Genomic DNA, 70,487 nt, shown 5'->3' with positions numbered 1-70,487 from the left:
TTGCGATCCTCTTTATCTTTTGCGAGAGGTTGCGGTCCCCTGGTAACTCATTTTGAGTTTATACCTCTTTATCGGAGTCATCCATGTCGTCTCGGCTTCCACGTCGCACACCATGCCGATGGTTTCGTCAATGCTTTTAGCGTTCCTGATGTCCACTAGCAGTTGGTGATATTCTTTATGGTTGAACGGCGACTTTGAGAGAGCGTCGGCCGGTTGTTCTCGGACACAGGGATGTGTCGCATTTTGAATGACTTCAATTTTGAGGTCTCGGCTTTTACCTTATCCAGGTATCTTACCATCCCATCGTCCCGAGCTTCGTACTCTCCTTCGTATTGGTTAGTCACCAGAGAAGTCTGTTTTCAAAATGATGTGTTACGCCGGCTCTCGGCTAACTCAACTCCGGTTATCACTTTGCCTCATATTCGGATTCGTTGTTTGAGGTCGAGAAGGTAAACTTCAAAGCGTACTCGAACTCGTCCCCGTTTGGGCTGATGATAAGGATGCTGGCTCCCGAGCCGTTCGTTGTGGAGGATCCATCGGTATATACCTCCCACATGCCGGGACACGATTCTTCGATCGTGCACTCGGCCAAGAAGTCTGCGGCGCTTTGCCCCTTTATCGAAGGCCTCGGTTTGTATTGAATGCGAAGCCGGATAGCTCACTGCCCATTTGATAAGTCTGACTGATTTGTTGAATTTTTCAATGCTTTTTCCAATTTGGTCGGTTAAGAAGATCGTCATGGGATGTGCGTCGAAGTAGGGTTTCAACTTCCTTGCGGCAACAACCACGGCAAAGGCCGCTTTTTCAATCAGCGGGTAGTTTCTCTCGGCAACGCTTGAGTGTATGGTGATAAAGTAGATTGAGTCTTCTTTGCTTGTTTTCTTCTCGACGATTACGACCGACCGTGGCCGAGGTTCTTGCTAGATATAGATATAGTGTTTCCCCAGCGTCGGTGCTGGACGGGGTCGGGAGAGTTTGCGGATGAGCTTTCGAGTTGTTTGAAGGTGTGCTCTGTTCCTCCCCAGCCAGAAGTCCTTATTCCCCTTTAGCACTTTGAAGAATGGGGTGCTCTTGTCGGCTGACCGAGAGATAAACGGCAAGGGCCGCCATCCTCCCGGTCGATATCATGACCTCTTTGCGATTCCTCGGCTCCGCAGGTCTAGAATTGCTCGCACTTTCTCTGGATTGGCATCAATTCCCCTGGCGCTAACAAGCACGCCGAGGAATTTGCCGGCCCGGACACCGAAGTTGCATTTTGTAGGGTTAAGCTTCATCTTGTACTTCCTTAGTGAACAAAATGTCTCGTGTAAATCGGCTAAGTGCTCGCCGTCAGACTTGCTTTTGACAATAGCATCGTCGACGTAGGCCTCAATGTTTCGCCCTTTTTGATTTTGGAATACTTTGTCCACCAGTCTTGTGTAAGTCGCGCCGGCATTTTTCAAACCAAATGGCATCATTTTGTACATGTAGGTGCCGTGTATGGTGATGAATGCGCATTTAGGCATGTCTTCCTCTGCCATGAATACCTGATGATATCCTGAAAAGGCGTCGAGCAGGCTCAGCATTGTGTAGCCTGCCGTTGCGTCTATTAAGCTATCTATCCGAGGCAAGGGGTAGCAATCTTTCGGGCATGCTTTATTAAGTTGCGTAAAGTCAACACACATCCTCCACCCCCCTGATGACTTTTTAACCATTACAACATTAGCTAGCCATTCAGGGTATGTACAAGGGATGATAAAGCCTGCATCTAACAACTTATCAACCTCGGCCTTGATGGCATCTTCCTTTTCGGCCGAGGAGTTTCTCACCCTCTGCTTCACAGGGCGGCGGCGGGGAGTACGTTCGGCTTGTGAACGATGACCTCCGACTTACACTGGCATCTCGGCGGCCGAGTATGCAAAGACATCTTTGTTCCTTCTCGGCAGTCTAGGAGATCGGCCCGAATTTTGGTTCCAGGCGACACCGAAGCGATCACGGTGCGTCTGGATCAATCTCTATCTGTTCGGTCTCGGCCCCTTCGACCATGGCGCGTGGTTGGTGCTCATCGGTTCGTCCTCCTGTCTTAAAGATGGGTTCTTCCCTTTTTCCTCTTTCTTTGCCACTTTGAAGGATTGCATGTTGCATCCTCTGGCCGATATTTGGACGTTGACCACCTCGTCTTTTTCGTTCTTTGAGACGAGTTTATGAACCTCCCCGCGGTCCGAGACATACATCAGTGTCGGGCCCGGATGGACATTACAAACATCGACCTCACTCGGGGTGACACGACCGATGAGAACGTTGTATGCGGATGAGCCGTCGATGACCACGAACTCGGACATCACATTCTTGGCGCGTCGGATGGCGAACATCACTGGTAACTTGATAGTCCCGGGGGACCAAGCTGCCGGGAGAAGTTGTAAAATGGGTTGGTACATGGGCTAAGGTCCGCATGATTTTCGTGCCGAGCCCCGAAAGCACTCCCCGAACATGATGTTCGTGTAAGCACCCGTGTCAATCGGGCATCTCATGACCAGGTGGTTAGCTATGTCTAAGTGGACTACGAGTGGGTCGCTATGTGGGGCGATGACTCCCTCGTAGTCCTTCTTCCCAATAGTTATGTTCGGGATGTTGGAAGCGCGGGCGCTGCGGTGGGCACGTAGTTGACGGCTTTGTCTGATTCGTTCAGTGCCGCTTGTGCCCGAGCGGATCCGCCGTTTCGTTTCCCGATGACAACATGAATTGTTCTATTCGTTGAAAGACGGATTTTTGTGCGAGCCACCGGTGTTAGTCTTTTGGCCTCGGCAATATACTTGCCGAGGCTCCCTTTTCGGATCGGCTCTTCAATGGCATTCTTCAAATGCCGGCGTGTCGTTGGTTAAGTGGCCCGGTGTGGCCGTGGTACTCTGATGCAGGCTCGTGTCACCGTCCCCCCTAGGTTTGGGGGCCTTTCCCACTTCTCGCCCCTCGTTTTGCTCGGGGAGAAGACCTCGGCGGCCGATACGACCGGGGGTGTGATCCTTGTACTTCTTATGGTAGTACGGACCTGAACTCCCGGCGTCCGCGGGTTCGCTTCCTGGCTGGCCTGTCGGTCCGCGACCTATTATTGTCACGGCGCACTTCATCCGGCTTGTCCTCCCGGTGGCTCTTTTTTTCGAGTGCCGGCCTCGCCGTGGCCTATCCATATTTTGTGATAGTCTTCGACCTTGATGGCACAGTCGGCCAATTTCTGGCGGACTCAAGGCTCAGGCCACCGCACTTGATGAGCTCGTTTTCAAGTCCCCTCCGGGAGGCCTTTCATCGGTGCGAAGGCCGCTAGTTCATTTGTTCGGCTCCTAATCGTTGAACCCGGCATCGAACCTCTTCACATAGCTTCGGAGTGACTCGCCTCCCCCTCTGCTGATGGTCGGGAGATCCGATGTCTCGACGGCTCTCCTTTATTGGTAGAATCTTGGGCCAAAAACGCGTCTCTTAGGTCGGAATAGGAGTATACCGACCCATCGGGTACCCCTTGTACCGACTTTGCGCCATTCCAACCAAGGTCGTTGGGAAAACTCGGCACGGACCTCGTCGGGTTGCTCCCACACCGACATGTGAGACTCGAAAGCCTCGGCATGATCGGTTGGGTCGCCCTCTCCTTTGTATGATATAGATGGTAGCTTTAGCTTTGGCGGCACTTGGGTCTCTAGGACGTAGGCACCGAGGGTTTGTCGACCACGTGTCTAATGACACGCGGCGATCGCTCCTCGCATCCCTAGTCCCGGCCCCTCTCCCCGTGGCGGGAAGGGCTTCTTCTCCGACTACGGTGAGTCGGACTCCTTCTTCGACTCGGTGAGTCGGACTCCTTCTCCGACTACGGTGAGTCGGACTCCTTTCGCTCGTCGTCGGGGCATGCCTCGTGGGCGTCGCGGCGACATCGTCCTTCCGCGAGTGCGGGAAGGGCTTAGTTCTACCACTGACACTCTGGGGCTCCCGGCGTCTTGGTAGGCTCGGCCTCTCTTAGTGCCTCGTTCGGGTTTCTCGGAGTCACCTTTTGGGCCCTAGCTTCTGGGACGGCTCCCGCCGCTCTTCTTGCGGTGTGACGGTGTGAGTGGCGCGGCGACGATCAGTCCGGAGCGCCCGGCTTTCTTTGCATCAACCACACGCCCCATGACGGTGACTGGTCGGCGGCGGCGGCGTATCGGCATTATTGGCATCCCGAACTCCGGTTGAATTATCCGGTGGTGGTGGGCCGCACAACTCCCGCAGTGTGGACGGTATCCTCCGGGTGGAGGGGCTCTTGATTCGAACACCTCTTGTTCTTTTGACATCTTCCTAGCTTTTTGGGTGGGTTTTTTTTTTTTTTTTTTTTTTTTTTGTTTGGGAATGACTAGCTTCTAGTATCCGTATCCCCTGAGACGGCGCCAATTGTTAGGGTATGAATTCGAAGTAGGTTTGTTTACCACGCTAGCTTTGTCGAATAATGCCTCTTCTAGCCTTGATTGCTCTCCTCGGCCTCTCCTGCAACGATGAGCAAGGCGAGGGCTTGGCTTTGTGCCAAGCGTACTCACTCCGACGCTCAAGTCGGTGAACTTAGTGTGATTAAGTAGTATGTAGCTTGATGACGTGTATTGTAGAGAGATGAGAGAGATAATACCGATTTAAGTGGTTCTTAGGTTAGATTCTCGGATCCCTTCCTCGGTGAGGATTGAGGAGTATTTATAGACTTTCACCTTTTGTCACGTAGTGGCCAAGTGGGCCAAGTGGCATAGCGGGTGGAAAGATCGATCTACCCTCGGCCGAGGGACCTATGGCGGTAGCGAGCCTGGTTGACTCCATGCCGAGGGTTCTTGGATATGAGTACGCGGGTATGTGCCCCGGCAGTAGGTTGCCATCGAGACCGTGGCGGTAGAAAAGGTCGCATCATTTGGGATGTCTAAGTCATTGGTTTGCTGTGGATATCTTTGACCTCGTTCAATATGTTGACTTGGTCAGCGGGCACAGAATATGCCCCATCACATTGGCATAAAAAACATCAAGAAATAATTAATAGATATGAGGAAGGTCAGGAGATCTTGAAAAATCTCATATATAGGTTTTGTTTCAAAGAAATGAGCTTTTCAGCAAAATTTCATTTATATTTTTTTTTTGTAAGTATTTGATAGATAAATTATTTACCAACATAAGAGTAGCATGTGAGAAAAACGTTAGCTATTTTTTTATTCATTCAATTTATATTATTAAATATAGAGAACTTATATGTCTTTTATATCATTTTACCAAAAAAACGGCTTCCTTTCGGTTAGTTTGCCAAACATTTTTTTTTACTTAATCGATTAAATTATCAGCTCTTAATTTTCAGTTACCTTTTAGCCACTTCTTTTTTAGGTTTCAGTTAACTTTTCAGTTAGTATGACTAATGAAATTTAAGATATAGTATATGAATAATGTTTATGTTTATGTTATTAATGAACCATATAATTAGTTACATTGTATATTTTGAGTATCACCTACTTAGATTAGAATAATCTTATTAAAATAAATTTAATCTACTTATATTAGGATAACTTTATTAAAATATTAAGAAATCTACTTTTATTAGGATAACTTTATTAAATTTGTTTCGAAATCTACTCTTGTTAGGAATTGTAAAAAAATTTACTCTTATTAGGAATTCTAAAAAAGTTGGACTCTCTAATATCGCTCGAAAAGTTTCTGCTTTATATATATGTATTGATTGTTTTAGACTACCTTTGTTTTCTCCTTTTTTGTTAAAAACTACCTATGCTGAAAATATGACGAAATTTGGTCGATTTAACGATATTAACCTATCTCACATTACTTTCTTAACAACAAACAACAATGATCAAGTGCGTTCAAATCCTAATTTACCTTCAAATAAGCATAATTTATGTTTTCACGTTCCAATAATAACTGCAAACATCTCTTAAAGTTAAGCGTAAATACATCATGACTTCCCAAATATAGAGTCTAATAAGCAATTTTGAAACTTAAAGGACTCATGCGAGATAGGTTAAAGTCATAAAACTGACCAATTTCGTCTAGACTCTGAGCATATGTAGGGAGTTATTGACCAAAAATAAAGAAACCAAAGGTAGTCGAAAACAAAAAAAATAATGTAAGATAATATTTTTTACAAATATTCCTAAATATAAGGTAGTTTATGACAAAAAACCCTGAAGAATTTGTGACCCGATTATGAGTGACACGAATACGAAACCGACCCAAGTCCATCAACAAAGAAAAAAAAGGGAGGGAAACAAAAAGAAATCCCAAATATGCTGACACGAATATTGTAAAACAGCATATTGACCCCAAATATGCTGTTTCAATATGCTTTTACCAAACACTAAAATTAGCATATTGATTGGTCAAATATATTAAAACCCTTGAATATGCTAAAAATTGGCCAATATGTCGTTTGCCAGCGCCATAAACTCAACTCAAATTAACGGATTTAGGTTGAAACTTAATGACATGATTATAAGCGACGTGAATACGAAACCGACCCGTGTCCATCAACAAAGAAAAAAAGGGAGGGAAACGAAAAGCAATCTCAACGACCAAACAGTTAAGATGTACGACGGTCCAATATACATCTAACATCACCCCTTACTACCGACACCTCATAATTCATTATTTTGACGGCGTTACCTTCCTCCCATGGCCGCCGTAGGCGTATCCTCATACCGCGATCGCACGGCGGAGTTCCGATCTCTCACCGAAACGCTATACAAGATTCAAGGCACCTCCGCCACCGCTTCCGCCTCTGCTTCCACCGCTAACGATCTTTCGCCGGATCAACCGCCGTCATCATCGTCATCCTCAACTAAATCGGAATTCAACAAGAAAGCTTCGCGTATCGGTTTAGGCATTCACGAAGCCACTCGCAAAATCTCCCGCCTTTCTCAATGTAATATTATTCTCTTCATCATCAATTTCCCCAATTCTATATCTAATCTTTCATTCTTTTTTTCTTTAATTATTTATTTATATTATTGATTAGGAATTAGGATGTAGGTTAAATGCTTGATTAGACGATTCTGATGTGGTAATTTTGCATTGTTTGGGTGAAATTGACCTAATTTTGGCGATGATGATGAAAACGTAGAATTGTGGAATTGATTTCACGATTGATTGTCATATTTACTAGCAGTGGACTGATTATTACGACTACGAATTTACGAGTTCAAATACTTCAAAACCGGTGTTTGGTTAGGGTAAAGCCTTTTGGAAGGTACTCGTCGTAATGTATATGTAGAGTAGAATTGTAGAAATGTACTCCGTAGATGTTAAATTCTTTAGCAACTGTAAATTTGCAATTAGCCGCCAATGCCTTGCATCTAGGAAATTTTTTAATAGATAATACAAGCGTTAAGGTAATTAAGGCTATGATGCTGTTGTTCAATAATAGAAGTATAGAACCGTAGTTTAATGAAATCTTTCACCCTCTCGATTCATTTATAGGCTTTCTGGCGATCTTGGGCTTAACAAAGAGATGTGCACTTTAGGATTTCAATGGGATTAATATGCATTTTGTGTCATAGGAATTAAACTTTTTGCTTTGTCGTGATGGTTTTTTAAATGTTGCAAGTCTGATTGATTTTCAAATCTTGGGGATTTGGTATAGACGTATAGTGGACCTGTGGTACATAAAGAATGTGTGGTGTGTTCTTACTTTTGGTAGAAACTCAGCTCATGGCTATTGTGCTTATAATCAGTCTAGTGGACGGAGTCATGCTTGAAAGAAAATAAGTGAATTTAAAGGTAAAATGATTTAGCTTCTGGTAATGACGAACAGAATGAATAGACTTGCATTTGGATGAAGTTGACTATTTCCCGTTCCTCTTAAAAAGTGACTGTATGTAGGCTAAGGGTCTTGCTGTTTGTTTTTGCTTTTGCTTTTTCTGTGTATTTCTCTTATGCTGTTTTTCTGGTTGTTAGGAGTTAGGTTTAGGGTTTCTTTAATTCTTTGGCCATGTTTTTTCTTTGATGAGTTTGATCCACCCCAAAACTTCAACTGTGAAACTTCTTGCGACATCTCGAATTGTTAAGTTCCTCGTAGTTGATCTGCGATCTGTTTTATCGTCTGATAATTGTAGTACACAGTTATTTAAAATATGTAGCTGGTAAGGTAATTGGGGATGGTACCTATTTCCAAGGGATACTGTAACTGCCTGAAAAAATGTATTACTCCGTGGTATAACATTAGAGCCAGAGATTACATTTCTAACCCTTGATCTTTCTGTTTTTATTACATTTTCAGTGGCGAAAAAGTCATCTCTGTTTGATGATCCTACAGCAGAAATACAACAGTTAACAGCCTTAATAAAAGACGATATTACAGCACTAAATGTGGCAGTTGCAGATCTACAATCTCTTCAAAACACTGAAATAGCTAACAATTATTCCGATGATACAACTATTCATGCAAATGCGATCTGTGATGATGTAAAGAACAGACTGATGGCAGCTACAAAGCAGTTCCAAGAAGTTTTGACTGCTAGGACACATGTAAGTCTGATGTCAAGTTTTGCGTTCCTCGTGTATACTTCATCTCTTGTTCCTATTTGGTGTCATGATATCTGCTTGTACTTTGGTTATGCAGAATATCAAAGCTCATGAAACCAGGAAAAAGATATTCTCTGCCAATGCTTCTAGAGACAACCCTTTTGAGCGACAAGCAAAGCCCATGACAGAGCCGCCTCCATGGTCTAATCCATCTAATGTGCCTGCTGCCCAGTGAGTCATTTTGTTTTCTGAACTCAACTGGATGACTTTTATGTAGCTCACTTTGCACATGTTGAAGCACTGCAACTTTTGTCAGTATGGATTCAGTAATAGACATCATACTCTAATCATCGTGTATTTTTTTTCCTCAACAGAACAACTTCAGGTGGAGTTCAGGCAGGAAGCCAACTTAGGTTTGCTCACTAACCAACTCAAGTGGCTTTATTTATTTAAGTTGGTGTCTTTAAGTTGCATGTCTAGTGTGGTTACCTGTTAATGTAACGCAATCACTAATTTAAGCATTTAGTGTGTTATTGGTATAAATTGATAGTGCATAGCTATAGCTAGTAAATCACTTAACCATGTAGTGCTTGAAGTGATATTCCGTCCACCCCCTTTATATTTTCCCCATTGGTCTTTTTAGTTAGCTTCGTCTGATATTTCTCAAAATATACGACAGTTATAATATTGTAATAAGGAAATTAAAAACAGCTATTTTGAGACAAGTCTGACACTGTACTTCTATTTGGACAATATAAATGGGAGTTAATATAAAATGAGATATATGAGAGAATTTGCATTGGAAGTTTCTTAACTTGAGGTGTTTCACGTGGAGGCGGGCGAAAAGCGACAATATACCATCCAATGGCGTGGAAATGCAAATCTTTGCGAGAGTTGCTCCTCAACAAGAGGAATACTCACATACTCGTGCTTCAGCTCTTGAATGTCGAATCTACAATCTCAGAACTTGGTGGAATATTTACACATCTGGCTACAATGGTAGCTCACCAGGGTGAACTGGCTATCAGGTTGTCATTGTTGTTTGTGTTTTTATGTTATTTCATACTCCCTCCGTCCCGGTCAATTGTTGTTCTTTGGTTTTGGCACAAAGACCAAGGAAGGAGGAGAGGACCAATAACTAAATGACAAGTGGAACAAATTGAATGAGAATGATCAAATTCATTCTTAAAATAGAAAGGACAACAAATGACTGAGACACCCAAAAATGGAAAAGGACAACAAATGACCGGGACAGAGGGAGTATATTTCTATGGGTCTGAAGCTGGGAATTAGAATTCAGAAATGCATGAGAGTTTCCACACTTAATCCGGTCTTTCAAAGTTGGGTGAGGCTCGAGTGCCAAACCATTACAGGTTCGGATGAATCGGATCATTTTAGAATTCAGATGCACTTCTACCACGTCATTTCTTGCACGGACGGGATAGAGTTTGAGTCGTTTTTATGTCAGTGGTTAATTAAGGGGCGGTTGGATTGCTATTCATTCGAATTTTGTTTGAAAATTAGTCATCTCGAGTCGAATCAATCCGGCCAGGCCCTCCCACTTTTGTGAACGAGTTTTGTAGTTTTGTCAGTCGCGTAGTCATTGGTAGAACAATTTTGCTCTATGGTTGAATTGAAACTGACAATTTTATGGACTTGATTTTACCACCAGGATTGATGATAACATGGAAGAAACGGTGGGCAATGTGGAAGGTGCTCACAGTGCTTTACTGAAGCATTTGACCCGTATATCTTCAAACAGATCGCTGCTTCTCAAACTTTTTGCCATCTTAATTTTCTTCCTGGTGATATTCATCTTCTTCATTGTTTAGAACTCTTCTCGCGATTCTTTTTATACTGGTTTTTTTTTGAAATATCATTCTTTAAGCACAAGTGTGTATAACAATTTCATTTACACAATAGATAATAGAATGTTTGTAGTTGAGCCAAACACAAAGTTTACTGTTGACCAATGTGAATGTTAAAAGCTTACATAATGAAATCTTTGTATTTAGCAAGCTTAAAGTCTTGCGGATGTGTTTATCTTCTCTATTTCGATCGAGTGACTAACTGGTTATTGCACAAAATCTCATTTGTGACGGCACGTATCCGTCACTTTGGAGTGACGGATACCATTTCCTCTCACAAATGACCCAAATAGAGGAGAGAGGGAAGCACATGGGGGCGCCCCCACCTTGTCCCCCCTATCCGTTTTGTGAGTGACATTACCCGTCACTTGCTCCGACCCGTCTTCAGCAAGACTAACTGGTTTGTTGTTGCTTTCGTATTTAGTGGATTGCTACTTTGCTACTTGATGTGCAGTGGATGAGCCGCTGAGCCAAAAATTCGATTACTTTCTTTCCTAACCCCTTATTCCTCCACTGCTGCCGCTTCATATATAAATGCACACTACAGTTTGTGTTTGATCTGAAACTACTGTGAAAGTGGTTGATATCCTTCCCTGAACACACTGTTAACCGAGGATAAATGGATCAATTGGTTGGTTTGAATTAGCATATTGCCTTTTTCAGCATGCTGTCTAATTAAAACAAAATGCATAATGCATCAGAATGAGCAAAATAAAACTGCCAATCATAAACGGTCGATTTGTTTGGACGCATATCTTATCTTAATAAAAACAAGAACATTTAAAGGATTTCTGTGCAGCCACATCATCATAGCAAGGTTTTTTTAATTTTTTTTTTTAAATTCCGGAAATATGGGTCCCACGGAGAAAACTACGGAAGTAATTACAAAATAACGTTTGTTCTGATGTTATTTGCGAAATTGTTCGGAACGTACTGATTTAATTATTCGAATACAACAACTAATGTAGTCTACCATGAAATTTTCCAACATTTGGAATGATATTAGACTACTTTCGTTAATTCTACAATTATGTTCTTCAATTTGATTGTAAACCCTTTTCAAATTTGATAACTATTTCCATTTTATAGCGATATTTATATTGTTTGCTTTTTATTATTTCCCATATATTGCATTTATTATATACTATATACTATATATTATATACTATATACTATGTTTCACGTTACAACACCGAATTTGTGGGGTTTATATCACATATTTACAACATGTGCAAGTTTCAATCCCTTGCAAATTTAGCACGCGTTTTATTCTGTTATCAATATATAAAAGAAATACAAAATAAAATATCCATGTATATTACTTAATTTTTAAATATTTACTTTCAGTGATTATAAGTTCATACCCGTGCAAATTGCACGGGTTGAAAACTAGTTAGTCTCTGCAAGATTATAACCCACCCACGTAATAGCGATGATATCAGACACTTCGAACGCGTATATGGTCTTTTGTAAAACAGCTTTACAATGAGATTTTGTAAAATTTCATTTTATTTACTATCTTGATAATTACACAGAAAAATATATCAAGCACCAGGGTAATCATATAAACCAATAGGTCGTTTTACATAATATTAATGTAAAACTGTCTTACATAAGGATCTGTATCGGTCAGACTGTCGGCTTTATACAAGAAATTGATCTAAATTATCCATCATTTAGCTGAAGTGTAGAAATAGAAATATCCGTTTTCTTAGAAACCACAGTCTCTCCCAACCTCAGACAGCAATACAAAGTAAATAAGTTAGACACACAGAATTCATAGAGATCCTAATTATTTGGTACTGTGTTCTTAAGATATCTACTACTTCCTAGCTTAACCATCAACTTAATTTAAAATTTATGTGATCCTCCCTCTTGATGTATAACGCGGAGCAGAAAATCCCGTGACAGATGCCTCGCAAGCCAGACTAGTGCCAATGCAATCACGCAGACACAAAGCGTAACTCCAAGAACGATTACACCAGTGCGAAAATCGCTACTGAAAAGCCGGGAATAGGCGTCCTGCTTATCAGTAGACATTTTTTTGGAGAAGTGAGATGTTTAAAATTTATGTGATTTTGGAGAGTGTTTCCCGCTTACAATGGAGAGTGTTTCCTGCTTACAACGGCTTACAAATTTATGTTTGGGGTAATATGATACTGCCCAACCAACTTCCACTCACAATTTTTTTTTTGGTAATATGAGTAATACTCCACACAGTCATAATTATTCTTCCATAATTAGTATAATGCTGAGTTGGATTGTTGTTTGAAAATTAGTCAATCAGGTTTGAGTCGAGTTAGCCGAGTCGAGTCAGGTCAATAAGTATCAGAGTTTTGTTGTTTTGTCAGTCGCGTAGTCGTTAGTACAATAATTTTGCTCTATGGTTGAATTGAAACTGACAATTTTATGGACTTGATTTTACCACTAGGATTGATGATAACATGGAAGAAACGGTAGGCAATGTGGAAGGTGCTCACAGTGCTTTACTGAAGCATTTGACCCGTATATCTTCAAACAGATCGCTGCTTCTCAAACTTTTTGCCATCTTAATTTTCTTCCTGGTGATATTCATCTTCTTCATTGTTTAGAACTCTTCTCGCGATTCTTCATTGTTTAGAACTATTTCCATTTTATAGCGATATTTATATTGTTTGCTTTTTATTATTTCCCATATATTGCATTTATTATATACAATATACTATATATTATATACTATATACTATGTTTCACGTTACAACACCGAATTTGTGGGGTTTATATCACATATTTACAACATGTGCAAGTTTCAATCCCTTGCAAATTTAGCACGCGTTTTATTCTGTTATCAATATATAAAAGAAATACAAAATAAAATATCCATGTATATTACTTAATTTTTAAATATTTACTTTCAGTGATTATAAGTTCATACCCGTGCAAATTGCACGGGTTGAAAACTAGTTAGTCTCTGCAAGATTATAACCCACCCACGTAATAGCGATGATATCCGACACTTCGAACGCGTATATGGTCTTTTGTAAAACTTGACTTTACAATGAGATTTTGTAAAATTTCATTTTATTTACTATCTTGATAATTACGAGAAAAATTTAACAAGCACCAGGGTAATGATATAAACCAATAGGTCGTTTTACATAATATTAATGTAAAACTGTCTTACATAAGGATCTCAGAGTATCGGTCGATCGGCTTTATACAAGAAATTGATCTAAATTACCCATCATTTAGCTGAAGTGTAGAAATAGAAGGTTAGACACACAGAATTCATAGAGATCCTAATTATTTGGCAGTGTGTTTTTTAAGATATCTACTACTTCCTAGCTTAACCATCAACTTAATTTAGACACAAATTCTGTTAGATTCAGTCTTCTAATATCAAACTCTTTTCCTCATTTCATTTTTTAATGTTTTCAATGTTTTTTCTTGTTTCTGATTATTAAAATCATATGTTTTTGTTGTTAAATTGTTGTTTGATGTGTTTGTGTCCTTTATCAGTTTCATTTCAAAGACAATTAATCGGCATTGAAATTAAATTACAAGGACATAAAAATTCTCCGTTTTCACCCGCTAAGTACACATCTTCCTTTTTGCGCCATCTCTGATAAAAGTTATCTGGTGAGAGTAGTAATTGTGAATGAGGTTTGAGACCAAAAAATTTTCTAATAAAAGTTTCCAACTTTCTTTGCGCGAAAAAGTTGAGTGGTGGGAGTGATAATCGTGTATAATGTTTGCGACAAAACATTTTTTGATCTAAATTTTCCAAGTTTATTCAATATAAAAGTGAACAGAAAATGAGCGAGGTTAATGCGGGAGAAGAAATATCGACTGTAGCGAACAATAATGATGATGATCCTGCAGTTGGTGTTACAGTTACTAATGAACAGACAGAAAATAGAGATAACGACGGTCACAAATTCAGTTTCAAAAACTTTCTATGGTATGGTGGTTCCGTCTATGATGCTTGGTTCAGTTGTGCCTCAAATCAGGTACTTTATCAAGTCCGTCTTACACAAGAAATTATTTCACGTCATATTATGTAGTCTGAATCTGATCTGATCCGAGTATTCGACCTACTGACATCCCTATGACGATATTTGGTACAATAATATTGCAGGTGGAGCAAGTTTTATTGACATTACCATACTCATTTTCACAAATGGGAATGATATCAGGAGTTATACTTCAACTGTTTTATGGATTGATGGGAAGTTGGACCGCGTATCTCATAAATATGCTCTATCTCGAGTATCGTACCAAAAAAGAGAGGGAAGGTGTTTCTTTCAATAACCATGTTATTCAGGTATAAATAAACAAGGGTCTTGAATCCGACAGTCGTATCCATACGATAAAGCAGAAGTTTTCGCGATGAATAAATGTAACTGAAGTCGGTTGTTGTTCTGTTGGATTTCAGTGGTATGAAGTGTTAGGTGGTCTACTAGGGCCGAAATGGAAATTATTAGGATTGGTTGTCAATTGCACGTTCTTGCTGTTTGGATCCGTTATACAACTTATAGGTTGTGCTAGGTTCGTTAATCTTTGCTGGACATAAATTTCTTTCATTGAACCATTCCGATTTATTTGCAGATTAATGACAGTGTTTATCTGGTTTGTTTGCAGCAATATATACTACGTAAACGATCATTTAGACAAGAGGACATGGACATACATTTTTGGGGCGTGTTGCGCTACCACTGTATTTATTCCGTCTTTCCACAACTACCGACTTTGGTCAGCCCTCGGCCTCGGAATGACCACTTACACTGCTTGGTACTTGACCATTGCTGCTCTTATTCATGGCCAGGTAATTATATTTTACTTCCTAACCGTGAGAAGACCATCTCAATCAAAACCTTAAGGTGATGGCTGATGCCCAATCAGCGGTCTTATACCTTAAAATAATGGGGTATCCGGGTAATGTTGTTGTTGGTTATGTTTAATTTGCATATGCAGTCCTGATTTACAGGACCCAGGTGTAATCCACTCTGGTCCGAACAATTTGGAACTCTACTTCACCGGAGCTACCAATATTCTCTACACTTTTGGAGGACATGCTGCTTGTGTGTAAGTCTTAAATTCCTCAGCTGGCTGTCGGAAATCTCGAAGTTTTTGGTTAAAATTTTCCAACTTTTTTCGAATTTCCCTTACACCATTACCCGTTCGCCCCCGCTGGGGTTTGACTTTAATTAGCGGGAAAATGAGATGGCGTCACCAGGTGGTACTCAATTTCGGTACCAGCCTCTCACGTGCAATATGTAGGGGACCCAGGGGCGATTCTAGGATTCGATAGATGGGGGTGCGCAAAATTTTTTTACAACGAAAAATCGAGTTATACATTACAAAATCTTATTTGAGCAAAATGTATGGTGAAAGAACATTAAAAAAAATTGCTCAATTGGAGGATTGAACCCATGACCATTAAGGTGAGAAAACATATCACAAACCACTAGACCAATATAATTTATATGCTCCTTTACCAATCAAATTTGTATTTATTTTTGACAAAGGGGGTGCGGGTGAATCCCCTGCACCCCGTCATAACTGCCCCTGAGGGGACCACTAAAATGATAGGCTTACATAATTATAACTGCATGTGAGAGGGTGGTACTGAGATTGGGTACCACCTGGTGGCATCCGAGACTTTAATTAGCGAGGCTCGGTCTTTTATCTTCATAATTATGGAAGCTAGTTGATGTAGATGATGAATTACCTACCAGGGAAATAATGCATGCAATGTGGAAACCACACAGATTCAAGGGCATTTATCTACTTTCAACACTTTATGTATTCACCCTTACAATCCCATCATCTGCTGTTGTGTACTGGGCTTTTGGTGATAAACTTCTTGATCATTCTAATGCCTTTTCTCTTCTTCCTAAAACCGGATTTCGAGATTGTGCAGTCATCTTGATTCTCATCCATCAGGTTTGAACTTCATCCATGTTTATGCATTCTGAATTTCTAAATACTTTTATTTACCCTTGGAGGCTTGAACAGTGTCAAAACTCGGGATTACTACGTGAAGTTTCCGAAAATGTAAACATAAGTCACATTATTAACAGCGGTTATTTTGAATTGACAGTTCATAACATTTGGATTTGCATGCAATCCTCTGTTCCATGTGTGGGAAAAAGCATGGGGAGTGCATAATACAAAGAGCTTAAGCTTAAGAGTATTGGTTCGGATACCGGTGGTTATACCGATATTGTTCTTGGCAATTATCTTCCCTTTCTTTGGTCCGATTAACTCTACTGTTGGCGCGTTTTTAGTCAGTTTCACTGTCTACATCTTGCCTACTTCAGCTCACATGCTCACTTTCAAATCTGCCCAAGCCCGTAAGGTACCATTCTTTACTCCGTCTCAGTCATTTGTTTGCCTTTTATTATCCTGTAATACTGTTTTGTACAAAATGCAGAATGCGATACAGAAACCTCTGATCCGAAGCTGGACAGCAATCTACGTCTTAAACATGTTCATAGTGGTATGGGTATTTGTAGTCGGATTTGGATTCGGAGGATGGGCAAGCATGGTCAACTTCACCAGACAAGTTGATTCTTTCGGTCTCTTTGCTAAATGCTATCAATGTGATAAATATCCGGCTCCAGCACCACATCACCGGATTATAGGCTAGTCTTGTACCGATGCTTGATCCTAGTCACTCTCGCGGAGAAGAAGTTACATACTTGCAGGTTGAGCGGACCTGCCACTCAACAAAGCAATGTAAAAAGAAATAGGTTGCGATTTTTCCATACGAGGTTTGACGGACTTAAAGCGGCCATCTATGCAACTCGAGTACGACATTCATGGAGTGTTACATTAATACAAGTGTTAATTTATGGACTTTGGTGTTAATTCTACTGATTTTTGGATGAAAAATCTCCAATCAACTTGTAAATTCTTTGTACTAATTGAATAATTTCAATCCAAATTGACTACATTTCTATTACCTATTGAATTTACTAGTAAAACAATTAACAATCAGAAATACTCGTAATTTCTTTATTTGCTTTTGACACAAAGAACAGCGTGACGAGATAATATGGTCTAAAAGTAGCATAAAAAAGTCAATAAGCAAAACACTCAAAATAGTAAAACGTAAAGAAATGATCGGAACAGAGGAAGTATCGACTCAATCTAATCAATTACAATCATTCATAATCGACAATATCATGATCAGTAACAGAACGAGAATGCTTAACAATAGATCTCCCAATAAAATTAATCCAATCTTCCTTATCTTGGTCACAATCAGCAATAAAGTACATAGTATCATCCTTAGACGATAGCTCGAACGCAAATTCCCGGTTCAACACATCTTCGGCTCCTTTAACGGTCAAACAATCGTAAACCGGGATGACTCCGCGCGGTTTGGAGGCGCGTGTGATGACACTTTCCTTGAACCAGAATAATTTGCCTTGTTTTAAGACGAACCAGCGACGACGCCATGTTTTTATGTATTCGCCTTGTTTGGTTAGCCAACCTGATCGCTCCGGTTCGGTCCAGAATTGGACGTCGTCGTGGGGTGGTTGTGAGGATGAGGATTCGGAGTCGGGTTTGGTTACCCGGTCCAGGACGGATTGGATTAGGCTGAACATGTGGAGGGGAAAGGGAAAGGGTGAATAAGAGAGAATGGTGGACTGGTGGCTGGCTTTGTTGATCGGGTGGACTATGTATTTGTAACTAACTTTTTGGAAAGATCGCACTCAATTATTTCGTTTTAATTATTTGTTTTAGTTCAAGGGTAAATTACAAATAATTCACTTATATAGCCAATTTTTTTAAAAATAACTTTGTTTTATAGTCTTTCTAGAGGTTTTTTTTCCCTATTTCTTTTCTTATTTGATTATTCGAATTTTATTCTCTATTTCCTTTTTTGGGTTGACTTATGTAGTCTAAATTTAATGGCACGTACTGTAGTGTGTAGTCCAAATTTACTTTCTTATTTCTTATACAAAAAGAAAAAGGGAAGAATATAGTGAACAAGAGGGAGTGATTTTTTTAGCCAAATAACCTTATAAACCTCGGTTTTCAACAAAGCAATGCCTACCGCCGTAACTAGATTTTTTTTTTTTTTTTTTTTTTTTTTTATATATAATTTGATCGATCTACCGTTCCTTATTACGTAATCCCTACATCATTACTATGTTTTCATAACCTGTGACCAATTTCAAACCCCTCTCAAATCTGATACACTCAGGGGGCGTTTGTTTCGTGCATGGATATGAGTTTGAAATCAGGAATCATACTTGGATAAGTCTTTTGTTTTTTACTAAAGTGTTATTTATAATTTACTCCTTAGTTAACTACAAAAATCATTTGTTTTTGCTAATAAGTCCTTTGTTGATCGGGTAGGATCTGAATCTCGACCAAAAAAATCCATATTCGGGTCCGTCTTACACATCAATCTGATCCATATCCATATTCACTTGACAAAATATCCGCAATCAATTACCATTCCTAGTGTCCGTTCTCGATATCTCAATGTCACATTTAAACATACCAGGTAAAGGGGCCAACCGTTTCGAGTTCAGTTCGGGTTGGATGTCAATAATTCGGTTACACAAATTGTTCTATAAGACTTATATTTAGGTAAGACTAACCCAATAGCATAAGGCCCAACAAAATTACTTAATAAAAATATGAAATAATACTTTTATTTTAATAATCTAATATTTTAAATTAATAACTTATATATTTAAATATGTTAGTTTTCATTATAAAGTATAAAGTTATCCAAATAAAATCAAAAACTTAATACTCAATGTTTTTCCTTGGACTTTTCTCCTATTGGGCCAGTCCTATGTTATAGGACGGTCCTATAGGAGAGTTGCTGATTCGGTTAACATAGGTTAGGTCAGAGCATTTTGGTTTATTTTCGGGTTGATTATTACCAAATTATTTAAGAATAATGGTTAACTTACAAAAAAATATTTAGGTATTGCTTGGCTTCAATCCGATGACGGATTAAACTCGAGTGTTCAGTTTGGATGTCAGTTGAGTACAAGTCAAATTATTCGAATCGGATCATTTAAATCGTTGTATATAATCTAGCTCTACAGTCGGCCCATTTTTATAGTAACTCATCCAAAGTGAAGTCCATCAGTTTCTCTTATCTTTCTCCTCACATTCTTTGATCACTCACTTCACACTTCCCAACACAACCAGTCAACCACCGACCATTCTCACTTTCCCCTTCTCCAAAGATGTCCACCTCCTCCTTCCCCGACTCGTTCGACGACTCACTTCCCCACACCGAGTCAACTCACCCCTTCAACGATGACGAATCCCCTTTCGTAGAATCCGGATACACTCCCCCTCCTCCTCCGTACAACACCAACTTCGCCGATTCCGACTCGTTTAACGACCCGCTTGATGACTCAGCCTTGTTTACCACCTCCCAAAACGATGTCGTTTACGGATCTACCGAAATTCCGACGGAAAACGGTGTTTTTGTTGATTCTGATGGCCCCGTTTTGCCTCCTCCGGATGATATGCAAGAGGAAGGCTTCGCTCTTCGCGAATGGCGCCGGTAATTTTTACCTTTTTATTTGTAAATTATTCCGTCTCTGTTTACCTTTGATTAAAATACCGCTCACAAATAATAAAAAGAAGTAAACAATTGATTTGTGTGAATTATGAATTGGTGATCAATCAGTGCTATTTTGAAGCTTAATTGATGATTTTGTGGAATTTCATTTTAATTGTATTATACGGTTATACCCCTCCGTCCCAGTTACTCTTTCCGTCTCAGTCATTTGTTTACCTTTTATGTTTATTTTAATTATTAACGGTAGATAAATGATTGGGACGGAGGGAGTATTTGTTTACTATTGATTAAAATACCTTGTACTAAGAATAAAAAAAAGGTAAATAATTGGAGTACTGTCTTGTGTGGAATTATGAATTGATGATTTAATCATTGTTTTCGAAGCTTACTTGGTGATTTTAGATCGTGTACCTGTTTGAAATCATAGAGGGTTTGGTTTGTAACAGCTGGTTATTAGATTTTGCTTCGTCTTGTTGACATTTGCATTATCACTTGGATTACAGTAGCGGAGTTAGGATTTGAAGATGGGGACAGGGCAGTAAAATTGCTCTGTGGTAACCTTGAAAAAACCCGAACTTTTTCTGAAAGTTCTTGAATTTTCCATTGCTGTAGAGGCAACGGCCTATGCTAGTCACCTAGTTCTGCCTGGAAAAGTTAGTGTTGTGAAAGATAGGGCCTATTGGTAATAGGCATGATTAGTGGTGATTTGAGTGATTATGGGATTTTTAGCGCAAGAGATTTTGCTGTCCTGGATACGGATTTAAGATATTTGTGTGAGGATGATTCAATGATAATAGGGATTTTGAATTTTGAAATTGAAAAAGTAAATTGTTAGCTAGGTTGCTTTTCGCTGTGATGCTCGGACTCTTCACTTACCCAGAAGGATCTGGTGGACACGACCCACACGACCTAGACACGGATCCGGACATGGATCCCTTGTTGGATTCTTCTATGAGAAATCGGATCCTTCGGTGTGAGTGTGTTTTGTTCTTACCCTCTGTTTTGTACAACCACCCTATATCAGGAGTGATCTTGACATGAATTTAATGTTGTAATAAAGTCTTCAACTCTTCATTCATTTTAAACATGAAGAAACTATTTTTTCTTTTTTTTCTTTGATTTTTTTTAACTAATAATCAAATTTTTCAAAAAAAAAAAAAAAAATTAGATGAGTCCAAAAATAAATTTGGATCCTCGTATCCGAGTCCTTGTTTTTGAGATTTCAAGGATCCGACACTCGGATCCGTACCGTGTCGGATCCTCATATCCAAGTCCGAGCATCATAGGCTTTTCGAGTTCAAGGTATATGCTGTGTGCAGACTGTGCACTCTGCTTCTGTTATGATCCTCAAAATTTTTGTTGCATCACGAGCAAAGCTGTTTTCTTTTTGCAATGAAACAATGATCCAAGTCGTCAATAGTTTGTGATATTTAGGCAGACAATTTTTGTTGTTGATTTGATAATGTCCTAAATTCATAATCAATAGAGTCGTCCTCTTAAATTTAGTTTGTCCTCAGTGTGGAGGTATCAAATTGCTTTTTGGAAGATTTCATCCATATTGGATTTTTTTAGGAGCCTGACATATCTTGTATTGATAGTTACATGAATTGAACTTATTGTTTGCAATTGATGGTCATTTCAGTAGACCTTGAATTAGATGAGACCTTCTTTGTATGAGGCATTCTATTAAAGTTTTGTTCTTTGAACTCCATCACACTTAGTGATTGAAAAAGTTTTGAACAGGAGTTTATCAAATATGACCCATTTTTGAGGAAGCAAATCAATACATAGACGACTTTGTATTCATTTGCTTCCTCAATAAATGGCAAATGCTGACTGGATGGCGGTCAGGTTCTTGAATTTGTATGGTTCCAATATCATGGGCGTGATTAGGTATTCTTCGAGCAAGATGAACAGCTTATCATAGCCCTTGAACTATTCGATATATACTTAATATCTTGCTTGTGTATTTGGGATATTGGTCCTAGGATGAATACCGTTGACAAAGAATAAAAAAGGTAAACAATTGACTGAGACGGATGGGGTACTGTTGTCTTGTGTGGAATTATGAATTGGTAATCATTGCTAGTTTGAAGCTTAATTGATGATTTTTGATGATTTTGTGGAATTTAATTTTTATAGTATTATACTCCCTTCGTCACAATTACTCTTTTTGTCACAAATGATTGGACAAAGGGAGTATTTGTTTAGTATTGATAAAAATACCTCGCGCTAAGAATAAAAAAGGTAAATAATTGATTGGGACACACTTAATGCCTCGTAACTATGGGTCGAGTGGAATTATGAATAGATGGTCAGTCATTGTTTTTCGAAGCTTATTTGGTGATTTTGGACCTTGTAATTGTTCGAAATCATAAAGGTTTTGGTTTGCAGCAGTTGGTTATTAGGTTTTGCTTGGGGTTGTTTTGTTGTTTTAGGCGTTGTATTCATGGTTTGTTGTTTTAGGCGTTTGCGAATTACTACGCACAAATCCGCGAATTTGATATAAAAAACAGCAAATTGTGTTTGGTAGTGGTGATCAACTTCAAAGATCAGTAGATTCATCCATAATGCTTGAGGGAAACGCTTGAGAGTGGTGATCAATTTCAAAGATCATCAATGGGAAAGGAAAAGATGTAGCAAACTAGCGACTTAAGAAACTTGAAATATATGATCAGTAGGCTTATTTTGGTGTTTTGTAATGCTGATCTTTATGAAAATGAACCCTTTTTTTTAACTGGTAATTAGGAATTCTTGAATTTTTTTTTTCCCGTAATACTTTACGTATCGGATTCCCTATTTTGAGCGAATCGCAAATTCGAATTGGGCGTATTATGAATTCGGTAACCCTGACGTGTATTGTATGGTTTAGTGGTTAGGAAAACTCTGATTGACATTCGCATTGTCATTAGGATTGCAATATTGGAATTAGGATTTGAAGACTTGGGCTATAGGGGGCAGGGGCTTTAAGGATACAATGTGGTGACCTTGAAAAATAAACCCTATTTTTAACTAAAAGTTTCAAATTTTACATTGCTCCAGTAGGCATTGGCCCCTGCTAGCCCCCTATTTCAGCCAAGAAGAATTTGTATATTATTAGATATGGTGTAATTTGTGGTTATTTGAGTGAGATGGGGTTTGGTCAGGAGCAATTGGATTATGGAATTTGCAGTGCAAGTGATTTTGTTGTTTTGCATACGGATTTGAGATATTTGTGTGAGGATGATATAATGATCGTAGGAATTATGAAATAGGGAAAGTTGGAAAATTACATTGTTAGCTTTGCTTGCTTTTGAGTTCGAGATATAAGGTGTGCTCAGACTGGGCACTGTGCTTCCATTATGAACCTCAACATTTTTAACTTCTCTCTTGCAAAGCTGCTTTATTTTTGTGATGAAATGATTATCAAGATTCAAGGCGTCAATTTATTTTAATATATGGTCAGGCAATTTTTTGTTGTTGATTTGATTTGATAATGCCATAACCAATACAGACTATTCCTCTTAAATTCAGTGTGTTCTCAGCTTCGAGTTATCAAATTGCTCTATTGGAAGATTTCCTCCATATTGGATTTTATTATGAATCTGACATATCTTGTAACATAAATTGAATGAATTTAACTTATTGTTTGAAATTGATGGTCATTAGGCCTTGATTAGATGATTTTATTGTGGGAGGTATTCTAATGAAGTTTTGTACTTGAGTCCATCATATTTGGCGGATTGAAAAAGTTTTGAACTGGAGTCCATCAAATTTGACCTATTATTGAGGAAGCAAATGAATACAAAGACGCCTTTGTATTTGCTTCCTCAATAATTGCCAAATGTATGAGAATCTGAATGGCGATTAGGCTCGTGAATTCGTATTGGTCCAATATTATGGGCTTGAGTAGTGATTCGTGGAGTGAGATGAACGACTGATCATAGCACTTGGAATCTTAATTGGGAGGGCAAGTACCTGATATCCTGCTTGTTATTTGAGATATTGGTCCAAGAATAAATCTTTGGGAGTAGGAAATTGATCAGTAGTGGGCACACTCCTGGGTTCGAGATAAATCTGAAGTTGCTGTGTATGCTGTGCTTCGGTTACAAAACTTGGGAGCAGAGCTTGTTAACTGTCCCTTGAAAAGTTGTTTTCTGTTTGAACTGAAATAGTGTTTGGGCCTTCACATTGCTGATTTGATGCGGCAACAATAAAATGCTTATAAAAAGTGACGTCGATGTGGATTTTTTCATCTTCTCTTTTGCCGTATGAAATACCTCTTGTACGTGATTTTATGATTGACTTCAATTGATTTACTGATCACTTTTTAAATTGGCTCTGGTAGGCAAAATGCCATCCTTTTGGAACAGAAGGAAAAGAGAGAGAAGGAGATACTGAGCCAGATTATTGAGGAAGCAAATGAATACAAAGTCGTCTTTCACGAGAAGAGAAAAACCACATGCGAAAGCAAGATAATTAACAACCGGGAGAAAGAGAAGGTAAATGATGATTTCTGTTCTCTTGATGTTATTTACTGTAGTACTGTACATATTATGCAAATTTTTGAGGGGTGGTTGGCCGCGTTGATTTAAAACTCGGTAGCATCAAACTGCCATTGCCATCCATTAACCCAAAAGAACCATTTCTGTGGTAGCCGGTAGGTGCTGGTTTAACATCTGTGATGTATACACTTTTTCAAGTGTTTTTTTAGTGATTTTACTTGCATAGAGTTAAAAAATACGAGTATTTGTTAGAGACAACCATTTCAAACAACAATTCGTCATGAATTTTTACCACCTTCCGTTTATATCAATTTTGGCAGTTGGTCCTGGCTGACCTAGAAAAGTTTCACAAGGAGGCCGACAAGAACTACTGGAAGTCAATTAGTGAGCTCATTCCCAACGAGGTACCTGTTATAAAGAAAAGAGGGAAGAAGGAAGATGATAAGAAACCTTCCGTAGTTGTGATTCAAGGACCAAAGCCCGGGAAACCGACTGACCTTGCAAGGATGAGGCAGATCCTTGTAAAGCTCAAGCACAACACTCCTGACCACCTTAAATTGGCCCCATCATCAGAAACAGCTGCAAACAAGGATGCCAAATCTGGTGCCACCGCTGATGCACCCAAGGCGGATACTATTGCAGTGACACCTGAAACAGTAGTTTCTGCTTAATGGTTGAGATTTTCCTGGTACTTTGTACTATTATATCGGATGAAACAACATTTATGAAGTATGTTAAGGGATTAGACCCTAGATATATCATTTATGTTAATTTGTCGGTATGTCTTATGAATGTAGATTGCTCTAATGTCAGATCTGAGTCCATGGACTGATTAAACTAGAGATGAACGATGGCGGTTGTTTCTACGTAGTTAGACGACATGTTTTCTCTCGCATCTCTTTTTACAAGTTAGCTTATGTTAATTGACCTTTATTAGGACGTAATATTGTCATTTTGGGTAGAAATAGTATTTGTTTCTTACTAAGAGTCGATCTTAGGTAAAAATAAATATCTTCCATGATTGATTTTCCTCGAAAAATGTCTTTGTTTTAGGCTTAACTTTTGGTGCGATGGAGAAAAGCCTCGAACGAATTAGTGAAGAAATATGGAAGAAATTTCATATGTGGTGTATAAGTTTAGGAAGAGTGGTCTAAAGAGGCATTTTTGTAACAAGTTATGACTTAAAAAACATTAATAAACGGATCTCACGATAATCTGTTACCTTTTGTATTGTGTTTATACATGAAAACTTGCAAACCATGTATAAGTCAATCATCAATACGAGGGTGGCAGTTAGCAATGCATAATCTCAGGTCAAACATAACACGACTTAGGAAAAAGGATGGTACATCAAATGTACTACCTCGCACTTCATAAATTTTTGTGTAATTTTTTTTGAGTTATGTAGAGTTTATAAATTACATTTTAGTTTTATGACGCCAAATCAAATTTTTTGAGCTTATATATGTAATTTTTTTGAGTTATAATATAACTTTTTGAGATTAATGCATAAGTAAATGAACTCGAAAACTTTATAATAAAACTCAAAATTTTTTAAATTAAAACTCAAAAACTTTATCTTAATGCTCAAAAACTATATCAACTAATATATTACATCAGATGTATAATCTACTTTTGCATGCGACTTAGTATGACCTACTGTAATAAGATTACGACTCAACCCAAACCGACTAAAGCACAAGTCACTTGGATAATTGAATAATTAATGATCTCGACCGCTTACCTAATCAGAAACGATTAAACCCGTCTAAACCCAGCAAACGACCTAAGACTAGTTGACTCGACCCTGTTCTTTTGGACTTAATTTTGAGTTCATTTCAGTTCTTCTCTTCATAAATTAACTCTTTATTTCTTCAGTTCAGTCCAGTTCAGATCCATTAACTTCAGTTTAATTCAATTCAGTTCAACCCTATTAGGTTTAGGCGAGTTTAATTTAGACGATTTCAGTCAAAAGAATAAGGTCTCACATGCCACACGGAAAGCACCTTCCATGTATAAGGAACAAATGAAACAATGAAGAACACGAGTACATGACATCACATGTTTCACCCTTGACCAGTTGAAACTACACGATGATGAAGGCAACCTTATTTACAAAAGTGATTTCCAACTTATCACTTTGATCAAATCAATTTCCTCCCAATTTATCCCAAATACCTCAATCAATTCAAACCTACAAACTTCATCTTCTTCAAACTATCAATCGAAGCAGTAATTTAATCAATGATTTAATTGATTTCTTGTCGAGTTATTGATTGAATTCCAGGAATTAATAACATATACGACGCGATTCTTAATTCTTCGTCAAATAATTTATCAATTTCATTGTTTTTTTATAAGATTTGATTGCTGTAATTGAGATTGAAGAATGAAGCGAAATGAAGCAAGTAGCAGTAACAGTAGCGGAGGAATTAACGTCGGCGAAAGCGTCGTTGTCGATGTCGGAAGACGTCGTAGTTCTTGCGGTTATTGTAAATCCGGTGCTCGTTCTAGTGTTTCTCACGGTATTCATGTTTTTGATTTTTAATTTGATTTAATTTTCGATTTTTTAGTTTATTTATTTTTGTTAAGATAATTGATCATTTCGTTTTTTCTGTGTTAATTGTGTTATTTCGGTTGTATTATTGGTCAATAGTTGCAAAACTAGAAGAAAAATTCGACGGTTTTGTATAGTGAAATTAATTAACATGTTTAATTGCTAGAAATTGAGGAGAATTGTGTTAAATTCTGTTTATGAATCATGTCTAATTGCTCGAAATGGAGGAAATATGCGTAATTTTGCTGATTTCAGTTTGTAGGATGGAGACTTTTGTATATTGAAATTAACATGCTGTAATTGCTAAAAATGGATAAAAAATGTGTAATTTTCGGTCGCAAAATGTGTTGTGAATTATTTAGTTTTGTATCGTGTTGTAATTTTCGTGATCAGAGGTGGAGAGTTGTAAAATTGAGAATTGAGAATCGAGAATTGATTAGCATGAATTAACATGCAAGGAGATGAAGAAAGTCGATAATTGTATGCGAGTTGCGAATTTATGTACTCAACAATCTATTGATGATGGTGAACGTTTGGAAATGAGCTCTGTTGTGGATAATTGTATCCGAATCCGTTCTGTTTCTTTGGTTTATGTAAAACATTTTTGTGCTGCAGTGATTGATTAATTACGTGTTTTAACTTTTCACTTGTATGGATGAGGATTGTTTCTCTAATTTCTCTCTAGGAGTAAAGTTGTCAATTACTGAAAACTAGTACGGAGTAGTTTGCTCGGATAGAGAGAAAATTGAGGAAAAGGTATGAGTTTGAAACCCATTCTGTGGGAAATAAATGTAGAGAGTGAGGAAACTGAGGGTGGATGTTTTTGTGAAGTTACAAACAGACTTTTCTTGGAGTGCCATGCTACTTGCTAAAATGCTGAGCTTTTGAAAATAGAGCTTGTTTGCATAATAAAAAGAAGGAGCAAACTTGTCTAATTGCTACGATACCAACATTTACATTTGGCAATTCAGTGAATAGGTTCAGTTAAACTGATGTACATACTGTAATTAAAGGGACTCATCGTATCATTACCTGGTTCACCATTCAAAACTTGAGCAACTTTATTGTTAGTTGTGATTGTGATTCCATCTAACAATTCAGTTAGTTGGGAAATGAGCTCATCATTGTTGGTCTGTTGATTGTAGTGAATCTTCGGATATGAGCTTTTTAGTGGATAATTGTATCCGAATCCGTTTAGTTTCTTTGGTTTATGTGACACATTTTTGTGTTGCAGTGATTGATTATCCAAGTGTTTAGCATCTCAAGTTTTTTTATTAGAAAAGTTGTGATATGTAACTAATATAGACTTCTGGAGTAATTTTTTTGAATCGGAAGAAAATGAAGGGGAGGGCACGGGTTCGAGATGGTTGATTTGAAAAATAAATGGAAAGAGCGGGAAAGGGAGGGAAGCTGTTTGTGTGGAGTTGCAATCAGACATTTCTCCAAGTGTCATGCTACTTGCTAAAATGATAAGCTTTTGAAACTAGAGCTTGTTTGGATAATAAATGGGAGCGTTCGAAAATGAGGAACATTATTTAATTGATATGGTACAAACATTTACATTTAGCAGTTCAGTTGAACCGATGTGCATACTGTAATTAAACGGATTCCGTGTATCATTCCCTGGTTTTCCATTAGTTGTGCATTTGCATATGGCTTCCAGCTTTAGTGGGATAGGTGTAATCTTGATGATGATAGTATTCATACAGAGGGCGTTGACGTAGTAGTTTCACTGTCTTTGAGTGAACTAGTGTAATTGCATGATCTCATCATCATCAAAATGTTTTCAAAGTAGACAAGTTGTAGCTAGATGAATGTCTGTTTTGTTATTATTTTTATTCCCATACTCTACACGTGTGTAGAAGGTAATGGTGGAAAGGTGCCTTGTAGTGGATAAATCTGTCACGACTAGCATTTTTCCCTCTTTAGTTGCTGGCTTAGATCCAGCTTTTCTGTACCTATACTCAACCTAACTCTGTGATTTACTCTTCAGGTCTATGGGCGCGTAGCCTTACCATTGCTGATTATCAAGGTTTGTTTCTGATGTCTTATCTTGTTGCTATGGTAGTATTGGAATCCTTTTTCTGGAGAATTGCGCCTTCATGAGAATATATGGACTATTGGACTCTTCACTTATTTTGTTTACGATATATAATCTCTCATTTTGGAGGATATTTAGCTTTTTAACCTAGTTTAGTTTGTGCGTAGTCAAATTAGATTTGGTTACAGGGAATGCTATGATTCTTATGTATCCAATATTTTATCCCATTTGGATGGTCTGCAAGCCATGGAAGGCTTGAAGCCTCGAGCGAAATCACATGTTGAATTCGTGTATGTTTGTCGTGGACCTAGAGTTTACAGATAGCAACATTTTTCTGTCCTTGATACTAGCTTCATTTGTAACTGAATTTCTCGTACAAATTGACAAGTCATGGTCATTTTTTTCCTTTTTATGTTACTCCATATTTGTTTTTTTTTTTTTTTTCCATATAAGCTGAACTAACTCAAAGTTTTAAGATCGAAAGCAATAATAGCTGCACCTTTTTATATTCATTTTCTCTCTTTTATACAACATTATCACTCATTTGCTAGTGAACCATGCTATTGAATTTTCTTTGGTCCGTGTGAACATAGATTGTTGGCTTCCTGGTGTGTTTTTGCTCAGTGTCTTTTAGGCTGCCATAACTGATCGGATGGCTTCAGTTGTGTTATATACAGATATCTAGTCGTCTTTATTATTTTGCTTTAACAAGTGACTCTTTCTACCATACACCTGTCTTTCCAGCCAAAAAGAAGAAAACCTCTGTTGAGAGAAGACTTAAGTTCCATATTTCCTTCTACATTAAAACTTAAAACCGCTGTAATCTCGAAGGCAGATTTCTTGTAGGAATTAGACATACTACATATGGAAAATACATGATAAATAATTTCCCTTATTCTCCCGTCCTTTTTCTTCTTGGTATATTGGTGATAATGTCGGATTGTTCAATAATTTGATATCCGTTTTGCAGAACTATTAGACCGAGGATGGAGAAGATCTGGCTGTTATTTATACAAACCTGAAATGGAATCGACATGCTGCCCTTCGTATACAATAAGGCTGAAGGCTGACAAATTTACTCCTTCCAAAGAACAAAACAGGGTATTCCGGAGAATGAAAAGGTAGAATTTAATTAGCAAAAGATGTCACCATACTTATTTTGGTTTCGTTCATTATTCAGAAAATGATTAGAGAAATTTTTTTGTTATATAGTCTCTCAGTCACTGATTTTTTAATATTTTTGATTAAAAGTTTGGAAGGTGGTCACACGTTAGGCAATTATGGACTTATCTTGATATTAGAAGAAAATTCCCGAATAGTAAGATTCTTAGAGACCACCCTGCTCGAATTCTGGAAACAATATTTTTATGATTGTCATTGCTTTATTCACTAGCTTTTTCCTTATCTCAATATAATTCATTGAACAGGCACCCTAATCTTCTTCTCCTACATTGCAATTTGTTAATCGATGTGCTACTATCTCTGACCGATAATTATTTGTTTGTAGGTATCTAGATGGAATATGGGATGGGAAGAAACAAGAACTTCCTGATAAATCCGATGATTTGCAAGGAATTGCTCATGGTGATGAATTGCCAAGCTCAACAAAAATTGAGTCTTTGGTAACCAGTGAACCAAAGAGCAAAGAAGATGAAATATTGGATTACTTATCAAAACAAATTGATCTTGCCATTCAGTCACTTGTAGAAAGTGGTGATCTGCCAAGTGACGTGCAATATCCAAAAAGTTCAGTTAAAAAGGTTTCTTCGACCAAAAAGAGGCGGATAGTTGAGGGACCAGAAGATCTTCTGTACACAAACAACATTTCATTTCAGCTTGCAGCTATTGCTAAAAAAGCGAAGCGTGATGGATCTTCATCTGATCTATCCCCCAAAAATATTGCAGAAGAGTTAGTCAGTGCTGTGCAGCAGTCAATGAATTCACCTGATCTTTCAGTAAAAGCCTGCAATGGACACATAAATTTCTACTCTTTATTGAAAGAGACCCCTTGTGATGAACAGAATCACCAAGTTTCTCTCTCGAGTGATATTTCCTCTCAACGTGAGGAAAAAGGAGGTGGCATGGTCCCAGAGAACCTTCAAAGCAAGAAAAGGAAACTAGAAATTCATTTGAATAGGTCCAGCTTTGATCCTGAAGAGTTTGCCCTCTACAGAAAATATCAGACGAAAGTTCACAATGACGAACCTGATGATGTCACAGAAAGCTCATACACGAGGTTCCTTATTGATACACCCTTGATATACATTCCACCAACTAGTGATAATACGGTTCCTCCCTGCGGCTTTGGCTCCTTCCACCAACAATACCGACTTGATGGCCGGTTGATTGCAGTTGGGGTGATAGATATCCTTCCCAAGTGTTTGTCAAGCAAATACCTATTCTGGGACCCTGAGCTTGCTTTCCTTTCCCTTGGTAAATACTCAGCCCTGCAAGAGATCAGTTGGGTGAAAGAGAACCAAGGTCATTGTCCCAGTCTTGAGTACTATTATCTTGGCTATTACATTCACTCCTGCCCCAAAATGAGATATAAGGCAGCTTATAATCCTTCAGAACTTCTGTGTCCTCTTCGTTACCAGTAAGTTTGCTTCAAGGCTTTGACCGTTTAGATCCGTGTTTGGGTTGTCGGACCTGGCAAACTGACCCAATTCAAACTCACTCCGGACCCTAAAAGTACACAATGTGGACACCTGAACATGAAAATACTAATTTAGAATAAAAGCCTTAATAATCACACACCCGAAAGACCTGACTAGAATTAACTTGGATGCAAAATGACCCGATGACCTGAACCTGTTCTGAACGACCTGATTTCCAGGTCTAGCTGGCTAGAATGTTATATGGTCTATCTTTCCCACTTCTTAGATTAATCTTGATGTCATTCTGACATGCTCGTAGGTGGGTCCGATATGATTTTGCTAAACCGTTGCTGGACAGAGCACGATACGCTGTCCTGTCTGATTATGCGAATGCACAAGATGGGGCGTATTCATTAACACAGGAACCTGGGAAACGCTTAAAGCAGAAGCAGAATGACCTCAGCGATGGAAACTCCAATAACTCCGACATGTCTGGCAATGGAAATGCCAATGACACCGACATGTCTGGTGATAGAGATTCCAATGGTACTGACATGTCTGGTGATGGAGACTCCAATGATACTGACATGTCTGACGATGAATCATTTCCTGAAACTAATGATCAGGCTACAGTTTCAGGTGAGGATGCCGATATTGGGGATGTTCTCCTTGGTTTAAGAGAAACTCGTATCAAATTCATGGTATGTATATCATCTATCCGAAAACAATTTTTTATATGAGACTGTTCCACACGAGTAATATGGGTTATATATTACTTAAACTCGGTTAGAAGTAACCGACACGGGTGCGTGTCTTTATATATTTTATTAAAAACTCACGTTTTTGGTTTAAATTGACGTGGCCACCAAGCGTTATACGCATGTCGGAGTGTTGAGTGTCGGATACCTATACAAGGTAACGGTAGCATGAAGAGTCGGAGTAACATAAAATATGAGATAGCATAATTGGTTATTTTTGTTGTTACAATTTAGTGGGTATATTTAGAGACTCTCATTGAGTTCATTACTTCATTATGAATGCTAAGTTGACTGTCCCTTTGTGTTTTATATTGAAGAAACTGAGACGACGTCTTGGGCCAGCTGATCAAACCAGTCTTGAAAACCAATTGTCAAGATACATGAAGGTTGTTGGGAAGCAGCTTTCCGAAAGAATGGTTTATTCTCTCGCTTGACCACAACAATCTTGCATTTATTTCTGATGTTTAGCTTAATCTCATTGTCGAGTCTGCGACCGCGTGCTTCTCGTCCCCTCTTGATTCATGCAGCTGCTGCAACTGCAATTGCAACTGTAACTACTGCTGAAACTGCTGCTGCTGCTACTCGCTCTAGAATGAATGTATGTAATTTGGACCTGATCTACCATGGATATCTTTATAGCAGCATTCCATACATTTTATGGTGAAAGACCAAGTTTGCAAGATATTTTGTTGTAATCAAATGCTAATTTTTTAAGATTTAAGATAACTTGTGGAAAATTGGTTTGAAATAGTACTGTGTGACGTACTCGGAAATCTTTGAATCTTTTCCAAATTATATGAAGCTTTAATTTTCTAGGTAAATCTTTTAAGTCTGAAAATAAAAGGTGGAGCTTTTTTCATTTTTGGATGCGTCGTCCCAAAAATAATCTCTTTAAAATCCACCAAACAAAATAATATTTTTCGCGGCACTCTTATAAAAAGGTAGCGGCCGCCGGCCGTGGTTCCACCGTAATTTAAAAAAAAAAAAAGAACTTTGTTACCTGCTCCCAGGTGCATGTTACCTAAAAATAACTGTCAAAATAATGAATTCTAATTTGTTAGTTACAGCAAGTTGTTAAACTCATAACAGGTAACAGCAGTACTAAATAAATAACTGTCATTTAACGGTCAAACATAACATTGAAAAACAACCCTTAAACGACAAGTTCAACCTGTATGTTTACCAATTAAACATAACATTATTATTAAGGTAAACATTTATATACTCTTATATTTTATGAAACAAGCGGCCATTAAAGAACACCTTCAGAAACATTCATTTTTATTTCTCTCCTCTCTTTTCCCATGCCTTCCTTACAAATATGTTGCAATTATATTGACTGTTGTGATTTCTGCAACTTATTTTATTTGGTCGTAAGTCAATAAGATTCTTAGTTATATAATAAAATTCATAATTATATTGTTCCGTCTTGCGTGTTGATGATCTAGTTGTACGTTCTGTTTCATGCATCTTTTGGAAGATTCGAAAGCTTGTTATATCGCAAAAAGTTTGATTTTTTCATACACGATTCAACATACCATGCATATTGATCGAAGACAGGTATTCATTTGTTCTGACATAATGTTGTTGATTGTTATATTTGATTTTCCTGTCATTTTTCTCGATAACACAAGGATTCTGAGCATTAGATTTATATGGTTTTCCTGTTATTGAATAAAATTTGAATGTATATGTTTTTTCTAATTCCTGATTTCGAGAATATTTTTATGAATTGTGATAGGAGAGACCTCTGAAAAGACCGAAATCTTGATCAGAGAGGTGGGTGTTTGGGGTGTTATCTGAGGTCAAGAGGCCACCTTTTCTGAGGAAGGAAAAGAGGTTATTTTTTTCGGTGTGAAAAATGGAGCAATTCAGGCAGATTGGGGAGGTTCTGGGGAGCATGAAGGCTTTGACGGTGTTGCAAGACGATAATCAGATAAACAAGAGGCAATGTTTGTTGCTGTTTGATATTTTTAATTTGGCATTTGATACATTGACAGAGGAGATCAAACAAAACCTGAGATTAGAAGAAAAGAACATGAAATGGAAGCCATTGGAGCAGCCATTAAAAGAGCTTCAAAGGGTATTCAAAGAAGGCGAATTATATATCCGACAATGTATGGATAATAAGGATTGGTGGATTAAAGCCATTAATTTTCATGATAACCAAGAATGTGTTGAACTTCATATTCACAATTTGCTGTGTTACTTCCCAATCGTGATCGAATCCATAGAAACAGCCGGTGAGATCTCGGGGCTTGACATAGATGAGATGAAGAAGAAGAGAATCATGCTGTCTAACAAGTATGATAAGACGTGGAACGATCCAACGCTTTTCAAGTGGAAATATGGGAAACAATACCTTATTTCTCAAGAAATTTGTCACAGATTGATTAAAGCTTCTAAAGAGGATCAATGGGTTTTGCTAGAAATGATCAAGGAGAAGAAAACTTCACCTGTTTGCACTTTAACTAAGCAAGAACAACGATTAGGCGATTTGCTGGTGAGGAAACTCAACGGAGTAGATTCGCTCTATCCAACAGTAATGTTAACTGGTTCTAAGGATTATCAGGTGAGACGGCGTCTAGGTGGGGGAATGCAGTATAAGGAGATACAATGGCTTGGAGAAAGTTATGGGTTAAGGCACTTTTTTGGGGAACCGGGTTTAATGAATAGTCTGAACTCGGATATTTATACCCTTCTCTCGCTTTCCCACCCTAATGTAGTTCAGTACTTCTGTGGCTTCCATGACGAGGAAAAAACCGAGTATTTTCTTGTCATGGAGCTTATAACCAAAGATGTAAGCAGCTATATAAAGGAGGTATGCGGTTCTAAGAGGCAGATACCGTTTTCTCTCCCAGCGGCCATTGATATCATGCTGCAGGTTGCAAGAGGTATGGAGTATTTACATTCTAAAAAGATCTATCATGGAGACTTGAGCCCCTCAAATGTTTTAATTAAGCCAAAAGTTTCAGAAGGATATTTTACAGCAAAAATTTCGGGTTTTGGATTGAAAAATGTTAAAACTGTTCCTTCTAGGAATTCCACACCCGACTCGAAAGAATCACTGTCTTTTATATGGTGTGCTCCAGAAGTCCTTTCTGAGCAAGAAAGGCCAGGAAGTAGTTGTAAAAACAAGTTTTCTGAGAAAGCTGATGTTTATAGCTTTGGGATGCTTTGTTTCGAGCTTTTAACAGGGAAAGTTCCTTTCGAAGATGGACATCTTCAAGGAGATAAGATGAGTAGAAATATAAGGGCAGGAGAAAGACCTCTTTTCCCATTTGCTCTCCCTAAATACCTTGCATCTCTGACAAAAAGGTGCTGGCATACGGACCCGGGTCAAAGACCGAGTTTTGTGTCCATTTGTCGGATTTTACGCTATGTAAAGAGGTTGATTGTGTTGAATCCTCATCTAGCTCACCCGGAAATTCCGTCAATAGTACAAGTTGATTATTCTGAATTAGAATCAGGGTTCTTGAACCAATTTCAGGGTGAATCGACGGTTGATATGAGTTGTGTTTCGCAAATCCCGTTTCAGTTGTTTTCTTACAGATTAGCAGAGAAAGAGAAGCTTAATTCCAGTATTAGAGAAAATAACTGGGATTCACATAGTGAGGTGGTTCTTCCTACAAATATGGATGATAATGTCAATTCACAGGATATCAGGCTTTCTGCAATTCGAGATACAAGGTCAGTATGCTCAGAAATTCCTGAGAACCGGAACCTGAACTTTCGGAAATTTAAAGGCGATACTTTATCAGTTTGCTCGGAAATCCCTGAGAAAAAACATCAGTTCTTACAGAAATCTAAGAGCATTTCTGGAATTTACTCTTCTTTAGTAATTCAAAGATCAGTATACTCCCAAACTTCGGAAAAGAAAGCTTCACCTCTGCAAAAATGCATTACAATTCCCAGTTCTCACAGAAGTGATGCTAGGTCAGTATGTAGTGAGATTCCTGAGAAGAAGGCACCAGACAAGAAATATCCTTATTTAAAGAAGTATAACAGCGTCAGATCGACCAAAGATCAAGGTCAGTCGTCCACGTCTTGATATGTGATATACATGCTTAAAATTTACTCAGTTTTAATCCATAGGACTTGATCTGCCTCAACCCAATTCAGACCAAAACCGACCCAAGATGAGCTGTGAGCCCGTTAGAGCGACCAAAGATCAAGGTCAGTCCATGTCTTGATATGATATACATGCATAATTTACTCAGTTTTAACCCAACACGACTCTATCTGCCTCAACCCAACCCAGACCAAAACCAACCCAAGATGAGCCGTGAGCCTATCCCCTACTAACTACGCGGCTCAAACTCTGTTTCAGGGTAATATTAAGTATTGTCATGATAAAATCTGAACCGATTTGTGCAGGAAAAACATTAGGGCAAAGAAAAGGAATGTCGGGATTGAATCCACAGTCGCAAAGTACAAGGACAATGGTAGAAAAGCAGCCATCTACTTCACAAAGGACATGTGGATGTAAACACAAACAAGCACAATCCTAGATTTACTAGCTTGCAAGGTTTTGTCTTTTTTTTGGTGACATTAAAGTTAATGTTTCATTTTGTAGTCTGCAAATTTTTTTTTTTTTTTTTTTTTTTTTTTTTTTTTTCTGTGAAGTTTTTGAGGTTAGCTGCACATATCAGTGTCACTGATAAGAATTGTCTTTAATAAATAGTCTTACAATATGGTGTTCATGTACAAATTTAAATTATGTTTAATCAGTTCCATTTTTTTTTTTTTGGATTTTTGTATATATGGATTTTTGGTAAAAAGAATTGTCAACCCGACTAAAAGAATGTGTCAATCCGACAGAAGAATAGTTGATTCAGGTTTCTCTCAGTCGACAAGTTTCATTTCATCATCAAATTACCGTACCTATATGGCTATATATTGCAAGTCCGATACTCGAAAATGCATCCGAATCCAAACTTGCTTGCAGCGCGTCTTGCTTCAGAGTTCTGACGGCTGTTTCTCGTCTGAAATAAGACGGGTAACATGTTGTCATTTTACAATAAAATATTGTTATTTTCTGACAACATGTTATCATTATTTTTCACAATCATTTTCAGGGTAAGAATGACACCTCTAGTGATAATATTTTGTGGATTAAATAATTACATTCTCTTAAAAAATGACAACATTTTATCGGTCTTATTTCAGACGAGAAAACAGCCCGTCTGAAATAAGAATTTGTGGCTTGTAGTATGCAAAGAGCAACACACAGGTGCAACTTTTCTCATCAATGTGCAATGTGACAATATGTAACCATTACAAAACTCGAATTTGAATACTTGGGCTATTTTAGGTGTTAATATGTAGGGGTGAGCAAAATCGGATATCCGATACGGTTTTGGAAACCGTATCGGATATCCAGTTTTTTAAATCTCCTTTTTTAGTATGCTTATCCGATGCGGTTTTTTTGTATATCGTATATCCGGTTTTACCATATATCCGGTATCCGGTTTTCTGCCTCACTTATGTAATTTAATATATATTTTTTCTTTTCTATGTGTGACGGTTGGTTTGTTTAGTAACTTAAATGTATTTTAAAAATTTATAAGAGTAAATAACTTATAAAGTTTAATCACCAACATATTGGACATTTTGTGATTTATGTATATATTTTAATATTTTATTCTAGAAAAAAGGCAACCGTATCAGATATCGTATATCCGGTTTCATATTTTGCCGATCCTTATCCGATACGGTTTTTAAAGAACCGTATCGGATATTCGGAAATCCGTATAATTAAATTCGTATAGCGTATCGGATACGTATAATAAAATCGTATCGTATAATTTTGTTCAGCCCTACAGTAATATGAGAGTTTACATATATCAAATGTTTCTCTAAAATCGAGAGTATATCTTATAATTTGTGAAAACACAGGGTATACCATATAAAATCTCTAATTTTTTTATTTATTAGTTACTTTTTTTTTTAAAAAAATTATTAGAATCGAGATTATAGCTTCTTTTTTTAATTTATCTAACTCGATTTTTTTTTCAACTAAGGTAATTTCCAAAAACTAATTAGGAAAGAAAAGTGATAACAAAATATGGCAAGTGCTTAGAGGAGTCGAAGTAATTAAACGCGTGAAAATCATATCCTAAAACAAATAGAATTGAGTTCAAAGTCGGTTTAATTTTGCTATATATATTACGTTAACAAATCACTCAAAACATAAACACAACAAACATCGAAAGCTAATCAAAATTCCAAACATGTCGATGATGATGGCTATTCCGAAGACCGAGCAAAGTCCGAAACACCAAGAAGAAGAAGAAGAAGACGACTACGATAATTATGATGATGAGGGGTATTACTACAACGGGAACTATTATGGACCACCTAAGCCTCGTCATCAAAACCCATACCTTCCATGGCGAAAAACTTGGACTGCTAAAGACGGTGCTGCTGTTCCTGTTGAAGACGTTGCGCAACGTCGAGCTGATGATGCTAAGATGAGGAGTTTGATTAAGAGGTTGAACAAGTCTCCTAATTCCGTATTCAGCAAGGAAAGGACTCAAGGTCGAAACAAGTCTCGTCAAGCTGCTAATGTCGCCGCATCCTACCCATCATGTTGTCATGACTGAATTCAGTACTTACTCGAGTTCTTGTGAGAGACGGTCGTACATTAAGTTGTTTAAACTTGTATTATTGTTTTGCTTTCCTGTTTTATTGTTTGTTCTTGTTTTAAGTAAGTCGAGCGCCTGTAAACCCGTTGTTCTTTGTTGTGGGTGTGACGATAAATAAAAGGAAAATTTTAGAGGTATTTCTTCTTTTTGCGATCTTTCATTCATAATCTTGTTCACGGAATTATTTACGTTTCTCAAATTCCGCTCACATATTTTGAAGAACTTCGCTCTTCTGCTAAATCTACATGTCATGGAGCTAGCCCGAAGTGAACAGAGCTCAATGTTACCTCTATCGCGAATTCATCACACAGTATCCATTATTTTCGCTAAATTGCAAGATCCCGTTATATTCGAACCAGCACATTATGTATTTACAACCAAATTACCCGATATACAATATGTTACGTACAAAATATTATATTAATATAATATATACCCTTTTAACACGAAAGATAACTCAAAACTCAAAACTCCGTATTCTTCCTAAAAAGAAGAGGCATCGGAAATTATGTGGGTCATCTAAAGGGTTCGATAGGAGCGGTCTCCTCAAGGATAGTTGCGGTTTGAAAACATTCTACGGCTTCAGAAATAGATGAATCTTGGTCTGATTGACAGAGAAGGCCAAGGTTAAACCAGGCAACATGATTCATCCTATCAAACTTGAGTGCGTTCATCAGAAAGCTTTTAGCAACGGAATTAGACTTGCTGTTTAACTGTCTGAGATTAATAGCTGATCCGATTAAGCTGGGGACGTGACAAGGGTCAATATTCAAGGCCATCTGGAAAGCATCTAGTGCCTCTTTGAAGAGTCCTTTTGCTTCATAAAACAACCCTGTAAAGGTTTATCACAGCTTTTGAATCAGTATCGGGTGATGTGCACCAGAGAAGCAGGTAAAGCTCAATAGCTACATTAGAAACATGTCGCCCACTAGAAGAACTCCAAAACAGTATTCCGACTACAGGTTTTCACAAGAAGGTGTAATTAAGCAAGCCACTCCAGTGAAACGAAAGAATATATGTTGATCGGATGTCCATGGGGATACTTAAACCGGACACCGCACCCACGCAAGATGGCAGGTTACATAGTCTTGTGGTGAGCTGGGAGGTAGGAAAGTATGAGGATTATATTTTGTACCTGCTGGTTATGAGTGGTGGCCTGGTGGGTATTAGACGGGTAACGCGTGAGCGAGGAGAATATTGGTTTAGTTCTTTACCCAGAGTGTCAGTGGCGAAGTCAGGATTTGAGCTTAGGGGGGTAGGGGGGGGGGGGGGGGCGTATGGGTAATAATATAAGGCACGCTAAAAAAAAATTCGAAAAATTTAACTAGAAATTTCGAAAAGCTCAACCGCCACGGGGGGTGACCGTCCCTGCTAGCAAGACCATAACTGTAGTGTCTGTCCAAGGCGACATTCGAAGTTGTCTAATTTAAAAAGAAATATGGTAGACTGTTTACTCAGTAAACTTTTACGTCTTGGCTAATCGAAAAACTTAATTGAGACAGTAAATTATACAGAGTAGATCAACGAAAGAGGTGTAGAAAATAACGCAAGAGGATAATGCGTACCTAGAGTATGCCATCTGGAAGCACAATTAGGACTGATGGCCTTGACTTTAGACAGACAAGACTCAGCATCGCTCCAGCGTGACAACTTGATGTAAAAGCAAGCCAGATCAACCCAAGTATGCAGTTGTAATTGTTGATCCTGGTCCTCAAGGCCCTAGCAATAAGACACAATGACTACCACGGATTTACTTACAGAAATAAGCCTGAATAGTAGCTAGAATGAACCACAGATAAAAAGAACTAGTGACATTTCTAACATGCAGAAGTCAAACGTTAACAGATCCCCGTCCAATTCTAGGACACAGAGCTATTAGAAACTCCGGAAAATGGTGCTATCTAAGTTTTTCAGTCGAGGGGAAAAAAAACAGAAGAGAACAAAAGCTTTGAAATTGATATAAACAAAGAGTGATGAATGTGCTAATTGACTGAAACCATGTTTCCCTAAATAGCCAATATATAGTTAGACTTATTCGGCTGAAAGAAAACAACATTTTTCAGAACTTCCCAGCAACCTTATGTCTTATTCTTTTCGTTTCTTGGAATAATATGATGTGAAATATCCGATGGGAAGTAAGAATTAAAAAGACATTATCAGAAAACCCTCTAACATCACGGAGTAACATAAAATCATCACGCATGCACGCACGCGCACACGCGCTCACACACACACACACACAAACAATTGACAGAATAGTTCAAAAAACTCTGTTTTTCGATTTCCATAACAAGCAAATGAATAAATTAGCCAAGTCACTAGTTTCCAAGAAATACCTTCCCAGATCCAAAGCTCTTACTTTTAACTTTAAGAATTGCAAGAAGTTGTGAGTATGTCTCAGACGCCTTTTTCAAACAACCCTGAGCAATTTGGAGTTTAGCTTTTGTTCTCAAAAGTTCACCTTGTTCCCCTTGTTCTGTCTGATCAAGGGCGGCATCTATGATTCTTTCCCCATCACCATACCGTTTTTGGCCAGATAAAATCCTTGCTAACAACAGCAATCCTTTAGTATCATTCCCACTTGGCAACTTCAACAAAAGCTTTGCATAATAAAGCGCAAGATCCAATTCTCTCTGAATTGCATACTCTAGACTCAAATGATAAATAAACGTAGTCTCTCTACGATTTGTTAATTCTACAGCGCATTCTAGTGCCTGAACAGCCTCTAACTGCCTCTCAATCCTCTCGGGCTCAGAGATTGCTAAGTTGGCATAATTTGACAGTAAAATACCCAGGAAAAAATGTATACGGGGAACTATATTATGACAAGCATCGTCCTTGATAGCCAAGGCTCTACGAGCATATGTGATCCCTTCTTCCGCTAAGCTGGGATTTTCACTACATATTTTTGCCGCCAGTAGCAATCCTGGAATATGATTTGGTTCCTCAGAATGATGCAAAAGCTTCCTCAGAAGATTCAAAGCAGCAAAATTGTCACCGTGTGCATGATAACAAAGTGCTAGAGTGTGGTAAACCTCCTTTCTCTCAATACTCCCAGCAGGTAAATCTTCTATTACCCAGGTTAATGCTTGGGGTTGATTTGATACATTGAGGGCAAATGACAAATGATCCATAACTGAGGGGTCCCACTCAATAACCCTACAAGTAAATTTTCTCAACAGAAGGGTTAGCAGTAGAATCGCCTCTTCTAAGTTGCTTTGAGGTACAAATGACTTATTGATCTGGGAACCCAAGTTTGGGGGGCTTGCTTCTACTCCGCTATATAAAAGGTAAACGGCAAAGTCTTTTTGTAACCTAGAAGCAGTTCCAGCATCTAGGTTCCAGCCGTGGAGGAGGGCCTGGCGGTAAGACAAGATAACGTCATGAGGGCACCCGGCAAGCTTCCATAATTCTGGAAGCAACTCAACAGCGCTGATTATGGTCATCTGCAACTTAGAGTCCGCACCAAAGTTTTCCGGCATGCCATCTGGAAACAAAGATTCAACAAGATCCACAAAATCTTTGCATGATTGAGCAGCTTCTGCATAGAGATGATGAAAATATATATCAGCTAACACTCCTCCAAAGCATAAAGAACATGTTCCCCCAGGCTCCAAGTTACTGATTAGTTGTAACTTGTATCCCTCTACGAAAGCTTAATGCTTTTCCATGCAAAAGTCTATCATGAAAATATGATCCAGAATTCCAGATACACAAACGGCAATATTAATGGGATATGAATCATATGAAGTTGGTAGAGTGAGTCAAAGGTGGGAAACAGACACATTAACACAAATTTTCCATAAGACAGTAGTTATCCCCAAAATAATTCATGCGATGCAAGGATAAGCAGACAAAAGGATGAAAATGCACCTTGTCTCGTTTTGGGGAAAACATTTTTCATGAAAAACATTTTCCTCAAGTTCCTTATTTGATTTGAATGAGAGGGAAATGTAAAATTGTGGAAACATTTATCTCCTCCAATAAAATATTTTCCCTTCGTAATCATGGAATGCAAATTTTCCCATTGCCCTCCTCTTCATCCCCTCTTTATTTTCCTTCTTACTGCACAACCAAACAAAGAAAAACTGTTTGGAACTCTATTTTTCATTGAAAAACCTTTTCTTTTGTTGAAAATAGTTTTTGAGTTAAAAAAATTCCTAACAAACCAAATAGAGCCTAAGAATTAGACAGATATAACAATAGACAAATATGAGGTAAAAATACCTTTAAACCTCCCAAGAGCTTGGAAAGATTTAGCCTTCAAGAACAAGGCCTCAAACAATAAACTCACTCCACGTATAGACTTTTGCGGTTTATGGACCCTTTTGGAACGCCTTCGTGGATAACCTTGTATTGTGGCAAGGGTGATTTTGATATTTGAAGTTACTATACCAATATTGATCCCTTCAAAGACCTGTAGAGCAGCCTCTATGTTTCCTTTCTGATACTCGTATCTTCCCAACAATGCTCTTGCTTCCTGTGAGATGTGAATGAATTCCCAAACCATATTCAGCAAACATTCACGCAGTTGTTTGAATATCGAATCTCATCACTTACATATATTAAAATTGGCCTATCACCGAAAGATCTATAATTTAAGGTAGGCTAATGAGTAGCTTAGGAAATTCACTTTTGCAACTAAGATGATATAGTATTTTGAGCAATGCATCATGTAATTCTGAAACAACCACAGGAAATAAAATTCCTCAAAAGAGTTTACATAAGGATGGCCAAGTAGAACGTGATTGGTATTCTACACACAATATGTTGCCAACCAAAAAAAGGATGCCAAGGAGCTCAAGCTTGTCAACACTAGGGCTTCCTATCGTCAAAGCTTAACTTGGAAGATATTTCACTGGGAAGCAAAATTCAACGTTGCCAAAATTCTTCATCATCAAGATACAAGGCACACATTCATGAAACAATAAACGACAAAAAATTAATAACGCCTTCACTAAACATGGTTGGGATCAAATTTCATCATTTAGTGACTAAAGCATGATCAACATTGCCTAGAAAATTTACAAAGAAAATAACCTCTGAGTTTAGCCCACCACTTTCGCTAAGAGATAACTCGGCTTCTTGAATATTAAGAATCTCATGCTCAGAATGTTCTTCACCAGGTGATTCAGGCAGCTGCAACATTTCATTGACTCTCATTTTTTCCCCTGAAAAGCAGTTCATTATTTTGTGCATGCTCCAACCAAGACTAGAATTGCTCTTTTAAAGTGTTTTTGCCGACTTCCTAGCAATCCTATTTGTCAAGAGAACTCGAGCGTCTGCCACAAGTACATACACTTAATTCAAATACAATCAACAAAAGATCTTTCCATTAACCTCAATGAAGATCACTAATAAGAATGGATACTCGAAAATGTTATCACACGATCAACACTCAAAACAGAAAAAGATTCCTCATGACTGTGAACTATACAAAATGATACTCTCCTTGATCGTCAAACATACTCAGCAATTTTTCTTTACTGACTAAAAATCAACATGAATACATGATGACTACACTCACAAGCAAAATTAGGCACTCTACATTCTACAATCCACCAACAGCAAGAATAATCCGATGCCCTCATAAACTCCCGTAGAGTGCCAACAGATTGAGGATCATATTAACAAAGCATTATAGGTTATTGCACTATCTCTAATAGTATGGGCTTACCTGGGATAGAAGTAATTTTCTACAGCGTAATGAAGTTGAAAATAAAGAGAATAAGGAGGAAAGTGGTAAATGCCTAAATGGTAAGTGACGATAGGGGAGCTAACAAGCGTAAAAAGGGGGTGAGGGGGAATTATTACTCCCACATCAGACAACTGCATTTTCTTTGGGGAGTTGAATAGTGAGCTATTACACTCGGTTATGAGATACCTAATGCCCTTCTTTCCTTATTTTCACCATCTATTACCACTACTTCCTTCCATCCTGCTCTTGTTTTGATCTCTTTCCCATGAACTTAATAATAATTAAACCATCTCAATCAATCCTAAGGGCTTTGAGAGAAATATCTTGATTAATTTTAACAATACAAGCATACAGCATTACAGCCCAAGTATTTGTATCTGATCATTCAACTTACGACACAAAACTCACACACCCAAATTCCGATATCAAACAGCTTAATTAACACTAATAACCGTAAAACTGATTTGCATCATCCACAAACTCTAATGGACATCCCCTTTAAATTGGCACTGACATAGTAAAATCTTGCTATTTCAGTATTTATCCCATAAAGTCGTAAACCCATTTTACACCCTACAACTTTGTACCGCCGTCCAACGATCTTACCCAATAATTTGAATTGTTATTTGGACTTCCAATTGAACATCAAAGATAACCCCAAAATGAAAACCTTGTTCATTTTCAGTGATCATCCAATTTCCGGTGTCAAATGATCGACCAGGGCATTACAGTACATTGGGAAGGGGGGATTCGTACCCGGACTTAATGTCCACTGTGCTCCATCTTAACCATTATGCTAAGACATCTTCGATAACATAAACAACCGCCAATCAAGACGGTTTTACTAAGCCATCAGTTCACTAATTAATCATCAATAGAATCCTAACAAATAACCCATGAATTAAATTCAAATTTAACCAAAACCCTAAACCCAATTCACAAATTCAACATTAAAATCAAAAGGGTAGGTCTCAATTTGGACTTCTACAAAGTATAATAATCAACGACCGCTTCTCGATTAATTTGATCAAACATTAAATTAGAAAATCACACAATTCTAAATTGTAATAATTGAGTTTAAACATGAAGTTATTGCATGGAATGAAAGAAGAAATTACCTGCAGAGTGATGAAGTAATAAGAATCAGAGGACATCGCACAAAATTAGAGTAAAAATGTGATCAAATCTTTTACGGAGTACTTTTCTTTTTATATTTGTTTTTTCTTTAAAGACCACGTAACGTGTACAAATAAACGTAGGATTAGACATTTAAACGGACTAGAGCAAGTAATTTGGGACTGACCCCGACCCGAGCACGACCAAGTAGAAGGCCGGTCATGACGCAGTTTTGGTGAAATCCCCGTGCAAGCACGAGCTTGGATCAGGCACGGCCCGGCACGATATTTCGCCCGTTATTAGACGTTGGACCTCCTCCAATGTTCACCTCTCTAATCTCTAACGTTAATCATATTTTTTGGGACATGCTAAATCCCGCACACTATTTTATTTAATCCTACACAAAATTACTACTCATTCCATTTTTGCCCCTTCCATTTCACATACACCCAAAAAAAAAAAACTCACCTACTCTTTCTCTCTCCTCTCTCCCAACCGACTCCCTTTCCTCCGCCGTCTCAAACAATTCCAAATCTCCAATTGTACACACCACATCTCAATTTTTTTCAAAATCATGATATACTACTCCGTAAGAAATAACAATCGAGATCATTAACTTAACACAAATTCATTTCAATATAATTAAATCTGGAAATTAAGCCAAAATTAACACCACACTTCAAATTAAAATCAAAATCCCATGACCACCGCTCAAAACGACGCCGTTAACGGAACGACATCATCAGTCACATTACCGGAGGTGGTAAAGTTGACTTCAGCACACGACATCGCCGTCAGATTTTTAGAGAAGACGGTGTATTTGTCGTTTCGGCGAATGAGGTTAGGTGTTGAAGAGCGATAGGTGGTCGTGCGGGGAGATAATCGACTTAATTATTATCCCCGGTCGGTGGCCAGCGCCGGCGTTTGAAGCGGCAAAAGAGGGTAGTTGGTGGGAAGAGGAGAGAGAAAGAGAAGGGTGTGGAAATTAGGTTTAATTTTCTTTAGTGTGTAGGTGAAATGTAAGGGACAAAATTGGAATAGGCTGGTAATTTGTGTAGGATTTAGTAAAATAGAGTGCGGGATTTAGCAATTGCGGGGTTTATCTATTTGTATCCCTGGAATTTTCATTTTTCTAAGCGGTAACTTTCCATTTGACAGAATACTAAATACACATCTAAGTTTTATTAGTTGTTTCCAAACATGACTTAAACACTCTAAACTGTCAATTTTTTCATCATGGCTTTGATTTTTAATTTTTTTTTTTTCATTTATACTTTCCCCATTTTTTTGTTCATTTTTTTCCCTCCATTTGTCTCCAACCTCCGTTTATTCTATTCATTACTCCATTTTTCAACCTTCATTTATTTTATTCATTACTTCATTCTTCACCCTCATTTTACTCTGTTGGCACTTAACAACGAAATTTGACGGTTTAGAGTGTTTAATTCACATTTGGGAACAACCAATGAAGCTTAGGGGTGTAATTAACAACTTAGAAAAGTGAAAACTTCGGGGTAGTATTAATTATATAGGAACTCTATAAATATCACTTCAATTCAATTCATTTCTTCACAACTCAATCCAATCTCTTCTACTTATCTTACAAATTATAATCTTACATAAAAATCATTATGGATTTATTATCATTAGAATTTATAAATATATAAACATTTTTTTATAAAATATTTAGTTGATTAGCTAATTGGGTTTTGTGGAATCGAGTTTTCCACTAATCCAGTTGTTGAATCGGGTTCAAGCAAGCCTTTAATTGTTCATTCAAATATTTCAAATCGCGAAAACGTTGTTTGCATTTTCTAACTTTACTTTATATTATATTGGTTTTATTTTTGTTTCCATTAATTTACATAATTAGTTTTATTTATATGATTGTATTTTTATTATTAAATCATAATTATATGGACTCACAAAACGCATCTAAGAGCTAGGTCACGTTGTTTAATTAGTGAGTTGGAATCACCAACAAGAAAACCCCGAGCCACAAACACCGACGACCGGACTCCCGACCGCAACCTTTAACATGTACCAATGGGCGGCTTTCTGTTTTTTTTTTGTATATAAAAGTTTAGGTTAAGGGTAGGCCTTACCCATTCCAAGGCCAAGGCAGACCACCGGCCTCTTTGAGGGCTTAAATTGGTGTGAGGTTTCTGTAACACCCCCATGAAATGCGATGAATTTGTCCCACGTGGAAAGAATAAGGAGATTATGAGAAACTTATAATAGATTCCATTCAACACTTAGTAACAAAGCTTTGTACTTTTGGGCTTAAATGAGAACAAATAATAGGCCAAAATGTGCACATCTCATCTAATTAGGATCGTGTTACAACGGTGATGGGTCAGGTCGTTACAGTTTCACTCCATCACAATTACAAAACATGGAATTGCTCGGCCAAGGTACTTTTGGTATGTAATGGACCAATGAACCAAACCCCGCTTAATAACCCCGATTAATCTATTTAGTAATAATGTGTTTGAAAATCAACCTTTTGTCGGACTGGGTCGATCAAATATCCTTAATGCCTTATTGACCACCTTTTTTGCACGAGAGATTGAGACCACTTGTATTGTGTACTCTTTTCTTATTTATTCGTTACATTAGATTAATAATATATAAATTGTAAACATCGTTTCATCCCTTTTTAATAAAAGATTGAGGTATGTTTTTTAAATTATTTCTTAATTATTTAATTGAAATTTCTTTTTCATCTCATCTATCCATTTACATACTAATTATTTATAATAAACTTTATAACTATAATTCAACCAAAAATCACAAATAAACTTTAAAAAATCCAAATTAATAAAAATAAATTGTATTATAGTTAATTGAGTTTTTTGATAACTTATACCTTGAATAACTCACTTTTTCAAAACTTATACCTAAGATAACTTTCTTTAAAATCTTATACCTAAAATAACATTTTCTTCCAAATTTGATACCAAATCTAAAAAAAAGCCCTAAATTGACGATCTTGTCCTTTCTAATTAAACACCATCATCTTTTCCCCACCTATTAAACCACAAATCCACGATTACCACCACTAAAAACCATCAAATTAGTAAAGACAAAATCGTCAATTTAAGGCATTTTTTTTACGACCTAATGCTCTTATCACATCTGTCGTCTTCTTAAATGCATTAACCTCCGGGGTTCGTGGACCCTTATGCTCCTATCACATCTGTCGTCTTCGTAAATCTTTGTATGACCTAAAACAACACCCCCCCCCCCGAGCTTGGTATCAACGATCTGCCACATTTGTTTTATTCCGGGGATTTCGTAGTAGTGTGTGTGATTCTTCATTATTCATTTTACAAGCCGATTCTGACACGACTTATCTACTGCTTTATGTCGACGATATTATTCTTACCGCATCCAGTGATCAGCTTCTTCGAAAGATAATACATGATCTCTCTTAAGAATTTGCAATGTCTGATCTTGGCTCTTTGCATCATTTTCTCGGTATTGTTGCTACCTGTACTCATTCCGGTTTATTTCTTTTGCAACAACAATATGCTCGGAAAAATTTGGCACGTGTTTCTATGTAGTCTTACAATCCGATTGCTACTCCAGTTAATGCCGACGCTAAGCTTAGTGCGTCCTCTGGCCCAATGTTGTTAGGATCGAGATTCTACTTTGGATCGATGAGCTTAGTAGGATCGAATCGGTAAGATCGGATCGTAGAATCGTTAGATCCTACAAATTAACTAAAATACATAATTGTGTTATCAATATTATGTTCAAATCTCGTGTTTAAATCTCAAAACACCATTAACTTCGCATGTGCCCATAAATTATCCACGTTTATAGTAAATTTCTATCTTAAGAGTCATATATAAAATTATGGTAACTGAATAAATTAACATGTTAAATCGAGTGGTATAATCGTAGGATCGGGTTAAGATTCTACTTTAAACAAATTTGAGACAAGTTGAATCGTAAGATCCTACAAAATTAAGATCCTATCTGGGATCAGGATCGATCATCACTTTTTGGATCGTAGTAAGATCCTACAATCTGGATCGAGAGTTTAACAACAATGCTCTGGCTCGCTTATTTCTGATCCCGATCTTTATCGTAGCCTCGTCGGTGCACTACAGTACTTGAGTATTACACGAGTCGACATTGCTTATGCCGTCAAGCAGGTTTGTTTATTCATGCATGCCCCCGTGAGCCTCACTTTTATTTTCGTAAGCGTATCTTACGTTATATTAAAGGCACCCTTGATCACGGGCTCACCTTCACTAAATCTGCTAATCATGTCTTAACCGCTTATTCTGATGCTGATTGGGCGGGTTGTCTTGATTCCCGCCACTCCACCTCTGGCTATTGTGTTTTTTTGGTGATAATCTTGTCTCCTGGTCCTCCAAACGACAAGCTACATACTATCTCTCGTTCTAGCGCATAAGCAGAGTATAAGGGTGTTACTAACGAGTAACGCCATTGCTGAGACTAGTTGGTTGCGTAATTTGCTTACTTTAGAAAGAAACATTTAATTCTCCACTTTAACCTACATAATTTTCTCCAAAATACAAGTCCAATGAAAACCACTCAAGTCCACCATCGGTACTAAGGATTTTCAATTGGTCTCCCTTGTGACGGGTCACCATTTGTGGCGGATATTTTGTGAGTAAAAATGGTAACAAAATGGGTTAGTGGAGAAAGGGGACCACATGAATAGTGTTGCAGAGAGAGAAAAAGTGGGTACTTTGTGAGATAAAATGGTATCCGTCACTCAGAGTGACGGATATGTGCCGTCACAAATGAGAATTTGTGAAGGATTTTAGGTAATGACTAGTCTCTAATGAAAGGGAACTTACGTAGGAATAGAGTTAAATCGTCCAAATGACTAAATGAGAAGGGACAAAATGAGAGTAGGAGAAGTAGGCCTATCCTTAGATTTGGAGCATGAACTATGTCGGCAAGTGAGATGATTCATGCATGAGGTATAGGCCATACACACCATTTAAGGCCCTACTAAGCCAGATAATCAAACTAACCCCCTCGTGTGTTTGTATTAGCCCATATATTTCGTTTGTGTACCCTCAAAATAATTGACTAGTTGGTTGCGTATGAATGTATCCATGGATGGTGAAATTTCATCGAGGTAAAGCGAATTTCTAAAGTCTTAATCATCACTCTCAATTTAATTGCCATAAATTTTGGTACTATTGGTTTGAATGTATCTCTTAAGATAATAATACATCAATGAAAACGAAAATGGAGAGTCGGTCGTTAGATAAGAGAAGTGAGTCGGTATGGTGCCTTTGCTATCATTTAATCTATATATGTGCGCGTTAACGAGTTCTAAGCACCTTTATACAAAAATCAATTTAGTATCAAAATTTTAATCGTAATATATGCTAGCTAACAAGGTATTCTTTATAGTGAAATAGTCTACACAATTTTTTTTAATTAGCACATGTTAGAAAAATCAAAATGATAATAATATTGAATTAGACACTTTTATGTGTTTAAGGTCTTACTCGATAGCATTATTCGATCTGAGAATGCCATGGATCAAGCTCAATTATAACAAGTTGTTTGGTGGCCTATCATCTTATCTAGGCCAATTTATTGACGTTAGTAGGGTACTATACATCTTGAGAGGATGCTACTAACTACGCGTCTTAAGCCCATTTGTGTTCGTACTCGTTTGTATATTATTAGAATTAGAGTGAAAGGAATTCATAAAGGGAATCGTGTTATTGATAATAGTTCGTTCGTGTTTTTGAATGACGACAAGAGTACAATACTTGTACTACTCTGAAAATCTAAATCATATCAACTAATATCAGAATATAATACTCCCTCCAATTTCATTTATTGTTCCTCTTTCCCTTTCCGTCGATTTTCCTTAATGTTCCCTCTTTCCTTTTTTGGACAACTTTGTGTGGTCCAAAATCAATTTGATGTAGGGTCATGTGTACTGTGTGGTCCAAATTGATTCCCTTATTTCTTATGCCAAAAAGAAAGGGGAACAATAAATGAAATTGGAGGGAGTATAAGTTATTCTAATACTGATATTATTCCGGTTACGGTGTATATAAATAATATTCTGGCCATATAAGTAATATTCTGCCAACATACATCTATGATCAATTAGCTCGAATTTACGGTACTAAGGCCATGTGTCTTTCCGGCTGATAAAAGCTAAACTGAACCGAACTGAATAGAGTTGAGCTGAAATGAAATGTACTGAACTGAATGGAGCTGAACTGAACTGAACTGAACTGAATGGAGCTGAACTGAACTGAATTGAACAAACCTGAATTGAGCTGAACTGAAATAATCATATTGATAATAGTAATATTTAATATTATTGTTATTATCAAGTATAATAAAAATAAAAATAATAATAATATTCATAGTATAACTCTAATAATAACATTAATATTTATAAGAAAAAATTATAATATTATGTATGAATAATCATTTATTATAATAATGAAAAAATAGTAATCTTTTACTAATAATATTCTTAATAACAATAATAAATAATAATGTTAATATTAATAATGATATTAGTAAAAATAATTGATTCGAATAAAAACAATCTAGTAAGCGTTGCTCGAATCCAGGTCAAATCAATGCACGGCCTCTCAGATGACAGTACACCTCGAGGCAATGCTTGCTCTCTTCGGATGGATCTTGCACGCGTAACAAACAAGACCTCGGGGGTTTCCCAGGGGTTCTTCTCTTATGCCTTACGACATTGGTGGATAGTCGGGACCTTGTTTGAAGCTAAGGTCTCGGCATCCTCTCATAGTAGCTCGAGTAGTCTTATTTCTGGAGATAAGAAGTTGTTGGTGAGAAATATCTAACCATTGATTGGTGAATAATGAGGTATTTATATGATTCTATGTGTACCTCAAATAATGACTTGGCACGCATGGCTACCAGATTCGCTATGAATACGCCCTTACCGATTCACGATTCGCTCTTATAGAAGTGTGTTATATGTATTTTCAGTAAGCAACTTGATTGAATTCGTTTTTAACGATTTGTGATTCGTTGGGTACCAAGCAAATAAGGTAACCACGTTGGCAAGTGCGTTTCTTGTATGGCCCGCATTGGCTAGTGGGTCAAGTCGATTTGGCGTGCGCCATCAATAATATTAATAATAATGTTATTAATTTTAATAATAATACCAATAATAACATTGTTATTAGTTATATTATTAATTATAATTATAATAATAATAAAGAATAAATAATAATAATATTAAAAAAAATAGTATTATTGGTAAGAAAATTAATAATAACTATTAAATTTAAGATGACTAAGGCTGAAATGAGCTAAATTTGATAGAGCTGAACTGAACTGAACTGAACTGAATTGAGCTGAGTTGAGCTTAGTTGAACTGAACTGAACTGAACTGAACTGAACTGAATGGAGCTGAACTGACATGAACTGAACTAAATAGAGGCATAGAGCTGAGCTGAACTGAATTGGACTGAAATTAAGCTAGAAAGAACAAACCTAAAAATATTTTAATTAAAGATAAATAAATAATTAGGAGGAAAGAAGTAGTTAATATTTAGAGCTACACAATTAAGTTGCATATATAGATTGTCATTCATGTATTTAGAGCGTCGACTTCAACTTATTAACAACACGGGATATAATTGATTAAGAACAACACAACTCACACGTCAAATATGATAAGCTGGTTTATCCCACAACACGTGTCCTTAGAAAACAAAACAACTTTTATAAGTCAAAAATCAATCAAGAAATTAAGTTAAATTAAAATCGACATAGATGGAGGGATGTAATACCTTTATTGGCTAGGTTTGCAAAATCATTGTTTCCATATCATATGAAATTATGAACTACACCAACAATTGAATCATCATGCAATGTGTACTAGTACACTCTAGTAGGGATGGAGCTAATGAAGGAGTTCCGAAAGTAGTTAAAAGATTCATGTGTTCCTTATTATGGAGGCCATGTGGGATTACCTTGTAATCACAATGTCTTAGTTTTTTACTTTTGGGCAACTTCATTCTCATCTATATATCTTTATTTCGTTTGATGCTTTCTTAATAGTGTCTCTCTTAAAAACGGTTATAAGTTCAAAACAAATTCAGAAATATACTCGAACTTTAATTAATGTTAGTACAAGTCGAACACAAACATATAAATGGTATTAGATCAGTTTCATACTCGAGGCGAAGGCCTTTCAAAACAATTATTGTCATCACGTATCTCATGTATAAGAATCAACAATTTTTCAAAATTATATTTTTTTTTATCAAAAAGTAAAATCCAAATCACGTGTAAAAGTAGAATGAGCCGAGCATAGGAGTTACTTTTGGATGCATTGACCTCACGGTTATCCGTGGGCTAAATGGTCCTTTTATGTACCTTAGCCCGATGGAAAGGGCAAATTCAACTTGTTCCTTGATTTAGTACATCAATAATATGTGCCCTCATTACATGGGAATACCTTTAAACAAACATAATCACTTTCCAACGCCATTACTATGTTCTAGTTGTAACTAATCGATTGATCACAAATGATTACAAAGACATGGTCCAATGTAAACCTTGTAAGCGGGTCAATTGCGTCGGAACAAGGTAGATCGGTTTGCTTTGGGTAATTTCGCGTTTTTAAGCATTTGGGTCAGATATTTCGGAATCATTTATCATGTTATTTGGAGCTAATGGGTAATATAAGACAATAAAAATTCATATCGGTCAAATAGAGTTGGGTCAATTTCGGATGCAGATCAAATTTGGGCCTTTTGTCCACATGTTGGTCAGGCTTGTCTCAGACTATTTACGTTGGATCAGTTTTATCAGGTCCAATTTGACAATGTTATAACCTATCATATCAACATTTTTTTAAATAAAAAATTGCTTTCCAAAGCAAAACTACTCCATTATATTGCAAAATACGATACAGAGTAATAAGTGAACTAAACACTTTTTAATCATCTTTTTTTTTAATCTATTTTTTAATTATCACCCAACTCCTAATTATCACTCCCCTCCTTTGGTGAACCAACCCATCACCGTTCACTGAACCCTTCCTCGGGCACGCAGTGATCACGACACGACCCCATCTTCCGGTGGTGGAGACACCAAACCTTACCTCTAGCGAATCCATTCCCTCCCTCATTCTCCTACCAGACAACCCACGACCACCGAGTTCTCATGCCACCACATCTTTCTTGCCACCAGTATCCACTTTGTAGTTCCCCTTTGCCATCACCCACCTGCCACCAGACCACCAACACTCATGCCGCCGTACATTAGCCACCACCACTCAACAACCCCATATAGCTTTAAAACCTAAATAAAAAAGTATTAGAAAAATCTCATAAAAATCATCAATTTGATTGCAATTAGCGTATTTCACAGGTTTTATATTCAAATTATAATTTATAATAGAAGAAATTTTATAAATTTGAGAGGTTGTGTAGTAAATATCTGAGATTAGGGTACGCAAATGAAAATTAATGCACAAAAAATATTGCGTTTGATAAAAAAACGTACTATTGTGTTGATTGGATAACATAGACTATGTATTTATAATTGAGATTCGATTATTGAATCGAGAACTAAAGGACATTAAATATTTAGACGATTTTATAATAATTTTTGTTACAATTTCCCTATTGACATATATTTATATATAGACAAATTTTACAACCTTGAAATTAAAGGACATTAAATATTTAGACGATTTTATAATAATTTTATCACTTCTCTTGTGATCCATTACTATTTTTACATTTTTTTTATGGTCATAATGACCACTTTAATTATTATTGTACCTCATCTTCATAATTCCATTTAATTTCCAATAGTGATCATTTTATACCATTTTAAAAAAAATTCATACAATACTTTATTTTCCCCTCAATTATTTAGGCTTTTTTGGTAAGGCAAATAAACTACTACTTTATTTGACCAAAATTTCAGCTATATTATTATTATTTAGGTGTTTGACAAGTAGCTTATTAATATAGCTTATCCTGTAAATAAGCTAGCTGATATGAAAAACTACTTGGAGTTTCATATGAGAAACAAACTAGCTTATTGCATTCATTTTCCTTTTTTATTCCTTCAACTTATAATATTTAATTTTTATTCGTCATTTTACCATACTTATAGTTATAATTAGTTTGCCAAATAGTTCTGATATAACATATAGTTGACGTTCAATTCATAATTTTCAGATATCTCATTAATTATCAGCTCTTATAAAATTTTTAGTAGTTTTTCAGCTTTTAATAAGCTTCTCAGCTAATTTTGCCAAACAAAACCATATAATGATTAATCACATTACTTATTACCCTCAACTCAATCCTTCGAATCCAAATAAACATCCAATCATACCTCTTTTTGCAAAACTTCTAATTTATATAGCGCTTTGAAATTAAAAGGAGAAAAAAAAACATTTATAAATTAAATTTTCAAAATCTATCCAACATTTTGTGCAATTTATTTAATATTATCACAAATTGATTATAGAACTCAATATCTTAATAATCTCTAGTTGCTATCAATATTTTGGATTCCTTTTTAGTCCTACTTACGTAACACATTCATTCACTCCACTCGTGTGGTTGCTACCTCTTTATATCCAACTCCCTTCTCACTTCATTTTCACACAAATCTTCCACACTTCATAGTCTCATACTCTCATACTATCTTCTCTACGACCTTACGACATACAAAACTTTCGGGTGATACTATCTCATTTTCCGTAAAACAGTAAATAATGTTGTACTACATACTATTCACTATTTTAACTACACCACTCCTCTTAATCATCCTCCACCACCACCTTTGTCGTCGTCGTAACCACCGTCTTCCCCCAGGCACATACGGCCTGCCGCTCCTCGGCGAAACCCTCCAACTAATCGCCGCCTACAAAACAGACAACCCTGAACCATTTATAGACGAGCGAGTGGGCCGGTATGGGCCCATTTTTAAAACTCATGTATTTGGCGAGCGTACCATATTTTCCGTTGACCCGGACGTAAACCGGTTCATATTACAGAACGAAGGGAGATTATTTGAGAGTAGTAACCCGGCTTCGGTATCGAATTTGTTAGGAAGACATTCGTTGGTTGTGATGAAGGGGAATTTACATAAACGGATGCATTTTCTTACTTTGAGTTTTTCTAACGATGCTATTATTCGTGATCATCTTCTGGTTGATATTGACCGTTTGGTCCGGTTTTTTTTGGATTCTTGGTCTGACCGGGTTTTTCTCATGGATGAAGCTAAGAAGGTATGTTGATTTATACGAGTATATAGTAATATGGATTATTATATACGAGTATTAACATGAAATCGTCTCTTAGAAGACTTACGGTAATTCATAATTCATGCATGGTCTATAATAAAGGGCAAATATATTGCTGACAACATAAATTATATTATTAATTGAGACGGTCTTAATTAAAACGAAAGAATGTACCATATATTTATAATAAAAAGCGACAATTTAATAGTAAAAAGTTACAACTAAAATTCTCACGTCGTAAAATAGTGGCATGTTATCTGTCTTGGCTTAAGACGGATATCAGCGGTTTTAAGGGAGAGTTACACTAGATTAAACATTATGAAGTGAGCATTTCTCACTTAAGTGATATCCACAAGCTTATAATTCCTTCATCGATAAAATGGGAACATAGATGCCTTGGTAAATTGATAAGGGACCTACCCCTCGTGGGAGAGAATAAGGCTTGAAAAATGACAGTACTGTAAGAGCAGTCATTTAATATTTGTTTTTATATATCGAAAATAGACTTGGAAAAGATTGCCAAATTGATTGTGAAAATAGACCATAAACTAATGGTAGGAACTAGTCCTAATAAACAAACGGTCCACATAACTCTTTGCAAGTATCTCCATCACGTGGCTGCTAAAGTTAATAAAGTAATCTCAAACCAAATTAACAATTAATCTCCCTTGAAACGGGCTTAACTTAAAACAATAAAAAATAAAACTATTTTAGCTGTCTGAAATGAGAATTTGTCTAATGCACCGTTTAAGCTATTTGTTAGTCTTTTGTAAGACGATGACTTTAGGTAAATGTTGTCTAAAACAAATATAACTATCGAGTTTTATGATCCATATTAGTGGGAAAATAAATACAGAATGATTACGATTTACGAATGAGAGAATTTTAAACCAGACGATTTAAAATGGAATGAAAGTAGAGTATATTAAAACAGATAAGGAAGAATGATTTTGTAGATTGAGTAGTAGTAGTATCCTAATAGTGTCGAGCTGAAGGTGGAATAATCATTGTGATTTCTGGCTATAATAAGTAGATCAACAATTCTGATGATCTGTTTATTCTTTAGCTTTTCTGCTCTTATATTTTAAGTATGTTATCTTTGTATGTAAGGGTATATAATTATATATTTACGGTTTTTCTAACATGTATCCTAAAGACACATTATAACAAGCTAATTAAATTCATTGACATGGACAAAATTCGTATATGGATTACATTATACTTCATCGTTCCATTTAATCGTATTTTTCTACATTCTTATATTCCTAATTTTTGTTGAAAATATTTACTCCGTATATGTGAAGGACTTTTAGACAAGTGTAAATACATAAGTTTTATATTTCAACTTTTTTTTTTTTTAATTTACGTTTAAATTAAAAAAATTGACCTTCAAAAAGCAAATGATGTAGCATTAATGAAAAAAGTCTTAACATCACTAAGTATCACTAATCGTAATATGACATCGATAATAAATATTTTCGTAAAATTTTTGTATAGAAGACTAACTATATTTTGTTTACGCAAATTGTAGATGACATTTGCATTAACAATGAAGCAGCTTATGAGCTTTGATCCTTGTGAATGGACTGAGACTCTCGGAAAAGAGTACCTAAATGTAATTGAAGGCTTCTTCACTATTCCTTCACCTTTCTTCTCTATGACGTACAATCGTGCAATTAAGGTACTTACTCAATTAACCATTTTTTGTTAACATAATCTCAATAGTCGCTAGCTCGGTTTAATCGAATGGATCTCAAGGTTATCAAAGCATTCAACTAAATTCTTAAGCTGATGATTAAATCCCAATATATATATGTCTATACTTTAGTAACATGCACATGTGACATATACCTTATATATCAGGAGCGTTAATATATTTTCTTATAATTTTTTATGATTTATGTAAAAGTCGAGGACAAAAGTGGCAGATGCATTGAGCAAGGTGGTTCGAGAAAGAAGAAAAGCGAGCGAGCATGGAGAGAAAAAAAAGGACATGTTAGGCGCGTTGCTAAACGAGGAGGTGGAAGGCGGGCGGTTTTCCGACGAGATAATAGTGGATTTCTTAGTGTCTCTATTTGTGGGTGGAAATGAGACTATGGCAACACTTATGACACTAGCCGTAAAGTTCCTAACCGATACTCCTCTTGCTCTTGCTCAACTCAAGGTGTGTCAACTTTTTCTCTTCTTTTATGTCATTTTCTCATTAATTTGCCCGTGTTGTCAAGTCTGATTTAATTTGTTTTGGGACCAATAAATGAATAAAACCCACGAGTGCATTTACAGTGATGGACCATTAATTATTTGACCCTATAGAAATTAAAAAAAAAAAAAAAAACATCACCTTATCATTTGAATTTAATTTGAGATAACTAAATTATTGCAAAACTTAAATGTTAATGCATCTTTATTTATTTATTTTTTTGGGTATTTTAACAATCTAAGGCCTAGTTATATCCAATTCTTATTTGATTTATAATTATTTAAAATAACGAGCAGATTATAAATGGTAAAAGTAATTGCTTTTTGCTATTTATGCAAGTTTTTTTATTTTATTATAAGTAAGTTTGCTTTTAAAAGATTGAGAAAAGGTTATGCATATTACATAATCATGCCATTGCACATGAAATACATTGAAAAGGGTAACAAAGACTTGTTATTATCGTATAAATAACTCTTACCATCATGCATGATCATAATTGCTTTTAGGTTGCATGTATAACTAAGTCTTCTCACCATGAATTGAAGACATTAAATTAACAAAAACTGTAATTAATCAATATATACATGTGAAGCCCACTCCACCACATCTAGCATGAATGGACCAAGACAAGAATCACAAATGTGACAGTAATATAAGCTTAATATAAGCTTTATTTAAACTTGAGTTAACCTGAATCAACCTGAACTGATGTTCATATCCGAACTAAATAACTCGTGTCTGACCTTAAACTTGAGTTTAGCCGACTCAATCTCAAATAAGCCCGTTCGATCATCAAAGTATGAATTGAGACGACCTGACCCTAAATCCAAATGCAAGCAAACTAGAACGACTTGTCAAGTGCCTAACCCAATAACCCGTTCAGTAGGTCTATTTAGATTTTATTAGCTAAGCTAGCGGGATATGGTGAGGTAAGATATGTTAGTTCAATCCGTCTCATTGAAGACGGCCACTATCCGTCACAAGCTGAAGACGGATAGTGACACTCTCACAAAATGCAAGTGAGAGGGCAAGTGGGGTATCCATTTTCCCCTTAACTTGCACTATCGATTTGTATTTTGTAAAAGATACACTATTCGTCTTCAGTTTGTGACGGATAATATCCGTCTTGAATGAGAATTTGTGATGTTAGGTAGAGAGTCTTATAAACATTGTGGGTCATGGGACACGGGTGCATGTGAGGGTGGGGGAATAGTACAAAGATACAGATAGTTTGAAGAGGGACCAGAATACAATGGAAGAGCAGCCTAGCTACTAGTACTAGTACTACTAGCTTGTAGGCAGTACCAACTACTAGGATCCACGAAGGGGATGTTTCATGTTTATGAGGGTCAATAACTTATTATTCAATTATGCACTCAAAGACTATAGAGAAATGTGATCAAATGCTAGTCAATAAGGCTCTTTTTCACTTTCTACCATTTTTCTTACAAATTTATTAAATTTACTTTATGGATTGGATATCATGTGAAGATGGAAATGGCTATGAATTCGATCTAGATCTAGTTTGAATATGCTAGGATGACTAAATGTTCTTAATTCGTAGGGTCCAATAAATCAGAAGCGGATAGAAATCCTAATTTATTAAGGGCATCTGCATTTAAAGAAATCTAAATATGAATTTTATCTATATATAGGCATCGAAACAATAACTACAATTGTATATTCATAGTTGTAAAAAACCTTAAACGAAGTAAAATTATTATATTCATAAAAATTCATCAAATGCTTTAATTATTTAGACTAGAAGTTTATTGAAATTACAGAAGATAACAATTCAGCGTGATAATAAGTGACTCAGTCGAGAGAGACTATGGGTAGCTAATGTGATACACAATTTCCATTTTGGTACATTCACTTACCACATTGAACTTAAGAAAGACCATATTAATGAATTTGAGAGTAGTGATTGAAATAGTTGTACTAAATGTGTAAATGACATTTATTATCAAGGAATGGTTAAAAGAAGACACAATTAATTCCAGCAAGAGAGAAATAATTCCGTGCATACTTGTACAAGAAAAAAGAATCTGCATGCACATAGATGAAAAGTGAATGCATCATGTATTTGAAGGGTAAATGTTGGAGTAAGAAGAGACAAACGCAATTCTATGTAGACTGGGATTATTGACTGATGAAGCAATTTGCCCTACGCCTCTTTTATGTGTCAGATTTTGAGGTTACAGTTTTGCAGTTTTAGCCTTTGACTATTTCTGCTACGTTCAACCCTTTACATTGAAGTAGATGCTACATCAACTTCCATGCACGGTTGGAATTATTTGTCATTTGACATGTTTTTTATTCAAGACCGATAAAATATTTATTTTAACGTTAAGACGGATTAATTAGCCAAAAAAAAAGTTAAGACGGATAAAATAGTATAACAAAATAAAAACAAAGTTCTAGAAACTAGCAAAATAATTATTTTGTCTAACTAAGTGGGTAGTATTTCTCACTTATTATTTACCAGTTAATCTTTTTTTTTTTTTCTTTTTAAAGAAAATGAGATAGTGAGTTTTTGTATTACCATCCTCTCACATGTAAAATATGCATCTTATACATTTCTCATTTTATATATATGGGGTTCTCATTGTGTACGTGAGTGTAGACCGGGCAAAATTGACCTGACCCGATTCGAATATCTCGACTCGACACCCGAACTCAAGCCCCAAACCCGAATTGACCCGATCCAATTAACCAGTTTGCCAAGTCTATATGAGAGAGGTACTGAAATTAAGTACCACCAGACGCCACTCTATTATTATACTTCTCAAAATAGACAAGTCAATATCTAAATTAAAACAGATTAATTTTACTTGGATAGATGAGACAATGTTTTTGCTTTTAACTCATGTATCATATTTTGATCCCTTTTAAATTAAAAAAACAAATATGTAAGTCCAAAACAAGAATTTGTGTTTAGTTTTATATTGTAATTTGTAAAATGCTAAATTTTTTTTCTGAAGATTTTATCCCTCCTCATTAAGAATTATTAAGTTCTTAATTATATGATTAAAAAGTTCTATTTGATATATTATTACAGGCGGAGCATGACAATATTAGAGCTAAGAAGGGTGATGATGAACCATTGGATTGGGCTGACTATGAATCAATGCAATTTACTCAATGTGTAAGTTCTCCTAATGAATAGGGTACATGCATCAACATTCTAAATTAAAAAAAAAAGGGAAAATGCACGCGGTGCCCTTTAACTTTGATGTTTTGCCCGAAATACCCAATTTTTTGATCCAGAGAGCTTTAAGAGACTATAACTCGTGTTTACGAGCTCAGAAAGTGACGATTTTTTTTTCAAATTTATTATCTTTTCGAGAACTACGACTTGAAAAAAAAAATTGTCGAGTTTGGAATTCGTGAGCAAGAGATATGGTCACTCAAAGTTTGTTCGGTAAAAAAAACTTTGACGTACAAAAACTCCTAGCCACGGGTTCCAAATACGATAATTTTTTTTTTCAAATCGTAATTTTCGAAAAGATAATCGATTTGAAAAAAAAAGTTATCATTTTCTAAACTCGTAGACACGAATTATAGCCTCTTAAAGATTTCCGGAACATAAAATTGGGTATTTCGGGCAAAAATCGAAACTTCAAGGACACCACGTGCATTTTCCCTTAAAAAATACGAAATACTCGTACTTCATTTGTCTCAATCATTTATTAATCTTTTATAGGAGTATTCTTTACAAGATTTATATTATTATAATTAAATGTAAGAAAATAAATGAGACAAAGGGGTAAAAATTAAAGTCACAGCCAAGCTTGAAAATGCAAATGTACTTATCACCTTCTATGTTCTTATTTATTTGTTGTGTTTCGAGTCCTAGTTTAGCCTCCTTGATTATGACTAGTATTATTAACTTTGTTGTACATGGTATTATCAGGTGATTAACGAGTCTTTACGAGTTGCTAATACCGTTGGAGGCGTATTCCGGCGAACTACATCGGATATCAACATTAAAGGTGCATAATCTGCCGTCTAATTTTTATTCCACGGTCATTTTGTGACGACATTGAATTTGAAGTCCATAATAATGTTGAATTTGTTTTGTACTAAATGAACAGGTTACACAATACCAAAGGGGTGGAAAATATTTGCGTCGTTCCGAGGCGTACATATGGATGACCAACATTTTAAGGATGCACGCTCGTTCAATCCTTGGAGATGGCAGGTTTGTTCTTCATTTCATCGCATTTATCACATAATAAACTATCGACAATTAAGAATTTTGACCCTGTTGGAGTATAAATCCACTTGTGAGTCCCACATCAGTGAAAAAGAGAGAGATTGTCTATCTAATAAGGCCTAGGGGTGTTTCTCCCATTGCCAATTGGTTTTGGGAGATAAGAGCATTCTTGGGCTTGTGAGTTAGACATCTCGTGTTTATTAGACCCTAATGTTAATCACATTTAAATGATATGAACAGAGTGATGCCGGAAAACCATTACCCCTTGGTGTTTTTACACCATTTGGAGGTGGTCCTAGGTTGTGCCCTGGCTACAAGCTTGCTAGAGCATCGGTTTCCGTTTTCCTCCACCACCTTGTCACAAAATTCAGGTACTATTTCTTTCTTTTGAACAACCACCCAATTGCGATATGATGGCTTAATCTATGTAAATAAGGCATTGCACAAGCAACATATTAACTAAACCTATCAGAAATGGAAAATGAAATAGCACCACTCAATAATACCGAGTTTCAGTACCACCCTCTCACATGTAAAATATGGGCCCTAAACTTTTTACTTTCCATAATGTGAGGTTTTCATTATTTATGTGAGATGGTCGTACTTATATTCAGTACCACACCGCGGTCTGAATCAGAATATATTCCCGACCTAACACTGTTTGATCCATACCCGTATGAACCCGTCTATCTAACAATCTAGCATGTCCAAATTAAATTGGGCCTATATATAAACATTGACATGACATATATATTGATTAGAGTCCAAAATAATTTTTTTGATCAAGTTTAAGATTGAGGTACTAATCCATTGTCCATTTCCATTGTATGATTTTCAACAGTTGGGAACCTGCAGAAGAGGATAAACTAGTGTTCTTTCCGACTACCAGGACACAAAAACGACTTCCCCTTATTCTGCGGCGACGAGGCTCAGCCATGTAAAGAGACGAGGACGTAAATTAGAAGTTAGATATAGGAAAGGAAAAAACACATTATTGTTTGAATTTTAAATAAGAATGCAAGAAAAGAATTTGTTGTACAAATAGGCAAACGAAATATGTAGGTACGAAAATAGAGAATTGTTTTTGGTGAGTGTTTTCTAGTAAAGAAATTAAACTTCAACAATGGATATACAAAGTTTGGATAGTTATCCATCTATAATTAGTAAGTAGCTATTTAAAATTTGAAAATTTCCAGGACTTTCTTAGACAAAGTTGGATAATCAGTATATAGATATTGGAAACGGGAAAGTGGTAAATAACCCCCTTAACTTTACTTGATAGTGAAATCAACCCCCTTAAGTTTATTTTGTTGTAATTTACCCCCTTAACTTTGCATTTAAGTGAAATCAAAACCCAATTTATATCAAGGCTAAAATATCGCCGGAAAATCGAAATATCACCAATATCTCATTACTAATTCACCGTCAACACAAATTTTTCGCCGGAGAAAAAAAAATTGAAATTCGATACATTCCATATACATACATGATACATACACTCCTACGTACACATATATTTGCACGTATACTACAAAGTGTTACTGTTTTTTTGCACCATAATTAAACTACATTTCATGTTGCTATAGTCTGCTTTCACTCTACTTTTCTACTCTCGTAAAGTTCCATATCTACATATTCTGTTCAAGCTAAGTCAATCGGTGTATCCTCTTTTGAAATTATTATTGGAGTGTCTAAGTGTCTTACTTATGCATTTGAATTCATATACGTACTCGTATATGTAGTTTTCCCATTGACTTGGCAGTTGGGAAGTTATACTAAACAACCGATTAATCCATAAGATATTTATGAATGAAAATTCAATAATTTTGTGTCAAGTATTTCATTCATTACAAAACAGTGATGGCGTCTTATAGCAATTTACCAATTCAACGGTAGGAAACTGCAATATATGAAATTTCCGTGAGATTTTCACGGAGAAAAAGTAGGGTTTAATTTCACTTAAGAGCAAAGTTAAGGGGGTAAATTACAACAAAGTAAACTTAAGGGGGTTAATTTCACTATCAAGCAAAGTTAAGGGGGTCATCTACCACTTTCCCGAATATCCGGAATACAATTTCGTAGGGTCACACGTCGTCTCGCCGGCGACTTTTGCCGTATGCTTCCCCATTTTGTAATAATAGGGGTTATTTAGTTCACTATGAAAATACGAAATTTCTATAAAAACAATATATCCTAATATTTGTAATTCATGTAAATTGCATAAATGTCGCTTGGTTGATATGATGAAATTGAATTCCTTCCATCATTTTCATAGGAACTTCTTGTAAGATAATAGAAGGGAGTTTATAACTTAATGATTTGATTAATATTGATAGAACCTTACAATAATTTGTAGTAGCGATAATATATCCTAACTATAATATATCATCTAATGATAATATATTCTCTTAATATTCTCTACTAATCAATACTAAAGCTGAAAGACAATGACACGATATAAACCCGACACGAAATTAACGGGTTTGGGTTGAGGCTTAATGACCCATTTATGTAAGTGGGTCGACACGAACACAACACGATATTTAATTGGGTTGAGCTCTTTAAAAACGAAAGACCTGTTTACTAAATTAAACCTAATTTTTCTTGATTCTCCATCACATAAATATACTTAAACTATCCAAATATGGACAAGATACGAAAACACGACACGAACCTGACACGAAATTAACGGGTTAGGGTTTAGGCTTGATGACTCATTTATGTAAGTGGGTCGACAAGAAATTTAATTGGGTCGGATTTGGGTTAGAGGCTCTATGACCCGTTTACATGTGACACAAACACAAGGATCCGACATTCCGACCTGTTTGCCAGGTCTGATCAATACTATATATATAATCCAGAAACCAAATGACTTCTATGTAAGTAGACCTAGCAAAAGTGACCCGACTCAAACGAATTGACCCAAATTACCCGACCTGACACCCGAACCCGAATTGATTTCGAACCCGAATAAGTCGACCCGAATGATTATTGTTGCAAACTGATTATTATCCATAAATAACTTAATAATAGTTGACCCGAAATTGACCAGAAATGACCCGACCCGAATTCTGTAGACCCGAAATGACTTGACCTGAAATTGACGGGATCCGAACCCGATCAGGTTGGCCCGTTTGCCAGGTCCATATGTAAGTAGATTAATCTATACAATTTTATTATACTATATAGTGTATTAAATTTAGAAAGATGTATAGCATAAACAAATATAATATAAGTTATGTTTTGGAAACTACGTAAAAAGAAATAAATCAGGATTATTTCAAAAGATACAATATTACATAATCTATATATTTTATAAAATTAGATAATCAACTGATTTAAAAATTAAATTACTAAAGATACAATATTTCATAATCTACATATTCCATAAAGTTAGATAATCAATTGATTTAAAAATTAAATTTGATAGTAATCACTTTTATGAGCAAGAAAAAGTAATAATAATAATAATAATAATAATAATAATAATAATAATAATAATAATAATAGTAGTTAAAGTAATAATAGTAACAACTGTAACACCCCGGCCCAAACCGGGTCGGGAGCGGTTACTTATGATAGCTCACCAGGCTGTGTACATGGCCCACAGATCAACACGGGTCCTTTATAGCGCATTTTGTCCTCACTCATGCGCATCCCGGGAACCTTCCCAGGAGGTCACCCATCCTAAGACTACACCCAGCCAAGCACGCTTAACTTTGGAGTTCTTTCGCTTGGATGACCATAAAAGAAAGTGCACTTTGTTCATATGAGTAGTACTTCCAATCCCTTTAAGCACTAGTCATTTAAGCCTATCACTGGACCTCTTCAATTACCGTGGGGTGTTACAGTCACCCCCACTTGAAGAACGCAACGTCCTCGTTGCGCCTGGGAGCATAACCGCTAACCCAGAATCCTCCCCCGCTAGGTGTGTGATCACAATGGAGCGTATAACCACTGCCTCCAGGAGCGTATAACAACTGCCTCCAATCACCACACGGTCGCAGGGTTGCTCTGATACCACTTGTAACACCCCGGCCCATACCGGGTCGGGAGCGGTTACTTATGATAGCTCACCAGGCTGTGTACATGGCCTACAGATCAACACGGGTCCTTTATAGCGCATTTTGTCCTCACTCATGCGCATCCCGGAAACCTTAATGTTTTGAGGTTAGTATCTGTTGTATTGTATTTTGTGTAATCAGTAACTGACCCCGTTTAATGTTTTGAAAACTGTGGTGATCCATTCGGGCATAGTGAGCAGTTATTGAGCAGGTATGAGATGGACGCGCATGGGATAGCTGGGTTGAGTCACCACGAGATGTTTAGAAGTCTTCCACTGTGTCTTTAAACGATTATTTACTTTAGTTGGTTTAGCATTTTTGGAACAGTTGTATTTTCATTTAACAGTTTTGGCTTGGACATGTATTGCTTTAAACTTATTTAATAAAGCACGTTCTTTTATGTTCTATTTGATATACATTGCCCCGGGTAACCGAGATGGTAGCATTTCCATACATTAGGTGGTCTTGGTAAGGCATCTTGGTGTATGAGGGTGTTACAAAGTGGTATCAGAGCGACGATTTTGGAATCTGTAACTAATGAACCCAATGGATCTAGGGAGTCAAAATAAAATGAACCCGGGTAGGAGTTGTTAGGAGCTAATGTAAAGGCTTGGGAGACGTCCTAAAGTTCCGATCTCGCCCCACAACTTTGAACCGGTCACTATGGAGTGTGTCATGGGATCGCTATGTGTTTATTTGAGTTATGTTGCATATTTATATTGAAAATGTGTTGTATGAATCGGTGGGTAAGTGAATGTGGAGAATAGAGAATGTGGTGGCGAAAGGTAAGCGGATTGTATAATTGTATGTTGTTGTGAATAATGAATATTACATATGATGATTTATAACGTGGCTTGTTAGAAACATGTGAATAAGATGTTGTTTTGTATATACATATATACATATCTACACACACACACACACACACACACACACACACACACACACACACACATATATATAGTTGTTGTGGAAAGTAGTTGAGTTGAGCATGCGGGTAGCTTACGAGTCAGTATGACTCGATCGAGTGGGAGGCACTCGATCGAGTGGGTGAGGGACTCGATCGAGTGGGTTGGACTCGGTCGAGTGAGGTGTATATCGTTTTTGAACAATCACTCTTGTTTTTGGGCACTCGATCGAGTAGCTTGGGACTCGATCGAGTGGGTTATGTGATACTTTCTAGTCAATTTCTGGAGTCGAGGTACTCGATCGAGTAAGTGGGCAACTCGATCGAGTGACCTCAACTCGATCGAGTAGGATGAGAGCTCGGTCGAGTATGGTCTGCACAGGTCATATACGTGTTTAAGTTGTGGGATGTGTATTTACGTTTACCTCTTCTCTTATGTAGTTCAAAGATGACGCCGAAGAGATCCGCTTTGTATGCTAGGGCTGAGATGATGAGTATAGATGAAATAGCTAAGATGCTTGAGCATCAAGAGGCGCTTACTGAAGCCTTAAAGAAGTTTGGGAAGGATAAAGAGGCTGGGGTAGCTTTTGCTAAGATGAGTACTACCATAGCCCGTTTCAACCCAAAGGAATACATGGGTACCGGAGCGCCAATTTTGCTCGACAACTGGCATAAAGAGATGGAGAATATTCTGAATGTGGTTCACTGCCCTGAGGACTTTAAAGTGGAACAAGCTGCGTTCTACTTGAGAGATGCGGCTGGAAAATGGTGGGATAAGGTAAGGGAGAGTGCCTTAGATCTATATGTGAGACAGAGGAAGTAAGATATACCTTGGAGTGAGTTCAAGAGAGCTATGCGCCGAGAGTTTGTAGCTGAGCATGTCCGTAGTAAGCTAGGAGAGGAGTTTGATGATTTTAAAATGACTCCGGATATGACCGTGGCTGAGTAATATCATAAGTTCAATGAGAAGTCTAGATACGTAGAGGATATGGGGTTCAATCATAAGAACTTAGCGTTGAGGTTTGAGAAGGGCTTGACCTATAAGATTATGGAGAAGCTACCTGTACGAGTCCTTATTGACGTTAAGGAGTGTATAAGCGAGCTGGGAGAGCCAAGAAGTTGGTCGAGATGGCCAAAGAGAATAGGGAGAGAGGTCCCGAGAAGAGGAAGTCTGAGAGTGAGGGTGATGGTCAGTCCAGTTACAAGAGGGGTAACTATAACCAAGCGAGGGCTTACTCATCGGGATCGGGGTTTAGTGGTGGAGCTTCCTATGGGCGTGGCCGAGGTGGTAGTAGTAGCAGTTGGGGAATATCTTGCTTTAATTGTGGCGGTATAGGCCAAAAGAGACATGAGTGAAACAGTGCTGTGGGAAGGGGTTTTCAGAGGCAATCACAGGGGAGTTTCTCTCAGGGTCCGTCTCAGAGTTATGCTAGCAAGAGGGCGGCTGGGTCATGGAACAATCAGGGTGGTCTGAATAACAACAACGGTGGGGCTAACCGCAATGACAGTAATTCATATCAGAAACCGGCAACAAACAACAACCAGGGGTCGGTTGTTAAGCCGTCTACTTCTCCTAGTACTGTCCAGGGAGGTGGACAAAAGACCAGTGGCAAGTTATTTATGACGAACAAGAAAGCTTCTGAGGATGATGCTCACGTGATCACGGGTACTTTTCTTGTTAATGGTGTCTTTACATTTGTTTTGTTTGATTCGGGGGCGTCACACTCTTTTGTATCGTCGAGTCAAGCTAAGCTTTTGGGTTTGGGAAAGTTTGAGTCTGTAAAAGATGAGGTTTTTATACCGTCGGATGAGTCTGTAACTTGTGGGAGGTTCAATAAGGGTGTATCTATGATAGTTGGGCAGGTTGACCTTCCAGTTGATTTGTTAGAGTTTCCCATGGATGGTTTTGAGATGATAGTTGGTATGAATTGGTTGGGTAAGTACAAGGCTAGAATAGATTGTCACCAAAAGAGAGTCTCTTTGATATGTCCTAAGGGAGTTAGTGTGACT

The 70,487-nt window shown here is 37.1% G+C and overlaps 7 protein-coding genes across 13 annotated transcripts; 6 read left to right on the top strand and 1 right to left on the bottom strand.

The window, feature by feature from the left end:
- Window positions 1–6,492: 6,492 nt before the first annotated feature.
- LOC141612367 (syntaxin-31) lies at window positions 6,493–10,540 on the top strand. The gene is given in 7 exon segments (XM_074431129.1): window positions 6,493–6,892; window positions 8,246–8,493; window positions 8,588–8,721; window positions 8,865–8,903; window positions 9,311–9,430; window positions 9,432–9,518; window positions 10,163–10,540. Coding segments are annotated over 7 exon segments (1,038 nt in total). The 5' UTR covers window positions 6,493–6,642; the 3' UTR covers window positions 10,323–10,540.
- Window positions 10,541–14,152: 3,612 nt separating this feature from the next.
- LOC141614704 (auxin transporter-like protein 4) lies at window positions 14,153–16,989 on the top strand. The gene is made up of 8 exons (XM_074433449.1): window positions 14,153–14,347; window positions 14,476–14,661; window positions 14,773–14,885; window positions 14,979–15,162; window positions 15,325–15,422; window positions 16,076–16,283; window positions 16,441–16,698; window positions 16,774–16,989. The coding sequence occupies exons 1-8, from the start codon at window positions 14,153–14,155 to the stop codon at window positions 16,987–16,989; spliced, it is 1,458 nt and encodes a 485-aa protein (XP_074289550.1).
- Window positions 16,990–19,435: 2,446 nt separating this feature from the next.
- On the top strand, window positions 19,436–25,284 carry LOC141612366 (clathrin light chain 2-like). Its single transcript, XM_074431128.1, has 3 exons — window positions 19,436–19,887; window positions 24,233–24,386; window positions 24,710–25,284. Exons 1-3 carry the CDS (start codon window positions 19,562–19,564, stop codon window positions 25,058–25,060), a joined length of 831 nt encoding a protein of 276 aa, XP_074287229.1. The 5' UTR covers window positions 19,436–19,561; the 3' UTR covers window positions 25,061–25,284.
- A 1,091-nt stretch (window positions 25,285–26,375) lies between these two features.
- On the top strand, window positions 26,376–33,135 carry LOC141612364 (arginyl-tRNA--protein transferase 1). 2 transcript variants are annotated; one of them, XM_074431125.1, is made up of 6 exons: window positions 26,376–26,914; window positions 28,940–28,978; window positions 29,958–30,108; window positions 30,495–31,583; window positions 31,904–32,285; window positions 32,660–33,135. In XM_074431125.1, exons 1-6 carry the CDS (start codon window positions 26,779–26,781, stop codon window positions 32,774–32,776), a joined length of 1,914 nt encoding a protein of 637 aa, XP_074287226.1. In that variant the 5' UTR covers window positions 26,376–26,778; the 3' UTR covers window positions 32,777–33,135. The 2 variants fall into 2 exon arrangements, with proteins under 2 accessions (XP_074287226.1, XP_074287228.1); XM_074431127.1 differs by having other exon boundaries at window positions 26,378–26,914; window positions 31,904–32,223.
- Window positions 33,136–34,064: 929 nt separating this feature from the next.
- LOC141612363 (uncharacterized) lies at window positions 34,065–37,083 on the top strand. Of its 2 annotated transcripts, XM_074431123.1 has the most exons (3): window positions 34,065–36,373; window positions 36,465–36,518; window positions 36,720–37,083. In XM_074431123.1, the coding sequence occupies exons 1-3, from the start codon at window positions 34,204–34,206 to the stop codon at window positions 36,851–36,853; spliced, it is 2,358 nt and encodes a 785-aa protein (XP_074287224.1). In that variant the 5' UTR covers window positions 34,065–34,203; the 3' UTR covers window positions 36,854–37,083. The 2 variants fall into 2 exon arrangements, with proteins under 2 accessions (XP_074287224.1, XP_074287225.1); XM_074431124.1 differs by lacking the exon at window positions 36,465–36,518.
- Window positions 37,084–39,283: 2,200 nt separating this feature from the next.
- On the bottom strand, window positions 39,284–45,927 carry LOC141612362 (protein NPGR2-like). 4 transcript variants are annotated; one of them, XM_074431121.1, is made up of 7 exons: window positions 45,806–45,925; window positions 44,030–44,271; window positions 43,217–43,469; window positions 42,863–43,054; window positions 41,326–42,530; window positions 40,555–40,708; window positions 39,284–39,821 (listed from the first exon to the last, which is right to left on the bottom strand). In XM_074431121.1, the coding sequence occupies exons 4-7, from the start codon at window positions 42,996–42,998 to the stop codon at window positions 39,505–39,507; spliced, it is 1,812 nt and encodes a 603-aa protein (XP_074287222.1). In that variant the 5' UTR covers window positions 42,999–43,054; window positions 43,217–43,469; window positions 44,030–44,271; window positions 45,806–45,925; the 3' UTR covers window positions 39,284–39,504. The 4 variants fall into 4 exon arrangements, with proteins under 4 accessions (XP_074287222.1, XP_074287220.1, XP_074287221.1 ...); XM_074431119.1 differs by lacking the exon at window positions 42,863–43,054 and having other exon boundaries at window positions 45,806–45,927; XM_074431120.1 differs by lacking the exon at window positions 42,863–43,054 and having other exon boundaries at window positions 44,030–44,160; window positions 45,806–45,919.
- Window positions 45,928–56,443: 10,516 nt separating this feature from the next.
- LOC141612361 (3beta,22alpha-dihydroxysteroid 3-dehydrogenase-like) lies at window positions 56,444–64,701 on the top strand. 2 transcript variants are annotated; one of them, XM_074431116.1, is made up of 8 exons: window positions 56,444–57,072; window positions 58,619–58,768; window positions 58,997–59,251; window positions 62,349–62,435; window positions 63,204–63,282; window positions 63,385–63,491; window positions 63,747–63,877; window positions 64,348–64,701. In XM_074431116.1, exons 1-8 carry the CDS (start codon window positions 56,557–56,559, stop codon window positions 64,445–64,447), a joined length of 1,425 nt encoding a protein of 474 aa, XP_074287217.1. In that variant the 5' UTR covers window positions 56,444–56,556; the 3' UTR covers window positions 64,448–64,701. The 2 variants fall into 2 exon arrangements, with proteins under 2 accessions (XP_074287217.1, XP_074287219.1); XM_074431118.1 differs by lacking the exon at window positions 62,349–62,435.
- Window positions 64,702–70,487: the final 5,786 nt, after the last annotated feature.

Source organism: Silene latifolia, chromosome 11 (genome assembly GCF_048544455.1).
Source record: "Silene latifolia isolate original U9 population chromosome 11, ASM4854445v1, whole genome shotgun sequence".
NCBI lineage: Eukaryota > Viridiplantae > Streptophyta > Magnoliopsida > Caryophyllales > Caryophyllaceae > Silene > Silene latifolia.
Note: the sequence above shows the minus strand (reverse complement) of the source record. Positions and strands in the feature narration are given on the sequence as shown.

Coding starts and splice junctions, on each gene's coding strand:
- LOC141614704 (XM_074433449.1), top strand. CDS start 14,153: ATGAGCGAGGTTAATGCGGGAGAAGAAATATCGACTGTAGCGAACAAT. Junction 15,163..15,324: donor CTGCTCTTATTCATGGCCAG/GTAATTATATTT, acceptor CCTGATTTACAG/GACCCAGGTGTAATCCACTC. Junction 16,284..16,440: donor TCTTGATTCTCATCCATCAG/GTTTGAACTTCA, acceptor TTGAATTGACAG/TTCATAACATTTGGATTTGC.
- LOC141612366 (XM_074431128.1), top strand. CDS start 19,562: ATGTCCACCTCCTCCTTCCCCGACTCGTTCGACGACTCACTTCCCCAC. Junction 19,888..24,232: donor GCTCTTCGCGAATGGCGCCG/GTAATTTTTACC, acceptor TGGCTCTGGTAG/GCAAAATGCCATCCTTTTGG. Junction 24,387..24,709: donor ACAACCGGGAGAAAGAGAAG/GTAAATGATGAT, acceptor CAATTTTGGCAG/TTGGTCCTGGCTGACCTAGA.
- LOC141612364 (XM_074431125.1), top strand. CDS start 26,779: ATGAAGCGAAATGAAGCAAGTAGCAGTAACAGTAGCGGAGGAATTAAC. Junction 28,979..29,957: donor TACCATTGCTGATTATCAAG/GTTTGTTTCTGA, acceptor TCCGTTTTGCAG/AACTATTAGACCGAGGATGG. Junction 30,109..30,494: donor GTATTCCGGAGAATGAAAAG/GTAGAATTTAAT, acceptor ATTTGTTTGTAG/GTATCTAGATGGAATATGGG.
- LOC141612363 (XM_074431123.1), top strand. CDS start 34,204: ATGGAGCAATTCAGGCAGATTGGGGAGGTTCTGGGGAGCATGAAGGCT. Junction 36,374..36,464: donor CAGATCGACCAAAGATCAAG/GTCAGTCGTCCA, acceptor AACCCAATTCAG/ACCAAAACCGACCCAAGATG. Junction 36,519..36,719: donor TAGAGCGACCAAAGATCAAG/GTCAGTCCATGT, acceptor CGATTTGTGCAG/GAAAAACATTAGGGCAAAGA.
- LOC141612362 (XM_074431119.1), bottom strand. CDS start 44,188: ATGCACAAAATAATGAACTGCTTTTCAGGGGAAAAAATGAGAGTCAAT. Junction 40,709..41,325: donor AGAGCTTTGGATCTGGGAAG/GTATTTCTTGGA, acceptor TCTTATTGCTAG/GGCCTTGAGGACCAGGATCA. Junction 39,822..40,554: donor TTCCAGATGGCATACTCTAG/GTACGCATTATC, acceptor AAACCTTTACAG/GGTTGTTTTATGAAGCAAAA.
- LOC141612361 (XM_074431116.1), top strand. CDS start 56,557: ATGTTGTACTACATACTATTCACTATTTTAACTACACCACTCCTCTTA. Junction 57,073..58,618: donor TCATGGATGAAGCTAAGAAG/GTATGTTGATTT, acceptor CGCAAATTGTAG/ATGACATTTGCATTAACAAT. Junction 63,492..63,746: donor TCAATCCTTGGAGATGGCAG/GTTTGTTCTTCA, acceptor TGATATGAACAG/AGTGATGCCGGAAAACCATT.